The following is a 60,948-nucleotide window of genomic DNA, read 5'->3' on the forward strand; positions in this document are numbered from 1 at the left end:
TTGAAATGTTATTTCTAGCCTTTAATTCCCTCGTGGTTAATGTTTGCAGTGGGCCAATGGTGCAATGAGAGAGAGAGAAAAATTTGCATATACAGTGCGTATCAAAAAAAAGTTTACACTTAGAAAAAAATCCTGTAAAATTATATATTTGTAATATCCTGACGATTTTTCCACATTTTAGCATTGGTACAGGTCCATTTAAGCAAATGACGATATTACTGTCGAAAAATATTTCCGCTTGAGTGAGCACCACTTAGTTTTGAAAAGTTGGTGAAAATTTATTTGCGCAGAACTTTGAAATAGTTATGCGAATAAAAGTAGACCTTAATCATGAAGAACACGTGGAAATTAGCAAGTAAAATTGATATGAAGATATATTTTACCTTTTTTAACTTGTTTCCTTGCCCAAAAAACTTCGAAGAGTGCATTGCGCCCCATCCCACTCCCCCACACACCGAGTCCATCGTGACGATATTTGCTTTACACTGAGCTTTGATTTACATGAAATGGCTTAGGCTTGATTTTCATTTTGTTAATCATTGCCAAGCTTGGGAAAAGTGTGGAGAAACAAGTATTAAATGAAAATCAAATGTAAACCAACTTTAATGATAAAAACTTAGTGAAAAATGCTGGTGATGTCTGATACAAACTTTTGTTCAGATTCAGTTATGTCCTCAGATCCAGCTGGCACAAAAAGGGTAAAGGTTGTGATTACTAAGTGTTGAAATTTCAAATTTGGGCGGCAAAATTGTTATAAAATGCTTGAATGTATCCGTTTTATTTCAATTGGCTAAAAGTGCTAGGGAAATTTATGAGAAATGCTTCACAGGGTAAGTTTGATTTCGCCCTTTCCCCTTGACACAGCGTGAAAACAAGCATTTCTGCGCAAACAGATTTCTGCGAGCTTTACAAAAATGGGCAGTGCTCACTCAAGTGTAACATTCTGTCAAAACTTTTACCTTCATTGGATAGATGAGACCCAAACCCATAATTATATGTGAAAATATTACCCACATGTCGTATATTTTTTAATTCCCAGGGCTTTTTCAAAGTGTAAACTTTTTTTTGATACGCACTGTAGAGTGAGATTCTGAATTGACAAAAGAAACCCACCATATTTGCCATGTATGTGTGGAGCGTTGTGGCCCAGTGGATTAGTCTTCGGACTTTGAAACAGAGGGTCGTGGGTTCGATTCCCAGCCAGGCGTAATTTCCTTCAGCAAGAAACTGATCCACAAGGTGCTGCACTCAACCCAGGTGAGGTAAATGGGTACCGGTAGGAGTAATTCCTTAAAAAGCTGTGTGCGCTATGAACGCCTAGCTTAGTCGGGTAATATAGGAGCGCCTTGAGCACCTAATAAGGTGGATATGTGCGCAATATAAATACCCTATATCATTTATTATCAATCCATCAGCTTTCTTCAGGATAGGAAATTTAATACATATGAAATTGAAACAAAAATAATTGATAGGTTTTTTAAAATATTATTATCTTTTTTTGGAGGGGGATGGAAAGTTCAGCCCCGACCCCAAAGGATGTAGTGACTGTTAAAACGTTTTTTTTTTCTAATTTGCATATAGTCTCTAACCCTAACGAGGCCTTATTATTTCGGGAGATCATACATTAAATTTAAACTCATACTATATCCCTCTGGCGTAGCGGAAACGAAACTGTGCTTGCCCGGGCATTTCGCAGCAGTTCGGGAAATTTTCGACCTAAAGTGCCCCGAGAATTGTCCAATAATTCCATCCAAAACGGCTTTACAAGTAAGAGAATATAATTTCTCCTTTTTAAAAAATGATATGCGTCAATATGCCATCGGGTCCGCCAGTGGCGAGCGTCAACAAAACACTAAAAGATTATGAGTAACACCTGTATACCTATTTGAAGTTCAAGTGTTCGGAATTATATTAATAGTCGAAAAATTAGCCACAATCACTCGTCGTGACCCGGGGCGACTACTTGACCCCAGATGAGGTCAAATGTCAAAGGTCATGTAAGCACACGTCGGCGGGCCTGTCAGGGCTTATTATTCACGCTCTGCTATTTATTTTCATTTAACATGATTTTTTTTTACTTCGTGATAATTTTGGTAAGCTAAAATTATGAATGCATCACGATTTATTCGTCAATATTTTTTCCAGAAATATGTTAAAGCCGCTACTAGTTCTGCAACCAAATTTATGTACCGGTGGTTGTTTGAGTAATTGTATATAATATACATCTTATTATAAAAAAAAAAACATAGTATATCTCTACCCACCATGCACTTATCTGAATCATTATCTTGTCATAATGTATACTTCATGTGTTTGGTCTCTAAAATTAAGACCCCCACAAATATAAAGAGAAAGGGAAAACAGGAAGGAAAAGAGGGAGAAAGGGAAGGAAAGGAAGGGAAAAGAGAAGGGAAGAAAATGAAGATAAAACGGCAAATTTCGGAAGATGAGAGAAACAAGGTTGCTTTTATGAAATGAGTTAATTACTCCTTTTGTCCGATCTGAAATTGCATTATATATGACACAAGCGCACACGTCATAAGGTCCAAACTGCGCGTATTATTGAAGTTCCCCCGCCCCTAGCTCTCCTATTTTTAAACTGGACATTGAGATAAAAGCGAATTAAAAAGTACCGTCAATTCTCTAGGTTTGAACATGTGACGCTAAATATATAGTTCACGTTAAGATTTCTAAGTAGGTCTTGATAAACCTTCCTTCATGTCCTTGTAATTCATGAAAGTGCAGACCAATTGATCTTGGAAAATCTGATATTCGATACTCAATAGGTCAATATGATTACTCCTTCAAAATTATGCGTGTAAATAAAAGTTTTGCTTTGAAATCACAGTGAATCGACGCCTTTGCCAAAAACCAACAAGAAACAAACATATGTACACAGAATGCCCTCTCTCTATTTGAGAGCATGTGCTGTATGCTCAAAATGCTGGGTTTCACAGAAAATGGCAAATAGATTTTTCTTTCTCACCTGGTCGCTACACTCCCTCTCCCACGTAATATCCCACATTGCAATATCCTAGTAATGTAGGCCCTGCTGTGATTTATGTTCATGTTTTACAGGTGAAATTATACAAAATGCCCTTCATTTCATTGCCCCCATGTATGTGCTGTTGGTTCAAAACATTAATTTGTACCCATGACAATATCAAAGTTGCAATAATTACAGCATAATGTAGAATGAATATTAAAAGAACAATAGTCATTATTAGCATCTCTCCAACTTTGACTAGTGCGATTTATTTTCTGTAATGCAAGGAGGATCATGACATAATGGCGGGGGAAGGGGCGACTCCCTATGATTTAGAATTAATGAAAAAGAGAAGAAAACGAAGGAAATAAAGAAGATGAAAGAGTGTTAAAAAAATAACTTCTTTACCCCGTTACCAATTAAGAAAGGTGACGTCATCAAAGTCATCTCGCTACGCCTTTCAGAATATCATTGTGTCGCCCCCGTGCTAAAGAGGACGGTTAAAGGGGAAAGTAAGCGGGAGGGGGTCCTTACTTTATGGGTTGGGTAGTGGGAAAATTCACAATGTTCCGGGCCAGGCGAATGTTTGTCAATGCGCAACGAATTTCGGATTCGTGGGGGAACATTTTTCCAACTTCTAAAAGCAGTACATGTCCATCGACGATACCGTAATTTGACAGTATGATAAACTGTTCTCTATTTTCCTTCAACAACTATAACGATTCTAAAGAACTTCTGTTAATCGTCGACGTGAAAGATTAATGGACTTGAATGGGTTTTTGGAAATAGGACCCTAATAGGACGATGTTTTTTGGTACTGGGTTGGGTTTATCTAAATGACCTTTGAACTTTCCTTGTGATCAATAAGTTATCCCTCGTTCTCATTGCTTCCGAAGATAGCAGTGGGAGTGAAATTTTGGCCAGCATACTGTAAAATTATGGTTTTAAACCAATTGATACTTGTTACAAATTCTTGCCTTTCTTTCTTGAAAAGAAGCATAAAGAGAGGAATGATAATGTTACGGAAGAAATTTGTTGGTTATATCTTGCATTGCATGTTTCCTTTTTATTCAGGCTTTTTATCATGGTGGAATTGAGGGAATAGCTACTGTAGCTTGACAACTTTGATTTGATCGGTGCTGTACGCCGCTGCGAATGTCAGTAAATACATTTTTAATTGACCCCATTCTTTAAGAAATTGGTATTTAGTGGGCCAATCAGAAATCTACCGAGGGCTCCACCTTTTTTATTTTGAGACTTCAGTCGCATATTCGCCTCCTCCCCCGAAAGAAGAAAAATCGAGAAAAAAAATAGATTGTAGCTTTCATCACTGTTAGAAAAAATAAAAGTTCCTGCAGCAGAGTCTCGAGAACACCTGTAATCTTACCGAATTGCGTAATAATCATTCTGTAAATTCATAAAACAAGAATTTTTCTGCAATTTAACAGAACAGGTCTGTTTAAAAAGGGGAAAAGGGTGTTTTATTCAAGGAAATTTGTAAGATTCCATACATCAAATAACAATTTCCTGTAAGATTACGCAATTCGGTAAGATTACAGGTGTTCTCGAGACTCTGCTGCAGGAACTTCTTTTATTTTTTCTAACAGTGCAACATGTAGACCATTTTCTGGTACACCCGTATCCTTTTTCATTTTTTTTCTGACAAAGAATTTGCTTTTTCAAAGTTGGCAGGCCAATTATTTTGTCAGATTTATTTAAAAAAATATAGTACGGATTCTAAAGCAAGGAGTGTCAACCGAACCCGGTGGGTGTTTCATAAAGCTGTTCGTAAGTTAAGAGCAACTTTAAGAACGACTGGTGATCCTTTCTTGTGGTAAATGGTATATTGAATTGGCGATGGTTTAGCGTGTAAGAAGGGTTCACCAGTTGTTCTTAAAGTCGCTCTTAACTTACGAACAGCTTAATGAAACGGCCCCCAGGCCTATCGGGTTGTGGTTTACCTGGAAATGTCCATCTACCAAGATAATTGCCAAAATCACCAAACCCAGCAGGGGAAAATGCCACAGTTTTCAACTTATTCCAATCTCGCCCCACAACTGCAGATTGCTGGCGACGTTTGCAGGCGGTGAAGTGTTTGGGCTAATTTCTGGAAGCCCCAGGATGCCACCTCAGTGTTTTCTTGTCCAGGTGCAAAATGTCGATTTCTATAAGAAATTCGGCTATATCACATTTTTGTTGCCTGACATCATTACTTATTGGTGGCGGTGCAGTCATTTTGCATAATTATTGTGATTTGCATTAAGAACACTGTCGCACCATGGACCTATAGGCCTATAGTCGCACAGTGAGTTCACAGTATATTCACGTATTGGGCTATAATCAAGATGTGATTCACAGTGCTGTTACAATGGTCAAATTCAACCGCGTGAAGCCATTTCCATAGTATGGGACCTTTACAGTGTGCGTGTTCACACTTCACAGTGTGTTCACATAGGTGAAAGTATTATGATTCATAGGGTGAAATGCTCATATTAAACAGTGCAGACACATTTACAGTGTGTTCATATCACGGACGATGTCAATATGTGATCCACACTGTTAAAATTCTCAAATTTAACAGTATGAAGACAATGTCACACTGTGGATAGTACCTCCACAGTGTGATTGCTCACAGTATGTTCACATGCAGTGTGTCCATATAGTAGATTATGTGAAGACGTAAATCACACTGTTGACATACTTAGATATAACAGTGTGACGATAATGTCATACTGTGGACACCTGTCCAGTGCGATTGATCAGTGTGTCACAGCGTGTCCACATATATGAAGATGTGATTCAAATCGTTCTAATGCTCACAGTAAACAGTGTGAATATAATTTCACACTGTGGACACCTCTACACTTGGTTCGATCAGACCCCGTGAGGAGCGACACTGTTTGTGTCAAAGTGTGAGCCTCAGCGTGTTCACATAGCGGACTGTGTGACAATCCACACTGTTAAAATGCTCAAATTCAACAGTGTGAAGATGATTTTGCATGGGGTTCCACACTGTGGAACACTATCCTTTCCAACATGTCCAATGCTGTATATTTCGTCGTTTTTTTTTCATAAACAATAGAATCAATGGAAAGTCGTCATCATATTCTCTAAATATGCTCAGATATCATTGGAATAGAAATGAAAATCCAATCAAAGAATTACAGAGCATCGGAGGTTGATAGTTATTTGAACTTGGAGTCCGACCATGTTTAACGGTTTACTGACCACAGAGTGCTTTCGGCTCTGTGTGATTTTGCCATTAGCCGACAGATCATATTGCACTTGTCAATTAACGTGATGATATCTGTCGCATTACCCAATTTGTGCATGCCAAAGTACTATTCTCCGCCATAAAGGGAGCAGCAATGCTGCCATTCGTAGGAAGTTTACAAAAATGACGTCACATTGATAAAATAAAAAGAAACGCTGATAAGTACTACCCCTGTAAGTAGGAAAGGCTAACACTGGATGTGTGTTTGAATAACACCAACACCAGTCAGTGTTCAAACAGCACGGATTTGGCTTTGGGCTTACACCGGATATGTGTTTGCACAACACCCAAAGTTAGTCAGTGTTAAAACAGTTTTCAGTTTGGATTTTTGGCTAACGACCAAATATGTGTTTAAACAACACCCAACACCAATCAGTGTTAAAACGGCACCGGTTTGATTCTAAACTGGTGTTATGTAATAACACTGCTCTTGTGCTTTCTTAACTATATTATAATGGTGTGGTGTTAAATCAAATAACACTATTGTATGTACAGGGGCCTGTTTAATAAAACTTCTTATAATAAGAAATTTGCAATAAAAGTTTGAAAATGACTAAAAACATACTTGAAATAGAAATTGTACACTTGTTATTTTTAACAATTATTTTATGAAACGGGACGATGCAAGATAGAATTTTATTCCTTCCCCTATCCTTCTAGAACATTGGGAGAGGGGGCAGTCTTCCATAGCTATAAAAAATGACTACAATTAATAATCGTGATATTTCATTCGTCAGGCATGTCAAAAGAACGTCGTTGTAGTCTAATGTACTATAAGTGAATCACTTAAGTTACTCATCATATCATTTTTTGTATCCGGATTCCGGCGGCTTTATAAAAAAGAGAGCACTCGAGCGCCTCGGACGCGGTTGCGGTCTTTAAACTCGAACCCGCCCCAAATTTATTAGTATTTTCTTGGTCTAAAGGCGGCAAGTTTGATCATCCATGTGTGTGGAGGAGAGAGTGTTATATGTAATACATGTAGAAGTTAGACAGTGATTGATATCAAAGTGCATAGAATATTCGCACAAAAATTATATTGTCTTTTTGAGAGATGAATGATATATATGTGGAGCGTTGTGGCCCAGTGGATTAGTCTTCGGACTTTGAAACAGAGGGTCGTGGGTTTGAATCCCAGCCATGGCGTAATTTCCTTCAGCAAGAAACTGATCCACAATGTGCTGCACTCAACCCAGGTGAGGTAAATGGGTACCGGTAGGAAGTAATTCCTTAAAAAGCTGTGTGCGCTATGAACGCCTATAGCCGGGTAATATAGGAGCGCCTTGAGCACCTAATAAGGTGGATATGTGCGCAATATAAATACCCTATATTATTATATATTAATCTGTCAATAAAATCGATTTAATGGCCATGTCAACCCCATCCCAGGACCAGAAATTTATTTATGTCTTTTCAGTTAAACTATCACAATTTCCTTGTCTGTAGCTCATCATGCTCCTGTAATTGTTAATCCATAATAACGAATTATTAATAAGATCCTCCCAAGACATCCACATTTTCAATGTACTCTACTCCTTTAATTTATATCCATTCAATATCATAACTTAAAAAAATCATTTGATATCCATGAATACTCGTCTGGTTTCACATTTTATATTCAATATATCTATGACTGAAAAGGACCTTTGTAAAACTTGATATTTTATGGACTCGTTTGCCTTACTCACTCATTGTGGGTTTTTTTTCTTCAAAATGAATGCATATTTAAAACACAGGCCCTCATACGCCACTGACTACTCTGTCAGATACAAGATGGCCGATGACTTGGTTGGCTTTGCGAACTGCCATCGAATCATTATACAAAATAATGATATAGGATTTGTATATAGCGCACGTATCCACCTTGCTAGGTGCTCAAGACGCTCCTATATTACTCCGGCAAAGCTAGTCTACCGATTCTGGTGCCCACAGCTTTTTGAGGAATTACTTCCTGCCGGTACCCATTACTTCACCTGGGTCGAGTGCAGCACAGTGTGGATAAATTTCTTGCTGAAGGAAAACACGCCATGGCTAGGATTCGAACCCATGAACCTCTGTTTAAAAGACGAGAGTCAGAACCACTCGGCCACGACGCACCCATCCACAAAGAGTATCTACTACAAAGGAAAGAATAGCATATTGTTTAAGCCCATCACTTTACCAACAAACAAGTTTCTTAAACTTTTCATCAACTGTTTAAACTTTTTTAGAAAATAGTTGTGAAAGTGACAGGGTTTTTACAATGCAGGTATATTTGATTCTCTGTTAACGAAGACTGTGTGTGCCAGAAGAGGGAATATAAATTTTAAAGGGATGGTCCAGGCTGGATATATAATATCTCAATAAATAAAGTAAATTTTACAGAGCAAAATGCTGAAAATCTGATTAAAATCGGATAACAAATAACGAAGTTATGGAATTTTAAAGATTTGCAATATTCCGGTGAAACAGTTTCTAGGCATGTCTTTATGAATGTTCATTAGGTGGGCTGATGATGTTATATCCCCACTCGTTATTTTGTTTTTTATTATATGAAATTAGGTTCATTCATTTTTTTCTACCAAGAATTACAACAATTGGATTGACAACTGATTAGGTGCATATTCCGCATTAGTTATTTATTGCAGCAACTTATTTCATCATAACGGAGATCATCATTTACACATGTATGAAAAAAATGAAACATTTAAGTTTCAAATTCAATGACTTCGTTATTTGTTATCTGATTTTGATGGTATTTTCAGCATTTTGCTCAATTTATTTAGATATCAATATTTTCAGCCAGGACCATCCCTTTAACCTTGACTAACTGACATTTGTCGCGTGTTGTCCGCCAATTTGTGCAACATTTGCAATCATGTTCTCCACAGAAATCATGTTTCTTTTTTGTTTCGCGAAACAAAGTTCGAAACCGCAGTCGTATACAATACAACCATATTTGGGTTGCGACGTCGAAATACGACTCGATTTTAATCCCTGAAAGACTCGATCAAGTGGTCGCCCCTCGGAAAAAACCCCGCCTACAAATAAGTAGAGGGGCTTTAAAAGACTTCGTTTCCTTATGTACGGATGTATTTTATATTCATTAATGCCGAACAGATGTTTGGATTCGGCGCGACGTTGGCCATTTTGTGCAGACGATTTTTGAAACAATGAAACTTTTTGTGCTTGTTAAGAAAGAAATCGTATGGGAGGTTTACATGTGTCATATATAAGTCATTGTTGGGGTATTGTCATTTGGAGAATCTATTGTTTTTCTAATTCCTCGTAAGGTCCTTAATACCCCAAGGCATGTATCATATCATAATTGGCAATGATTTTTTTTAATATTTTCAATTTTAATTTGTATTCCTCTTTGTGTTAGTTTTAATGAATCGATGTTTGATTCACAAATATAGGTCAGTCATATAACACCGTCACACCGGTGAGACCGACTCCAGACCGATTAAAGCTATTGTTATGATTATGTCATGGTTTATTTCCGATAGCTCAGTCGGTATAGAGCGGGGGATTCGTATTCCGGTGACCCGGGTTCGATTCCCACTTGGTGCGCTAGTGCCCTTTGGTAAGGCATTAATCTTCAGTACCAGGTCCTTCGGAGAGGACCTTAAGCCGTCCGTCCTCTGGTTGCTTGCTTACAAGCATTCATGTTTTTTAGCAGTCAGGTAAAAAATCACCACCACCACCAATCTATTTCCAATTCGTCTAATGCCGATTCGTCCAATTTCCAACTCGTCTACTATCATTTGGTCTACCATCACTTCGTCCACTCACCACCTGGTATACTTTTAATAAGTCTAATGCCATTTCGTTTAATAACCTGTTGGTCCAATAGCCATTTATTTCATATACCATTTGGTCTAATTAAACTAAAGTGTTAATTGTGCAAAATGAAGGAAAAGATAATGGGTTTCAGACCAACTGCATTAGACGAAGTGGTAATAGACGAACTGGTGCATAGACGAAGTGATGATTGGACCAAATGGTTATTGGACCAAGTGGTTGTTAGACGAAATGTCGATTGACGGAAAGGCATTAGACTAAATGAAGGTAGACCATGTGGTGAATGGATGAGTTGCCAATGTTATTACCTGATCGTGCGTGATATTTTGGAAAATGCCAATTGCCTTTTCTTGCGGAATTGCGAGTCAGTGCAGAAAATAACTAACATTATTACCATCAGCATGATCAGAGAAGTTTGTCAAAAACTCAAGTTTTGTAGGAAAACTAAAGTTAGTTACCGTTTCTCGTTATACAGAATATATAGTAAGAAAAAAAATGATTGGTTTTACTCAGGGATAAACAAACAAGATGCGAAATAAGCCTACGTTTCAGATGAATATTCTTTTTGCTGCTACAACCGAATATGAGACAACTTCCCATCTCAGTATCTTTGCTTGGTTAAAATTCACCTCAATTTGGTCAAGTATGACAAACCATTTGTATTCATTGTGAATTTTGACGCTGAAAATACAAAATGCATATTTTTCTTTTTTTACAGCTCTTCCTTGTCTGTAGGCCTATCTTGCCACTATATGTTAGGTGACGAATTTTAGGTCTAGATGATCAAAACGGGGCACTAGCGTATTTGGAGGGGGGCAGGGACAGTGCCCCTACATAATTTGGATAACTTTTTTCATCTTCTTTTTTTTGGTCAAAGTATTTGAATCTGAATAGTGCCTCCGGTATTGATGGAGAGTATCCCTGTTTGGGGGGGGGGGGCTTCTCAGAAAATTTCGTCCCTACTGACCGTCTGACGGTTTACCAGGTATGCTTCGCCCTTGAAAGGGGGCATAGGCCAGCTACCCCATTCCCTTATTGTGTCATGGCCCATTTATCTTTCTTCACGAGCTATGATCGAGTGCGGCCTCGCTAGAGTCACCTGTCGTAACGTTGAGATGCAAACCTGACCAAAATAATTTTCGATTATTTCAAAACTAGGAAAGCATGCTTCGTCTTTATAGGTTTTGGGATGGGGTTTATTTTCCTTTTACATGTTTTATGGCATCGTCCCAAATATTGGTAAACTTGGACAACAGATATTTTTAAAAAATGACAAATCATTTTTGTTACCCAGAGGAATAATCTCCTAGTCGTATAGCAAACTGCCACAATTCATCCCTAATGCGTACGTCACACCGAAGAAATAAACTCCAGATCGATTGAACCATAAACGTTCCTTCGAATGACATATCATCGCTCGATTTGGAATCAGTTTCGTTCGTATGACTGTCGCTAACCCACTCTGTATGCTTTAGCGGTCATGGTCAGGGATTATTAGGGACAGTAAAAGCGAGCGGGAGGATGAGAGGTATGCGGGCCGCTGCGCTCCCGGTGAGCGGCCAGTAATGATGAGGGTGTCTGACCCATGTAATTAACATTCTTCCCCCTGAAATCATCATCAGGATTTCAGCGGGGTTCGAAATTTAGCCCCGATTATTTTAAAATATAGCCCCCACAGTTGTTCTTCCCTGTTTCGATGAGCATTGCTTGAGGGTGTAGCCCATGCAGTCATTGATAAAAGGGGGAGGGGTGATGTCCTGCTGCATCAGTGAGGGAGCCTTACGTAGGCATACTGAAATGTTGAACGCTTTGACAACACAAAACTGTGGAGAACCCGTTAATTATGCGCAAAGACATGAAAGATACACCCTGAAAGAAGACAAAATGCTACAAACATACATATACATTCCCTTTTCGCATCACAATCCTGAATTGTGCACCTCTACACCTTTTAAGAAGCATAATAATTTTTGCGTTAAAAAGGGTGCAAATATGAATGTGCATAAAGATTTGAAGGGTGCAAATAGCACCGTTTTTCTTTCTTATTGATATGCGAATCACTATTTTTCTGTCTCCTTCACCTTCTTCTTTTAAGATACAAGTTTTTGTCATTTTTATATGATAACATTCAGGAGGTAATGACTGAAGCGCCCCTCTCCACTGGCCGGACCGCTTGAATATACTCATTTTCGGTGACTGCGGTCTAGTGTTTAATTATTAAGTACACTTCACAGCAAGGGGTTCGGTAAACTTTATGTTTTCTTTCAAGCGAGATTGTACTATAATGGGCAAGGGCCCCCTGTAAATAGCTAACGAAACACAGCGGGCGCCATTCTTAAAAAAGGACTCCTCTTGTCTCCAACGGTTAGCATCCGTTTCTCTCCGGAGTTGGAAGGCAGAAGATCAGACTGAGGAGGAGCGCTGTTGCAGGGGGAGGCGCCACAGGAAAGGTTGGGTGGGGGCAGGGAGCCATCGACCTATGATTTTTTTTCAAGCAGTGGACAAAGAGAGATGGGAAAACAAGATGGAGAAAGGGAAGAAAAGGAATGCAAAAGTGGACACTTCGCGTCTTATATTATTGATACTGTATACAGTACTTATACTGTATACCGTATACTCTATTACTACGAGTATACGAGTATACTCGTAGTAATAGAAGAACAGTACCTATCAATTGCAGTAATAGTAGTAGTAGTAGTAGAAGTAGTAGTACTACTACTATACTACTAATACTTCTACTACTACTGCTACTATTCTTCAGACACTACTTGTTCTGCTACTGCTATATCACCCCTCTTCTTTCCTCACAACCTATTCCCTCACTTTTTTATATTTTCCCCTAAGTTCACCCCCCCCCTCTCTCTCCCCTTCTCTGGGCACCACCCCACCTCCCATTCTCTGTCTATATTCTCTCCATCCTTTCATTTATCATCATATCTGGGTCAAAACCAGCCTCCGAGTCGCCCTGCTTGAGTCTTGAAAAAGTATCAATTTCCCAAACCCCTACCACCTTGGATTGTGTGGCGCTCCTTGTCATAGGGACCAGTCCTCGAGCACCACCTGTTTTGTGGACGAAAACTTCCCCCATCGACTTAAAAAATATGAAATTATTTCTTTCGGAGAGGACAAACATATTAAGACACAAACCTGCTTTACCGATCAAAGCTTATTTTTGTTATTGCCGAGTTCTTTTGGTGCCTTCAAGTAAACAAAAACATGTTCGGTTTCCCAACGTCTAACTTTTTTTTTTACTGATGTACATTTTCTTCATCATCTTATGGTTACAAAAAAGAGAAAAGATAAAACCCTTTCTTCAACCTTAAACCGAAACAAAAAACGGTGTTGATTTTACACCAGCCCGGTATCTGTAATGTCCACACCAGAGTAGTGTTGAACTACACCAGTTTGCTTTTGATCAGTGTTTTTACGACACCAATTAGTATTAAAACAGCATCGGTTTGATTCCAAACGTTGTTGTTTCAATACTTCTCTGGTGTGGAAAAATATTATATAGATTCCAGGCTGGTGCACTTTATTGCGGTTTATATTGTATGCTTGAATATGCAATTTTCATGACGTTATGTTTGTTTGTTTCCTTTATAATATTAAAAAGTAGTGCGCAAACTACAATATGTAAATACCTTAGCAAAGATGTCAACAGTGATAGAGATATCGACTTACAGAGAAAAAACAATAAGCGAATAGTGTATTTTAACTAATTTTGGAATGATGACCTCGAAAATAACTCGAGGAATTAATTATCCAAGAGATGGTATGAAAATATGTAATTTAAACTTTAAGCTATCTCAATTAGGACTTTAAAATGAATAGGAAATTATTATCAATGTAATTTCTATTCCCCCCCCAAAAAAAAAAACAAAGAGCAATATTCATACTTAATTCGCATGTGACAATTTGTATTTGATGGTTATAAACAATGCAAACAATTGTATTTCTGGTAAAAAATAATAATTAAAATTTGAATCAACAGGTGACAAGACTATACTGATCAGCATGCACATTTTCAATTTTGAATGTTTCCTCCATCAAAGTGAATTATTTTTATCAAACGGAATTTACAATCTCTACTGGGGCCACTGGAAAATCATTGTAAAAACGATAATGAAAATGACTTCTGTCATACTCTCGGGTTCAGTGACACGCGGGAGAAGTCATATCCCAAACTCGGAACCAAAACAGAACGATTTTCCAGATTAATTTCTTCCTAAAATTGCCGTCGATTTCGGGCAGATTTGATAAACAGTTGTCATTCCCTTGCTGAATACACTTCTATCATTGTTCGATTGTGAGAGAAGAAATAGAAAGGAAGGAATATATACAGATAATGGAGAGAAAGAAAAGGGAGTGAGTGAGGGAGGTAGATAAAATGCCAATTCGTCTAATCAGAAATGGTTTACTTTCACTTATTCCAAAGCGATTCCGTCCATCAACATTTCGTATAAGAGCCATTTGGTCCAATAACCATTTGAGCCAATCATCACTTCGTCTAATCACCATTTCGTCTACGACCATTTCGCCCCATAACCAGTACTAGTAACTGGTCTACTATCCATTTCATTTTCAGTCATTTTGCACTGATTAACACTTAGTCCAATTAGACCAAATGGCTATTGGACTAGCTGGTTATCATACGAAACGGTGATTGGAGGAAATGGCAATTAGACCATGTGGATAGTGGACGAACTGATGGTAGACGAAATGATAATAGACGAGTTGGCTATTGGACGAATGGGCATTATACAAATTGAAAATTAACCGGGAGATACAGGAGGCTAATCGATGGATAGAGAGGGAAGAGGTGGTAAAGAAGTGAAAAGATAGAGGGACTGGTAAAGAGAGAGAGATCGGGGGGGGGGGGGGGGGCAGGTGATCTCCCCGAATGAAAAAAATTAGGGCAGACATGTCGATTTGCCCCCCCCCCATGAAAACTTCATGAAGTGAAATTCAAATATACGTCTTAACAATCATTGGAGAGCACTATAAAACCATTAAGCTTGGCATACAAATTCGACGCCTTACCCCCCCCTCTGAAGCATTGATCGACACCCCTGTGAGAAGGGGTCAACGAGACAAAGGGAAAAAGAGACAGAGAGACAGGGAGAGGTTGAGTATTATATCTTCTAATAAAACTGAGTCTGTCAAGATGTTTTCTGATTCCGTATCTTGACAACTTTATTATTTTCTTTCCACATTTTAAACCATTTAATATCAAATAATGATATTCCCACACAGTAAACAGGTCTCTGCACACGGTATACCCAAGGGATACACTCGCATACGTCATCATTCTAATGATGAAAGATAGCCGAATATATATGTATTGAATTAAAAAAAAAGGTATAGTATATATACTAATGAAATAAACATCACAGCACAGTTCGTATAAGTATTTGCCACTCCCCATCCAGGTGAAGGGAATGTAATATATCCGTGACGAAGACTGACCAAATATATGCAATAAATTTAGGTAGATATATTTGTATGGCTATAAATTTTGTGCTCACTCGTCCTGCTCGCTTGCAGAATTATTCTTACATGTTAAAGATTAAAAAGTTATGTTATCATCACCATTCACTAAATGTAACATTAATCTGTCCATTTATAAAATGTCTGTATATATTTTTGTATATTGCAGGATTGTTTTTTTTTTAATTCATTTCGAAATAATTCATTTTAGGCGGAATAACTTGAATCAACTGAAAAGTAAAAAGGTGCAGGTAATTCAGTGCTCATTCCTGTCCAAGTTTTCACCTCGAACTTCATGTATGTTTTTCAGATTACGTCCTTAATTTTCATATGACCGTTTTTGTATAATAGAATTGTCAGTCACTGTTCATCTAATTCACATCGACTTTTCCCCCCACGGGACGTTCCCACGATGTTCCCCAATAGCCAGTTTTCGCTATTGCAACGGGGATAGATTCTTCAACGCGGTAAATCTATCGAAAATGCCAGTCAAATCGCAATGAACAGCTGAGACGTCTTTGTCGAGAAATGGTGAACCGCGTCAGCCGTACGTCGTAGGTTTCAGAGCTGAGGAAAAATCGCAAATATTAGGTCATTTGTCGAGAGTCACGGACGACACTGCTATTTTGATTCACAGATTTTCGACAAAGACTTCTTTGTTATGAAGGGCTTTTGATAATGCATCCTCTATGTTCCAGAAAGATTCTCCGCAGTGTTGTGAAAACTCCCTATTGTATACACAGCAAGAACTACACAGCAAAAAGTCCAGATGGACTGTAGTTAGGGAGCAATCGATTTCTGGATTTAGTTTTAATCCTAAAAACTTAAATTTAAATCTCAAATGATTTAATTTAAGTCTTTCGAGATTTAACAATGAATCTTAAGGATTCAAACTCAATCCAGAATTCGATTGGTCCCTAAATACAGTCCATGTGGACTTATTTTAAATCCCTGTAATTTAGAGTGTAGAGGACCACATCAGTTATTCTACACCGGTGTTAAATTGGTGGTGTCAGTTTTACACCTATAGGTGTTATTACAACACCTTTGGTTGTTACATGTACACTCTTTGGTGTTATGTTCAATCATTAGGGTGTAATTTTAGCACCTCAGGGTGTGGTCCTCTATTAACACCAATTGGTGTCAGTTATAACACCACAGTTTGTACAGTGTAGTAACGCTTTAATCACTCCAACGAAACCGACTCCAAACCGATCGATGGTATGTCATTGGTAATAACACGATGGATTTGGTCGGCCTGGAATCTGTTTCGCTGACGTGACTGTGTCATACACTGCAAAAACTCCGTCGTTGATTTAACATTTAGTTTGAGAAATTAAATGTTATTATCAGAGATGCCAATTTTTGTGCTTTTCTCTGATTTCAGGCCCTTATAGCAAAAAAGGAGCAGGTTAGATGAACGACTAGGACTATTTATTAATGTTCTGACGATGTTTGCCTTGTATTTATAATTGATATATGTTGTTTCTGTCGCAGATTAGTTATTACATAATAATCACGTACGGTCATGTACGAACAGTCGTACACTGCAAAAACTCCGGTGTTGATTTAACACCAGCCCGTAATCGATATATGTCCACACCAGAGAAGTGTTTAACAACACCGGTTTTGGTATTAGTCTAACACCAGATAGGTGTTTATACAACACCAATTAGTATTAAAACAGAATCGGGTTGATTCCAAACTGGTGTTGTTTCAATACTTCTCTGGTGTGGACATAGACAGATTCCGAGCTGGTGTTAAATCAACACCGGAGTTTTTGCAGTGTAAGGTGTTCGGTGGCCTTAATACAACATCATGTCCAACCAGAAAAACCCCTGATCGAAACGAACTTCAAAAATATACTTTACCCGCCCTTCACATCTCATCAAATCATGACGACACAACTCACCGTGACGTTTCACCCACGTGATGTTAATTAAGGTCGACGCATCGTTTTGATTGGCTGTTGAACTCCCAAGTCACATATCGCGCCCCGGTTTTTTTTTCTCCCAGTAAGAGCTGACAAAAAGAGATGTCTGGAACAAGATTGAGATGTGAACATATTCTCGCCTCTGACAAAAGCTATCTTTATGGTGGGTTAATTTGGGAGTGGGTGAAATTAGGTCGTGTTGCCTTGACCAGCAACAGATCAAGAGAGCGATCGAATGAATAAATGTATACTTGATTTCAGTTCGGAAATGAATCGTACATAATGATGTTGCAACATGGGCTCATGCGGTGGCGGTACCAATAAGTGGTTGTGATGGTGGTGGTTTTCTGGTTATTGGGAAAACTTGCTAATACCAAACGAAAAGTATCTGAAAAACACGATTGGCTTGATACAATTTAGAAGTACATTATTTCTTTTGTTTCGAGATTATTCGATACATACTGTAAATGGAAGTACATATGAGCAATGTGCTCCCTTTAGAATATTTTCCAATCACATTATTTCCTTCGATGAAAATGTATGAGCAATAAATATATTTACGGAATTTACTTGGACTTTTTAAATTCCCTATCGCGCTATTATTATGTTGTACTTTGTCAAAAGAATTTTGGTTCTTAAAAAGACCATTCAGTCTTTGACACATTTGAGACGAAGTGGTCTTGGATCTAATGAGCATTGCCTGACTGGAATGGGACAGAATTGGGCTGAATGGAAACTAGACCAAATGGCTAAAGACGAACTGGGTGTCGACGAAGTAGTATTTGACCATTTGGGATGAGACCAAATGGAAATTAGACCAAGTGGGTGTAAACCAAATGGCAATTTAGCGGCCGATGTTTAGGCCTATACGCGGAAACGGATGCCATGATATGGTAAATGATGCGCAAGGATGCTAGTGTGATGAAGACACCTTATGATTGGACGCACACGGTAAAACTATCTCGATAATGATCGTCCTGATTGCTGGGAGTTAAATTGGGGATGATTTGGGCCATAATACGAAATCGAAACACCAATTTTCCCCTCTCTTGCTGGGCGCGAATACAAGGGATTCTTTCTGTGCATTTTAGGCTCTTGTAAAAAAAAACACACAATGTGTATCTGCGCTTTCTGCAAGAAGATAGTGTCTTGGTCGAGAGGTTTTGAGTAATGTAGGTCATCGGTAGTTTAGTTGTTAAAAAACAATACAACAAAGATCTCGTCATTTCCGTGAAATGCATCATAATATTAGGAATCGTGATCGCTCAAAAGTTGGGAAGGAAAGTCATTATGATAAAATATTATAAAGATGAATGGACAACGGTAATAAACGATAGAGTTTGAATGATATTATAAGCACCCCAACAACAAGTGAGTGGAGGTAGGCTTATAAACTTCCCTCTCCGTGAGCACGACCAGAAGCCAAAACTGTAACTTTTTAAAAGTCACAATTTATCGGAACATTATACATGTCCCTTTACATGTATATGGTCGCATTTCATAAGTTGGGTATGCAAAAAGGGTGGCGTATGAACAATTTTCCACACAGTGCCATGGATAAATTGTTGCTACATCACAGCATCTTGACCAAATTTATTGAGTAATATCTCATTTTGAAGCTAGAACTATAGGCTAAATATATTACTATGAATTAAATCAATACAATATCAGGAACAAAAACTATACCACATTGAGTTTGAAGTAACAAGGGTGGCGGAGCCGGTGGATGCGGAGCCGGTGGATGTGGTAAATGATAAAATATTAATTATTTTTTATTATTATTACTTACTATAATATGTAATATGACTGTTATCCTCATATTTCTGGGTGTTTTAAAGCAGGGAACAACTAAATGTCATAAAAATTTGACAATTTTGAAAATATGCAGCAATGGAATACATGTGTATGTCAGCTCTGATCTGCAACCTAATCAATTAGTAAACCGGAGAGATTTGGTTAATTATCTAATTTGTAATCTTAATTTTTAGTACAAATGTTGTGTATCATTGCAACAAACATTTCTACCCATGATATTGTCATTTTGCCAAGCATATAAATACAGTGACAGGTATTTTGGGGGCAAAAATGTGAAATTAAATACTGTTAATTAATTAGTATAATTAATATGCATACAATAGTAGATAATTATTTGATTTTTGGTACAGATTTAATTATTGATGTTTAAAGATTATAACTGCAAAATACTAGGGTGATCCAATGTTGCATTAACTTTTGACACCATTTTATGTGCAGCAGGTCCAATTTGAGAAAAACACATTTCAAAATTCACATTTACATTGACGTCTATGTAATAATTAGTTGTTAATTAGTCATTTTAAGGAAAAATAAAGGTATTCGAGACTTAAAACTTTTTCATTATTTAGAGAATGGTAATAGCTATAACATATCAAAAAATAAAATTTTTTACCATTTTTACCCTGTTCGCGAAATTGGACCACCTTATGACATGCGACCATATAGCAATGATGAAGCTATGACAAAATTGATAACCGTACTGAAGGCAATGGTGCCCCGATGGTAAAGATAAAGGGACGATAGAACGTCAAGACGATGACGACAGAATAGGTATGTCGAGCTAAAATGGCAAATTTGAATTATTTCTCCTGTGTCGAGAACGACAAATACAGATTTATGTCGTGCTCAGGGAGTCCATATCCATTGTAACGATCATTCGTTCCAGGCGAAGGTTCTAAAATCAAGCCATCTGAACACAGCCGGGCATGGCGGTTCAGTGGTTATGGGCCTGACTCATGAATGGAAGGTTGTGGTTCGATCTCTGGCCGCGTCATGAAAAAAAAAACTTGCAGGCCCAGCCCCTACCCCCCCCCCGACTCCTGATAGTGGTTGATTAACAATAGTCGGGTTTATTGCCATTTCGTCCACTGCCATTTTGTCCACTACCCACATGGTCTAATATCATTTCGTCTACCATCAGTTGGTCCACTATCCACATGGTCCAATTACCATTTCGTCCAATCACCATTTCGTCTAATATTCATTTCGTCTAATACGCATACTGGTCTACTATGCTGCACTAGCGCCCTATACGACCCGAGTCGACTCTATTCGCGATTGTGGGCCTAATTAATTACCAATTCTCTTCAACTTCTTGATTTATTTTATCACTGTTGACTAGTGTTGTTCGTCATTGATTACTTTGCATTATGGAAGTGTTTTCCACCCAAAGGGGGAAGCAATGTGTGTCTTATCGAGGTTATACATACACGATACGGGCGAGGAAAAACGTCATTTTCATGTCAGAATATCACAAATTTCGACCAGCGCTCGCATTGTTTATTTAGATGTGTATTATGTACAAATTTACAAAAAGTGATTAAAGTGCCCCGTTTTGAGTCTGAATATAGGAAAATTTCAGCTCGCACTGTGATGTTGCATTTACAAAAGTAAAATATGTATCTTCAAGAATTCCTAAACGCAGTCCTTAAAACGCCCCTGTTTCATGTCAGTATATGGAAAATTCTCAGCTTGCGCTGCGCGCTTGCAATCCTCGCATTAGTTATTAATCTAGAGAAATGTTCAGGATTTCAAACAGTGTCAAGACTTACGATTTTATGTGTAAAATAATAGTGGGCCTACATGAAACAAAATGTTTATAAAAAAAAAAGATCAGCTCGCGCAAGCAAAAAAAAAAAAAAAAAACACGGAAAAAACCCTCTTCGATCCGCAGACAGGGGAATATATAAATGAATGAACATTTTTCGAGCAACAGCCCCCCTGCCCCCATTAGCAAAAGCTAGATCCGCAAAAGGGATGTGTTATAATTATACCCGGCAGGCCTATATACTCGCGACCAAAAATCTACTCTAGTGATTTCAATACCCCCCCTCCTGTAAACTCCTGGATCCGCGCCTACGTAGTAGTAATTATTTTAATTATGTATATTATTTCTATTATGATTATCCTTATTATTATCATTTTTGTTAATATTAGTAATATGATCATCATAATTATTATTATTAGTAGTACTTGTGAATTTTATTATTATTATTAATATTATTATTTATTAGTATCATTATGATGATTATCATTCTTATTATTATATCCATTAATTGCTACAGCATGAGTATATCACAAACATTATACTCATCGTTATTGTCAATACTACTAGGCCTACATTTATTTTAGGCGCAGGCGGGCTTCTAGCGACGGGAAACGAACAAAAAGGGAGAGGATAGTACAGGGAAAGAAGATAGGACAGATCGGGAAGAGCTCTTTTTTTTGGGGTGGGGGGTATATTGATCAATAATATTTCTTTAAAAGGCTATATTGTCTTTCATCTGTTTATCGTATTTTGATATCGGAATACAATATTCTCCTTTCTTTTTTTTAATAAAAATTAAAATAAAAGGACCCTTTTCCATTTTCCCCATCTTAGTTCCCCCTTTTATATGGGTGTGTGTGCGTGTGTGTGTGCGTTTTAGGGGGGGGGGGGTGGGGTGCCTGAATTGCTGTACCCACTGAATCGACCCTTGCGATAGTAGTTATCATCATAGTTTTTAGGGTTTTTTTTAAACTAATATCATCAATAATTTCAAGGTATTAAAGTCATTTCGCTCCCCTCGGATAACGCAAATTATTTGTATTAGACGAAATGGCTATTGGACCGAATGGCTATTAGACTAAATGGCTATTGGACGATTTGGGAATTGGACGAAATGGTTAGTAGACGATTTGGTTGGTAGACGAAATGATTATTGGACCTAATGGTTGATGGACGAAATGACTATTAGACGAAATGGCAATTGGACGAGTTGATAAGTAGACGATGTGGATATTGGACCAACTGAAATTAGCCGACATGGCTATTGGACCAAATGAACGGTGGACGAACTGGTTAATGGACGATTTGGCATTAGACCAAATGGATTTAGACGAAATGGTTGGTAGACGAAATGGTTGTAGACGAATTGGCTATAGACTAACTGGCTATTAGACTAAATGGCTATTAGACGAAATGGTGATTGGACGAAATGGGTGGTAGACGAAATGTTGATGGACGAAATGGCATTAGACGAAATGAATGTAGACCATGTGGTGAGTGGACGGGATGGCAGTAGACGAATTGGCAATTTACCCAATAGTCGTTGGCTGACGCGGGAACAGCGCTTTTACAGTGTTTGTAAATTAATTAATAGCGAGTTTTCAAAATCGCAAGGGGGACAGATCCTACAACATAGTAAATCTATTGAAATTTTCCGTCAAATCACAAAGAACAGCTTAGAGGTCTTTATCCAAAATTGGTGAACCGTGACAGCAGGTTGTCGTAAGAGTCGGAGCTCGCGAAAAATTACAAATATGCCGCTTGTCCAGAGTCCATGACGTCACTGCTGTTATGATTCACCGATATTCGACAAAGGATGTTTTGTCATGAATGGCTTTTGACAATAAGTTTCCAACGTCCTAGAAAGCGTATACGTAGTGGTTGCAAAAGTATCAATATGTTAACAATCCCCCTTTTTATTGTCTCCCAATTTTCAGATGCGTCCTACTGGAATGCCAGAGGTCGCGCCGCGCTGGAGGAGGCGCTTCAGAACCAGAGACTCAACCTCAATATCGCCAAGAACATCATCTTCTTCCTCGGCGACGGCCTCGACGTCACGACGACGACGGCGGCGAGGATACGAAAGGGTCAGCTCGCCGGCGGTTTGGGCGAGGAAGCATCGCTGCATTTTGAAAGTTTTCCACATGTAGGGCTAGTTAAGGTATGAAGTTGGATATTGTGTGTATATGTGTGTGTGTGTTTAGGGTGGGATGGGTCGTGTGAGAGAGAGAAAGAATGTGTGCACACGTGATAGAGAAAGAGACGGGGGAAAAGAGGGAACAAGAAGGTAGAAAGGAATGATGGAGAAGCTAAAAAATAAATATATGTTCTCAAAATTAATAGCACAATAAATCGAATCTTTTATTAAAAATATAAGTTCTCCCAAGCGTAAAGTTGGTTTTAAGTCAAATAAGGGATTACTGCATGCGAATGATATTTCTTTATTTTCTTTTATCTCTGCAGACTTATAATACAGACCGCCAGGTCCCCGATTCGGCGGGAACAGCAACAGCATATCTGTGTGGGGTGAAAAGTAAATTTGGAACTCTTGGAGTCGATGATCGTGTGGAAAGGGGAAAGTGTTCATCGATAGAGGGAGCTGCAGTCGATTCGATTTTAATAGATTCGATGAAAGCTGGTGAGTTTTACTTGTTCATGAATTGGAATGATGTTGAGGATAAGTTCATCTTACATTATTTTTATGTTTGTATCATGATTATAAGAACCATCAGCAATGACAGCACCACCATCATTTTCGTTGTCGTCATCATCATCAAATCGTCACATTTATCACCATTATCATGATTATAATAATCATCATAACCATCATCATCATTACCATAATCACCCATTATCGTCATCATCATCATCATCATCATCACCACCCATTATCATCACCATCTTCACCATCATCATCATCGTCATCATCACCATCATGTTCAATCACCTCCATCATCATCACCATGGCCGGCACCACGTTTAACTATCTTCGAATAAAGATCAATCAATCTAGTCTTTATTTCTAAACTCTACTTCATTTCCTTTCCGTTCAGGAAAGAGTACCGGATTCGTCACCACGGCTCGGGTCACCCACGCCTCGCCTGCCGCGCTCTACGCTCACACCCCGGATCGTAGGTGGGAGAATGACAAGGATCTCGATGAAAATGACGTCAGGGAAGGCTGTAAGGACATCGCCCTCCAGCTCGTCGAACACGGCAAGACCATGAACGTAAGTGTACTGATAATGATAGCTATGCCAACATTGCTGACGAAATGATTATGCTGTAGTACTGATGATAATGAGGAGGAAGAGAGAGAGAGAGGGGGGGGGGGGCGGTGATGAGAACGAAGAAGATTTAATAAAATGGTTAAAGTTTTAGTTGAGGTTGAAATGGTAGTGGTGGTGTTGGTGATAATGATGATAATGCGATGGTGGTGATGGTAATAAAGTATTATCTTACTTAAATATAAAAAAATGAAGTAAATATGATGATGAAGCTGATAATAATGGTGATGATGACGGTGATGATGATGATGATGGTGATGATGATGTGATGAGGGTGATGATGATGATGATGGTGATGATGATGTGATGATGATGAAAATGGTGATTACAATGAGGGTAAGGATTATGATGATGAAGAATGACATGATAATAATGATAGTGATGATGATGACGGTGATAATATTAGAATGATGACAACTATGACGGCGATAATGCTGAGGGTTGGGCCTAATATATTATTGTCGTTGTAGCTGTTAATGTTGCGGTGGTGGTGGTTGTGATAGTGATGATGAAAATTAAGACGGTGCAATTGGTGATGGTTTAATAACTATAATTTTAACCATGATTTGTTTCAATACTCGAACACCGGCGCCAACACGTTGAACTATGATGAACGAAATTTCCCTGATTACAAACACTCTTATTTTATCAGGTTATCATGGGCGGTGGTCGTCGCGAGCTCACACCACGCAACGTGGAAGATCCCGAATACGATGGCGACTACGGACAGCGTCGCGATGGTCGTAATCTCATCGAAGACTGGCTCAAAGACAAAGATTCTATGAGGTCCCATTACGTCTGGAACCTTGGCGACTTCAACCGAGTCAATCCTGAGACTACCGACCATCTCATCGGTGAATATGATTAATTATTCCACGGTTGGGTTACATTTATGTATAATTTATCAATGATAAGAATGGATGATATAGCGCTTATTCTGACACAGCGCTCCACAATGCAATTTAATTTAACCCAATGGCAAGATTTAGCACAGCTGCCGAGTAGGGCCTTCAGCATTTAGAATGCCACAATAAGGACACTCGCAAGCCGTAAGAAACTCTCATGATTGCATATATTTTACATGTATACTTATACACACGTCAGGGATGGATCCAGGATTTTCCAAGAAAGGGGGGGGGGACACATTTTTCAGATGAAAATTTGAGAGCCCCCCCCCCGAAAAAAGGGTTTTCATCTAAAAATGAAGGTCATTTTGTCCGCGGGAAATTTGACAATAAGGGGGGGGGGGCACACTTGGATAAAAACAGTATATTAGCAGTATAAATATTGATTATGGCTCTCAAAAAGGCCGGCTGTGCCCCCTTCCTGGATCCACCACCGATAAGTATTAATTTCCTAGCACAAAATTAAACTTGCATTTATATATTTTGTGACCGTGAACTTTTGCTCCGAGGGCAAGTGTCATTTTCAAAAGCTATACTGATTCCCTATATTTATGAATACCCAGGTCTGTTCCAGCCATCTCATATGAAATACGAAGCGGATCGGAGGTGGGACAGGGCCGGGGAACCGTCCCTTGCTCAGATGACAGAGAAAGCTATAAAGATACTTCAACGGACGAGTGATAACGGATTCTTCCTTTTTGTTGAAGGTTAGTATAGTATGACCAGCGTCCCATTGCAGAAAGAGTTGCAATCAATCAAAACTCTAAAAACCATGCGCAAATTGATTTTCAACCAATCAACAGCGCGCATTTGGGACTTGCGATTGATTTTTTGACTTGCGTTTGATTAAACGCAACTCTTTCTGCAACGGACCCCTGATGATAATTTTATTGATGCTGTGGGTCTCGAGGCATTGGGCACTACCAACCTCCTCCCCCCCCCCCGTAAAAAAAAAGAAATTGAAAGCTGCTTTGTGGTGATTATCTTTTATCTGACACCTGGGAGGAGAGTGGCAAATGTAGATAAATGCATTGATAGAGGACGCGAGTGCTCAGGTGGGATTTGAACCTTGTGGTTCAAACTCCAGAGACGTATCCACTTACACCTCTGCATTCATCATATTCATACATGGACGTGGAAAATATAGGGCCAGTTTTCTGGACCAGGATATAGGCTCAGGCCTACAATGCAAAAAACGCCAGTGTTAATTCAACACTAGCTTGGTATTTATAGCGGCCCACACCAAAGAAGTATTGAAACAACACCGGTTTGGCGTTAATTTGGCATTTAAGCAACACCAATTGGTGTAGATCTGTTTGATTCTTTACTGTTGTTGTTTCATCACCTCGGGTGTGGAGCGATATAGACACCTGGCTGGTGTTAAATTTACACCGGTGTTTTTGCAGTGTACATATTTCGAGTCTCCAATAAAATCGGGTTGTGAATCAGAGCTTGTTACAAAGCAAACAAAACGGTGAAGATATGACGCAAAATTCGATACACCTCGTTAGACGATCTCCTAAAGTATCACCATTATTCCCTTGTGATTTGCAAGGGAACTGAGATTCCGATAAAATATCAAACTATCTTAAAGCATATCGATCGATCATCAAGTTGTCAAAGAGATTTAACGGAGATGGATCGGTAAACACACAGTCTACTATCGGCCCGTATCGGACTACCTTTACATGTGTATCTGAACGCACCCACGGGACGCGTCGCGATGACAGGCAAGTTACGCTGAAGGGTCATTTTATGGGGCAAAGTGCGTTAACATTCCGACCTTGACGTACAAGAAACGATCTTTACGAACAAGCGATTTCAATTTTTAAGAAGCTGTATGAACGATCTGCACAATATGAAAACAAAACAAAACACCAACAAACAAACCACAAATAACAAAATAAAACTAACGATCAGAACGATTTCTGCAATTTACAAAAAGAAAAAAAAATCGCTGACGCTGCAACCTATTATGCAGTAAGAAAGAGCCCCCTTATGATTGTAGCGAATGAGATAAGTCAAATAGCAAAATAACTGGGGTCCCGTCACGCCTTAGAAAATGAAATGCAATGCTATTCAAATATTTTTTTTTGTCGGGGAGGGGGGGGGGGGGCTCCCCTATCTGTAGACCAGGCCTTGTTGCATAAAAGTTATTATTAGCTAATATTACGGTAACTTTGCAATTCAGTGGGGAACTACCATGGTAACGCTAATCACCAACCAATCAAAATCAAGGATTCCATATAAGTTACCATTGGGTTGCAAAGTAACTTTCATGCAACAGGCCCCATTTTTAAAATATGAATGTTGGAATACAGACAATCGCTCAAAATTAATACAATGAAGTAAATTGTGAAAATTAACTTTTAAAACAAGAAATACTATTTGAACATTGAAACTATATGTAATCCTTCACCTAGCTGTATAATGTATTACTTTCTTACAGGGGACATTGTAGAAAGGGATAAAATAGAACAAAACCCTTAGAATCAATTCCTATCTGATTTGTGTTTTAAAACGAAACTATTTCTTTTTTGCGATGGGCCCCCGAATATGTCAAGATGAAATTTAATAACAAGTGTCCGCCCTTCCCGTGTTGATGTAGCCACTGGGTGGTTTGCCCGGGGCACTGGAATTTCGAACAAAAACTTTGTTTCATAGCCGGGAGGTTAGCAAACTTTACTTCTGGGTTTGACTTTGGAGTCTTCTCAAAGTGATGAGAATTACATTTCTATAGAAGATGGCGATCGAGGTAGTTTATCTTGCCAAAGTTGCCATCTCTTCAAGCAGTGATATGGCGGCCATCTTGAAATTCAACTTTTAATAAATCGACTTGGCAATTAATATAACGTATCTCGCCATAACAATACTAGATATAATAAGTCGCTTTGTCAAAATAATGTACTTGTATCTTCCATGTATCTTGCCAAGTCGATATATAGGGCCTACATGTCGATATTCATATAGCAAAATAGCGTATCTCGTCAAGTCGAGATACAACTTCTTTTTATAAGACGACTTCGCAAGATACTTTATGTGACATGTTCACAGAATATTATTGGAATAGTAAATCGACATGGCTAGATAATAATATCTCGCCAAGTAAATTTGGCTCTTTAAAGGTTCCGCGATAAGGACGTACGGTATCTCATCGTTGAAACGATGGCAACTCAAAATACGAATACGAAATCTGAAGTTTAGGAGACGATGGGTTAATATTTCACTCTATCACCCCCTCACATGGTCATGTCACCATGTATAGACTACCCCCAAGAGGCCAGTGACGATAGGACTTTATTATGAAAGTCCAAATATGGCGGAAACTCATTCTGCACGTGAATGTTATTGGTAGAAATAAACTTTCTTTCAATGTCATATCATGCAATTCCATCTATCCCCAAAAATACGTGATGAAGGATAATAAATTTATGAAAATAACTTGGTTTGATCAATTAAATACCGTGTTTTCAATAAATGCTAATGGTTGTATATCCTTAAAATGATTGATTTTATATCAAAAGGGTGTATTCTGTCTACTAAAAAATATGAAGATTAAACGGCGAGACTGACATGGATGGAGTAGAAGGTCTATTAAAAAAAGTTCGCCTTATAGTAAATTTCTAGAAAAATATAACTAATCGGGTCCATATAAGTCTCTGGAAATTTATTTATTACCGTATCGTGTGATCTATATCAAGGTTTTATTAATGGGTGTATGAACTCAGATTTTCAAGAGGGAAAAAGGTTCGAGCAAGGATTTCTTGGTCAAATGCGAATTTTAAATATCTGCGAGTGGTCCATAATGTCAACCACAAATGATAAATTGTAAACGAAGATTCCATTCGCGAGACTTTATGATCAATATTTCGCCCCCTCATAAGCTTCTTCAGGACAAAAATTGCGTGATTAAGGGAAAGCGTATATATCGGCGGTCTGATTACACCAAAGTTAAGGGCACCTATAAAATCACAAATTGGAACGTGAATTGCATAAGACTGTAGATTTAGAACTCAAGACTGTAAGCATAACTACACTCCATTGAATAGTGAGAGAAAAAATGTTACGAGTTTATTCCGTTAAGGGGTGATTCCCACTAATAATATCGATTATTAGGTAATTTCTTATGGACACTCACGATGGACCACCACGATGTCCATGGCCTCAGTGTTTTAACCTGTTGATCACTGGCTTCAGTCATTCCTATTGGTTTTGTACGGGGATCACCTAATTCTTTAAGGCAATGGGTTAAAGGAAAGACACTCTCTCCCCCATTCTCTCCATCTTTCACCCTCTTTCCTATCTCTACGCCATTTTCCATCACCCCTTCCTCTCTCTCTCTTTCCCTATTTTTTCTTCTTCTAAGTCTTTGTCTTTCTCCCTGTCATCGTCGCTCTTAAACCATGCTCTAAAAACGGATCATAAAAACAAGCAAAATGTCTTTATTTTCCCTGCCATCATGCCATGCATGTCGGCAGCTCCAGCAATATTGTGCAGACCACCAGTCAGTCAAATAATGTTCGTCGGATGTTCTTGTTTAAGAGCTTTTGAGGATGATAACATATACTCGAACAAAATCTAGACCCTTCTTTCTATAAAATAATTTGTACCATATTTTCATTTCCCTACTCCCTGCTATCACCGTGTATATTTCTTTCAAACGAAAATAAATAAAGTTGGGTAACGTCTTCACCTTGTTTATTTCATGTTTTATATACCAGTTTCCGGATTTTCTTAATACAAACAGATGAAAAAGAAGTCTTTATATATTTTGATATACTCGAAATAACTAGCGAAAATGCCTTGTTTAACTTTCTTTCAGAACGATGATATTTTGTTCCAGGTAAAAAAATAAAATGAATTGTCAGTGAAGATTTATTATCGGTCACTTCCAACCAGATGTTTGGTTTAAAAATGCTTTATTAAGAAACGATATTTTCAGAATCTCCGAATGTGGACATTTTTGGCAAAAGCATATGGTTTTAAATCGGCCGGCGATATAGCTACTTAACTCTGCACATTTGATTTTTTCTTTTCGTTTAATGGTCCCATTTTTCCCAAAAATCGAAACGCTCAGCGCCAAAATTTCGACGACCATTATTTCAAATTAAAGTTGTGTGAGTAAAATTAAATAAAGGAAGAATCTGACTATAAAGTTACATAACAATGTCCCCTTAGCAGATAGTTTCTTATTGAAGAGAACGGTGCGATGACATCCGGTGATGAACTCGATAATGATGATAAATGCTTTATGGTTATGATAAAATATCAATTAATATAAGTATGAAATAAGGTGAAGGTATCAACGCGGCCAGAGCCATTCTTACTTTCGTCAGTCATATACGGCGCGACATGAATGCGGCCACCCATAACACCCTTTGGTAACCCAGTATCAATTCGAAACCAATAATGATGACCAATGCTTTATGATTATGCCCATGCATGTTACAATCTTATTCACGAATATCACAGGTGCGATTCGTACCCTCCCCCATATAGGTTTGGGGACGGCTCCGGCATTATTTGTGAGTCATGTGAGTAGTGGGATAGCCGACAATATTGCGAAAAACCCAACTTACATTTACATGATGATTGTCATGTATATATTATCCAGGCGGCGATCGGGGGGGGGGGGGCTTCCACGAAACTAAAATTTGGTCGGAGTCTCCACCATTACCATTGTTACATTCGAATGTTAGATGATACGAAAATTATTATTTACATTACTGAACCGTTTACAGAAAGACTTTGAGGTATTTCTTGGTGCTCTTTGACCAGTCATATTTTAAGTCCCAGAAAGTCGACATAGATTCTGACACCCCACCCCGGGCGATTTTCTCCCATCCTGAAGTACGCCACTGTTCATGTCTGCATATTGGCGAGAGTGCTTAGCCTTATTTCTGAAAAATCTCTCTCAACACGCCGACTGACAGTCATATTTCTCGCGTTGAGCATGTTGAGAGTCGCCGCCAAGGGAGCGATTTAAGGTGGGCTAGATGGGGTGAGCAAATGGAGGAGGGCGGCAGTGGCGGGAAACAGCAAAGCGGTGCCTTAAATATAAATTTACTCCTTTGGGAGTTCGAAAGCAAAGCTTTTTATATCGACGATGGACATAATAGTGCGATACGAAAGTATATTACTGTGGAAGCATTTAAAAAACAGCAATATTAATGCACAAAGTTAAAAACATTCATTATCTTATTATCCTATTCCCTAAACGTTCTTCAATCTTTACCCTTTCTCCTTTATTCGATTCCCCCATACTTTCATGTTCTCCCCCTCCCCCATTCCACTCTCTATCTATTTTACCGTCATGTTCATCTGTTTAAACTCATTTTCAGGTTCATGTTCTATCTGACCCTAACCATTTTAGTTCCCTTTCTACATCTGTATTTTACTTGTCCAAGTCTCAAAATGTTTCAGACCCCCACACCTCACACAGCAACTAGAAAAATCAAGGGAGTCGGTCGCCCCTGCAGTTTTCTATCTTTTTAGCTCACTATTAATCCTAAAAATCTATTCATCTATCCTTCCAATTCTCTGTTTCTCCAGCTGGTCGAATCGACCACGGCCACCACGACGGGATGGCTCGGGACGCCTTGACAGAGACCCTTGCCATGGACGACGCCATCGGGGTCGCACTCCGTCTAACGAGCTCAGAAGATACGCTGATCGTATCGACGGCTGACCACGCCCACGTGATGACGATGGCGGGCTACCCATCAAGGGGAAATCCAATTCTCGGTACGAAAACAGCGTTTTACATGAATACTTCAATGTTCTTTATGTGCCGTTTCTGGGGGGGGGGCTCGAGGCCCGGACCCTCGGGGAAGTCGAAAAGGGGGCGCCAAGAAGAGGAAGATAAGAGAGGGAAACAAGAAAAGAAAGAAGGAAAAAGGCAGAAAGAGACAAAGAAAAGTAAGAGAATAGGGAAGGGGCGCTGAATTGATGTTTTACCTAGGGTCGACTAATCGATGTTCAACATAGGAAGAGCCGAAGTAATGTTCAATCTAGATGGGGCGGGCGCCAAATTGATGTTCGACCTAGGGGCGAGGAATTGATGATTTATTTAGGGACGCCGAATTGATGTTCAACCGAGGTGGGTTGGGCTCCGAATTGAAGTTTGACATAGGGGACGTCGACTTGATTTTGACCTAAGTGAGTGCCGAATTGATGTTCGACATAGGGGCGCCGACTTGATGTTCAACCATGGAGGGTTTGGCGCCAAATTAATGTTAGACCTTGGGGTGGTGAAATGTCGATATCCGACATATAAATGCCTAATTGATGTTTGCCTAGGGGTGCTGAATTGATATTCCACCTATGGGGGGGGGGGCGCCTAATTGATGTTTGATCCTGGTGGGGAGGGATGCTGAATTGATGCTCAACCTAAAGGGGGGTGTCTGATTGATGTTTTGCCTAGTGGAGCCCCATAGATATGCTACATGGGGGGGGGGGCGCTGAATTGATGTTCAACATAGGGAGGCGGGAACTGATTTCAAGTTCAGCATAGGAGACATCGACTTGATTTTGACCTAGGGGGTGCCAAATTTATTTTTGACATAGGAGTGCTGACTTGATGTTCAACCCTGGGGGATTGTGGAGCTGATTTGAAATTCGACATAGGGGATGCCGAATTGACGTTTTACTTAGTGGCGCCGAATTGATGTTCGACATTGGAGGGGGGAGGCAAATTCATGTTCGACATTGGTGTCGGACTGATGTTTGACCTAGGGGTGCCAGATAGATGTTTGACATAGGTGTGCCGTATTGATTTTCAACCAAGGTGGGTCGGGCGCCAAATAAATGTTAGACCTAGGGGCGCCGAAATGTCGATGACCGACATAGGGATACCTAATTGATGTTTTGCATAGGGGCGCCAAATTGATGTTACACAAAGGGGGGCTGACTTGTTGTACTTAGGGGGAAGACATCAAATTCCTATTGACCTGGAGGGGGGCACCTAATTGTTGTTCAACCTAGGGGCGCTAATTGTCGTTTTACTTAGGGGCACCGAATTGATGTTCGACATGGGGGGGGGGGGCAAATTGACGTTCAACATTGGTTTCAGGGGGCTGGACTGATGTTTGACCTAGGGGTGCCGAATCAATGTTCGACATAGGGGGGCGCCGAACTGATGTTCAACCAAGGTGGGTGGGGCTGGATTGATGTTTGACCAGGAGGCGCCGACTTGATGTTCAACCCTTAGAGATTGGGGAGCTGATTATTATTATTATGATGTCCGACCTAGGAAGGAGGCACCAATTCATGTTAGCCGGGGGGGGGGGCGCCTAATCGATGTTAGACATAGGGGCGTCGACTTGATGTTGTACTAAGGGGTGCCTAGGGAGGCGCCCAATTGATGTTCAACATAGGGGGCGCTGCATTGATGTTGAATCTAGCAGTGCGCCAAATTGATTTGACATTGGGGGGTTGAATCGATGTTCAACCTGGAGGGGGGGGGTGAATTGATGTTTTACCTAGAGGTGCCCAATGGATGTGCGACATGGGTGCCAAAATTGATATTCGACATAGAGGGGTGTCAAATTGATGATCAACAAAGGTGGATCCGGTGCTGAAATTCATGTTGAACATGGGGGGAGGGGGCGCCCAATTGTTGTTCAACCTAGGGGCGCTAATTTATTATTTACTTAGGTGCGCCGATTTGACATTTGACATAGGGAGGGGCAAATTGATGGCCAACATTGGTGTCTGGCCCAAATTAATATTAGACCTAGGGGCGCTGAAATGTAGATATCCAACATAGGGAGGCCTACTTGATGTTTTGCCTAGGGCACCCATTTGATGTTCGACATAGGGGGCGCCAAATTGATGTGCAACCTAGGGACGCTTATTGACTTTTACTTAGGGGAGCCAAATTGATGTTTGACATGGGGGGGGGGACAAAATGATGTTCAACATCGGTGTTTGGGGCCGACTTGATCTGACCTAGGGGGAAGGCACCAAATTCATTTTGAACCTTGGTATGGAGGCACTTAAGTTTTTTGACCTAGGGGTGCTAATTGACGTTTTATTTAGGGGCGCCGAATTGACGTTTGACATGGGGGTGGGCAAATTGATGTTCAAAATCTGTGTCAGGCGACAAATTAATGTTAGATCTAGGGGCACTGAAATGTCGATATCTGACATAGGGATGCCCAATTGATGTTCTGCTTAGGGGCGCCAAATTAATGTTAGACTTAGGGGTGCCAAAATGCCGATATTTGACATAGGGGTGCCGACTTGGTGTTCTACTTAGGGGCGCTAATTTGAAGTTTGACCAGGGGCGTCAAATTCAATGTTTCACATGGGGGGTTGTCATACCCATGTTTGCTCCGATCAGATGCCGAGTTAGATGCCCATACTCTTCATGATTACCAAAAGTGCTGAGAAAGTCCAAATTTTCATCTCGTTCTTCATGCGCACATCAATCGTTTAATCAGTTGACGATCCCGTTCATGGTTAAATAAGTGCATAGAATTTCCAACTTTGAGTCGAAAGATAAAAAAAATTTCAAGCGCAAACATTAGATATTTTATTAGATACTCATCCTGTTCATGATTACCAGAAATGCTTTCTGAAATGACAAAATTTTAAATCAGAATATAAAAAATAATTTTGATTATTGATGTATTTCACATGCAGGTTTAGAGGACCATTATTTGGCCGACGATGATCTGCCCTATGCTACTCTCAGCTATGCCAACGGTCCAGGGGCCTTGCATTTAGCATCTTCCTTTCGAAAGCACGGCACTCGTGAAAATCTAACCACGGTAGACACAGGTAAATAGAAATATTAAGTTTATTTATTTCATCTGAACTAGTCTAAAATACACCTCACACTAAAGGGCAAACAATATAACAAAGAATTTTTTTTATTTATTAATGTTAAAATTTCTGTTTGAATATATTTAATGAATATTAAGAAATTATATGTGGGTTTGCCATTATATTTCAATTCAATTCAAAATAGTTTATTAAAAATACTTTCTTTACAGCAAAAACTGAATTACAAAAGTTTACATTTCAAACAAATCATCAATAACAAGGAAAAAATTACTTAGTACTACCAACAAATTTATATTGATTATTTTGTAAGCTGGTGTTCAACAGCTTTAATTCGATCAAACATCGATGCATCAAATTTTGAAGGAGGGAAAATCTTAGATGACAGATATTACTCTCGGGTCTTTTTATCAAAGTGGAGACAATGGCAGAGCAGGGATTCGAACCCACAACCCTACGATTATGAGTCCAATGCCCTAACCATAACTTGGTTGTGCTCAATTTACCACTTTCCATATTTCAGAGGAGACAGGTCACCAACAGCAAGCACTTGTTCCCTTTGACGAAGAGACACACGGAGGACAGGACGTCATGGTGTATGCCCGGGGACCGATGTCCCATCTATTCCACGGCGTCCAAGAACAGAGTTACATACCTCATGCGATTCGCTACGCAGCATGCCTTGCGGGCGAGACCGAACACTGCATCAACGGGCAGGCCCGTTGGTGTGAGGGTGCTACAGCCAGCGCAAGCAGCAGCAGCAGCAGCAGTAGCAGGACCAAGGATCAAGCGGAAGTCGAGGCACACGTGGGTGGGTCAGCCATTAGTTGGAGGACACACACCGGAATCTTCCATGTTATTGTGTCCGTATGCTTATCAATCTGTGTTTTGTCTATTTATTAATGATGAATGTCTTCGACTGACTAACCTAGTATCGGATTTAAGTATTAAAAGATGGTCCTTTGTGATTTGCATTCCATGACAAACGGGTTAGTGTTATTTAATGAAGGATGTTGAGAAAGGAAAAATGCTTCCATTTTTATTGACATTTGGAATAACCAAGTAAACAGTATCCTCAGTATTGGAGACCCTACCAAGTCTCAGTGTGCTACTTCTTTCCAAACATGAATCCTGCTAGAAGGCTCTAAGCATCTTTGAATTACAGGATGATGAACATAGGATACATTGTCTGCAGAGAGCACATTTATCCTAAATAATTAGAAATTATGCATAGATCCATAGGCCCGTATTCTGAAGTCTGGTTTAACTTAAATTCAGGTTTAAAGTTGTGGTTTAAGTATGGATAGCCAATTGTTACATAAATCACTTACAGAAGAGATATCATATTTCAGCTCATTTGACTCTAAAATCATTCATAATTGTCTAGGAAATAATAATACATGTAGATGAATGTCTTCACCATTGAAGAATCAGGAAAGAGCACATTTAGCATAAGATACATACAACTTAATAAATATTGTGACACTTCGGCTTCCCATAATTTTAGCACAAAGTTAGACCATGGTCTAAGTTAAACCTGACTTCAGAATACGGGCCAGAGAATATAAAGGACTTCCTACGTTAGATTGTCTCAGGTTTGTTTTACTACAGTCGCACTGGAAAAAACAATGCCAGACTGACAAAAGCTATTATGTGGGGTTGCCATGATCTTGTGGTTACGACTCCCGTTTTTCAATAAGAGGGACATGAGTTCAAATCCCAGCCATGGCATGTTTTCCTTCGGAAAAAAAAATTACCCACATTGTGCTGCACTCAACCCAAGTGAGGTAAATGGGTACCCGGCAGGATCAATTCCCCGAAGGCATAGAGCGCTTAAAGGCAGCTCGAGCTAAAGCAGGGTTAATGATAATAATATCAGTGTGCCTCGGATAGATTATTTCTATATAGATGGCGCTATATTAATCCCTATTATCAATAGTATTATGTTATCACCAATGACATATCATTGATTGGTTAGGATTTCAGTGATGTGACTGTAGGATTCGACCTATAGATCAACATCACCAAAACACCACTGAGTATGCTGCTCTTTCTTTCCCAGTAACACAATGGGTGATTTCAAGTTCGGTGTTGGCCTTGGTGTTGGTGTTAGTGTTGAAATTTCGGTTGCATTCCCTAGCTCCAAAACTTATTCAGAGTTTGCAAAACTGATCCAGTTCACATTATCAACACCTCAACAACCAGTGATTTACTTTTCAGGACCATCTTCATTTTATGTTTGGTGTTATAATAGTGTAAAAACTGACCTAACACCAACACCAAAAGGTCAACACTGTACTTGAAATCACCCAATTAATGGGTGAGGTCATCTCGTGCGGGGGATGGGGGTGGGGGAGGAGTGGTGCTGCTAAGTCCTTACCCATGTTCACAGCTAACTCTTCAATGACTTTATGAAGTCACCAATCATGTAATGTAGTTATTTCTTATAATGGGGGTGTGTTGACTTTATGAAATTAAAATTATGTATTTATTTATTATAATGGTATGAGGTAATGTAGATGTCTGATACTGATAAGTGAAGTAGGGGTTAGAGATAAATTGCCACTCACATGGTCTACCTTCATTTAGTCTAATGCCATTCCGTCCAACATTTAGTCCAATCATCACTTTGTCACCAGTTCGTCTATTACCATTTCGTGTAATAACCAGCTGGTCTAATACCCATTTTCTTTTCCTTCATTTTGCACAATTAACACTTTAATTTAGTTAGACTAAATGGTATATGAACTTAATGGCTATTGGACCAACTGGTTATTAGATGGAATGGCATTAGGCTAAATGAAAGTTGACCATGTGGTGAGTGGACGAACTGATGGTAGACCAAATAATAGTAGATGGTTGACCAAATAATAGTAGAAGAGTTGGCAATTGGACGAATTGGCACTAGACCAATTGGATATAAATCGGGAATAGGTGGGCTTTCAACACCTTACCCATATATTATTTCTTGCTAACTTCAAAAAGTTACCAATCACTTAGTTATCATAATGGGCTCCTCAATGGCAAGGCTGCTGTGCTACTACATTTAGGTTCCTTTTCATCAAGACTTATTCTGACAAATTCACAAATGTCATAGGACTGCCCATTCAGGTATTTAATATACACCATGGAATTTGAATATAACACTAAACAGTGTTGATATAACAATTAAAATAACACCAAAGGTTGTTAAACTAATACCATGAACATAACACTGGTGTTTCATGCTTGGTGCACTCCTCTCAAAACAAAACTGGGGCATTTTGAACACCAAAGGGTATTTAATTAATACCCATAAATGTAACAACTGGTGTAAAATACTTGGATCCTTACAACTCTGTCTGGCATAGTTTTTAACATCAATGGGTGTTGAACTAACACCATGAATATAACACTGGTGTTAAATGATTGGTTCATTAATCTCACAATGCTGACTGGTGTAGTTTGAACACCAATGGGTGTTGAACACCATGAATGTAACACTGGTGTTAAGTGCTTGGTACAGTCCTCTCACAACACATACTTACGTAGTCTTAATAGTGACTGGTGTTATTTGAACACTACTGCTTTTGCAGTGTAGAGCTTCTATATAAATATGACACAATGGTAAAAATACCTTGTGTTCATTTGACATATCTCTGCTAAATTTATGCAGAGACAATGCAGGGTATTTTATATATATATTAATTATTTTATGTGAACGAAGTACTGGATTTGACTTTAATTGGCTGTACTATTGTTACCTGTGTATGTTATAAAGTGATATTGTATGTACATTTTTCATGGATATTTTTTAGAATGTAGTTGTTAGCATTAATACCATTTTATGATGTGCATTTATACTGTATATGTTATAATATACCTCTGAACATATTTCTACATTGCCTTTGGTATTGTTGTAATTGAACCCTTTGTTTATATCTTATATGAATGAAAATGACTAAAGAGAATATTCTCACTGATTTATAATGGTATAATAATAGAGTGTGGCAGTACAAGATAGCTAGGTGCCGTATAACCTTACGCCAAGAAAAAGCTTCTTTTTATACAAAGTTGGTTTTAATAGAAAAAGTATTGCTTTATAATAATACCTCCTCTCCTAAAAAACAATGCTTGAATTGGTCATCTTTTATGCATATGCTGCAGTACAGATTTATATTTCTTTTTCTACAAAACATACAGTCAGTAACACATACACGTTTCTATCATACTTGTGCCAAAGGTCCGGGAGTGTTCCATCAACATTTTCATCTGACAAGTTGTCAGATCTGACGAATTTCCTTGATTTGATTGGTTGAGGAGCACTGTTACTATGGCAAATGTCAGATATAACATCCTACAGGTCCTTTCATGAAACCCGCACAGAGCGTAGAGTTTGATCGTAGGGCTGTTATCAATGACTGTTTACAAAGAACATTATATGCAATCAGTGGTAGAAACCAACTGAACGATTGATCACGGAATCTTCTGTTACGGGCCCCAGACGCCAATGTATCTTACTCTTGTAAAAATTTTTAGTGGTAAGAAAACATAGCAAGTACATCTGTAGTCTTCCTTTAATATTGGATGAAAGAAGTCCTTCCAGATATAAGCAATACAAAAGAAGTTACCTTATTTATATTCTTCTCAATGCAAGCAGTATGAATATCATTGATATGAAGATCTCTTTTGTACTTGAGGTTAAATGGGAAACCCATTATTTTTGAAAAAAACAACTTTGTAATGCACAATGGTAGCTAAGAATATTGTTTGAATGACCATATGCATATGTTTGTCAAAAGAATTACGAAACTCAAAATATATAATTTACTTATGTTCAGTATTGTCTGAGAAGTGGACAAATTTATATGTCATTCGTTGCTTTGTTTTTATTGTAGAGTGCTTTGAAACATCCAGCATACATGTATCTCCTATTTTTAGTTTCTTCAAACACATATTACAAACAAGAAATAGAATTCTAACTTGTAACGACCAAGGTGTCTTCTTTTTGATAAAGGGGAAGTTCACCCTGGCAAAAATTTTGTTGTAAAAATAGCAGAAAAAATAACAAAAAATATTGGTGAAGGTTTGAGGAAAACCCATTAAAGATTTAGAAAGTTATTGGATTTTCAATTTTTTAATTCATGACATAATAAACGAGCAGCTCCACCATATGCTATGTAATATAAAATGCATAAATTGCACTTTTTAATGGTTCGTGACAACTATTTTTAATTTTCTTTTTAGGAGAGGGTGTGAAATGACTTGCATATTGATATACAGAAGGTACAATAAAAACCATTTAAAACTTCTGAGAAAAAGAACTTTCATTGATTTTTTACCATACAATATGTAGAAAAGCTGCTTGCATATGACATCACAATCAAATAATTAAAATTTTAATAACTTTTTTTAATTCCTTGATGGATTTTCCTCAAATATTTTTCTATTTTTCTGCTATTTTTACGATAAAATTTTTGTCAGGGTGAACTTCTCCTTTATTGATTTTAATCAAAGACAATAAATGAAATGCTGATTATCGAGAATATACCAAAGTATGTATAGCTTGCCAGTTTTTGTTAATTTGATTTTTTCCTTAATATAAAGAATTCAATCTTGCTTATCAAGAAATCAAATCTCATAACCAAAAATTAATTTATTTATCAAGAAATAGGACTGAATTATAAAATGGCTTATCATAAATTCATCAATATACGCTGGCATTAAAGCTGTTCGTGTTCATAAGTTAAGAATGAATTTAAAAATAACTGGTGAACCTTTCTTGTGGTAAATAATTGGTATATACCAAAAATGTTCACTGGCAATGGTTGAGCGCGTAAGTAAGGTTCACCAGTCGTTCTTAAAGTCGCTTTTAACTTACGAACACCTTTATGAACCACCCATTTGGGGTCCATTGCAGAAAGAGTTGCATTTAAATGCAAGTAAAAAATCAATCGCAAGACCCAAATGCGCGCTGTTGATTGGTTGAAAATCAAGATACGATTGCAACTCTTTCTGCAACAAGCCCCAGGTGTGATAACTCATTAGGTTTATTTTAAGTTTGATTTTACTCACATGTGTTCCTCTTGATGTATTTTTTCATTGTGTACATTGTTATAATAAATTTTTACTATGATAATGAAATGGAAGAGTGATGTTATGATTCTGGGTATTTATATGTTTGTCATATAAAATAATAAACTACCATCTGGTAAAAGCACATTGACCTCAAATTTTTCTAGAAGAATGATGAAATGCTTCTTTAATAGGTTGAAGACCATGAAAATGGGTAAATTCTGCATTCGTTTTTCCACTCATATCAAAGAAGCCAAAAAGTTCTTTCAAACATATTTCTGACTTCACTTCAAATATAGTTTGCTCCCCAAATCTTCAACGATGTATGTCCAAATGGAAAACCCGAGCAGAAGTAGTTGAAAAACAACTGTTGTTTATTCCAATTTTCTTGCGAAACAAATATACATTTATACATCAGGTCATGTAAGGTTAAATTCTTTACAAATGAAACAAATTTTGATTTTTATATCCAGATCGGGGAGCATTTCATGAAAAGATTTGTCAGTGATTTTCGCTGACTGATTCACTCTCAGCCAATCAGACGCAAGGATTCACAGTAGCTTATAACATCTGTCAGTGAATTTCAGTGACAAAACTCTTTTATGAAATGCTGCCCAGGGGGTTTTGTCCCTGTCAATCAAAATGCTACATCATCATATTTATAATCCATTTTGATTAAAAAGCACAGGTGGTAGGCTGGTATAACTGGTACCACTAACTTTAGGGGGCATCAAGAATTATGCTCTTACTAGAATTCCACGAAAGAATTGACACATTAAGAAAAACAAGAATTTATATTGAACAAGACAAGTCTTGAACTAGTAAAGGTCAATTTTTTTTACTTAGTTGTTGCAAAAGAAACTTGCAAAGAATAAACATATTTTATGACTATCATGGCATTATGTTGAACAGAAATACTTATTTGATAACTCGAGCCTTAGAGGCAATATTAAACTCCCAGCTATTATGATATTAAGATTGATTTCAATGCATATCACAAAGCTTCATGGAGATTGATTGTAGAGTAAATTGTATTATCACACATAATTGGATTGATTTTTTGCTTCTTCTTACAAGAAAAAAGACTTAAGATAAAATCCATTTATAGAAATACAAACAATTATATTGGAATTCAGGCTTTATATATATATATAGAGAGAGAGAGAGTCTACAGTCTGCTCTTTAGAAAATAGAATAGATATAAAGAAATGAATGAAGAGAATGGTAGGCGTACAGCTTAAATCAAGGTTCCTCAGAGCTATCTACCCTTTGGAAAAATTGATTTCCATTTTGGGAGCTGAACTGCTGATCTGATTTCCGACTTCGTTTTGGCTCTCACTTACAACAATACATTAAATCAAGTGGATATCAGATGAAATGGGTAAAGCAAACTGAAAATTAGACAATTGATGAATAGACACAATGGGAATTAGACCAAATGGTTAGTCGATGAACTGGTTGTGGATGAACTAAGATTAGACCATGTGGGACAAGACCAAACATAAAGTACATGTAGACAACATAAGTTGTGACCAATTGGCAATTACCTTCAAATGTTCAAATAATACTTCCATACACATACTACTGGAACAATCACATTCTCTCTTGAGGCACCCAAGCACCTCCAAGTCTTAACTACAAGGTTAAGTTTAGAAGTGAGAATGTAGATGTTAATTTGCGTGATGCTGATTAAGATGTACACTAACTGTTCTGTTCACATGAAAATAATAAAGTTGTGATCTACTATTCCACCTTAGTTTTCTGGGGTCTGTATTATAAAATATATCATCAATTGTACAATTAGGCATAACTGCAAGTCTATAGCGTATCATGTACAAAATGTAACAACAATTATTAATATTAATTGTTTCTTTTTACGTTACAACCCCCAGGTGACTTCTTAAAAATACACACAATCACATATTGTTATTGACACATACATGTTAAACTAATGGAGCATTCTTTCTCTTCATAACAGGCACGGAACCTTGCTTTATGACTAGCATTCATCTCTTGGTCGATGTCTTATTGCCAAACTTGCTGCAGACTTTGCGAAGATATTACTTAAGAAAGCAACACCCTAAATTTTGGGTGCAGACAAGGACCAGTGCTTTACCATATGCATGTATTTTCTTGGCTCTATGCAGTATGCTCTAAGTCTTGTAGTGACATAAGACAAATGAATCATAGATTTGAGGTGATGAGTTAGCCCAGACATGAGAAATGAGATGAGGGGATATGGATAACAACACTTTTCGCCAAATAAGCAGGCTCGCAAACCTTTACCTCCTGTATCTTCTCTAGGGTGACTACATTGCAAGTACTTTCTATTCAGTGAGCCACAGGAGTTAGTTACTCAGACAAAACAATTAAATAATTATCAAATAAACTCCTGTACTTGCCCCTAGCTCTTCTTAACGTTCACCAAGATGACTGTTATGTTGTCTGAACTGCCTCTCCGTATAGCCTCCGACGCCAGTCTATTACATGCTGTCTCAAACAAAACATCATCCTTAGACTTTCCTTCTGATTGCTTGGCATTCTCTCCCTGAAAGAAAGTGAAAAGGAAAAAAAATTGAGCAAAGAGTCAGTATGCATATAAATCATATTTGTGCTTGTTCAGACTGGCAACGCATCTAGTCAAAGCCATGAGGGTTCTAAAAGGGGAAGTTCACCCGACAATTAAGATGTTTCAATAAACACAGGAAATCATAGAAAAATACCGCTGAATGTAAATGAGCTGCTACCAAACATAAGAGAATTATGAATTTGTTGAATTTCAAAGTTAAAGGAATGTTTCTCAAAGATTTAGGAGTGACTACAAGTCCAACCTAAATCCCCAGTTGCTCGAGACGTATCTCCACATATGATCTGGGGCCCGTTTCATAAAGAACTTGCAACTTGCAACTGTTGTAACTTTGTCCTCATGGCTCAGCAGCCATTCAAAATCAAGGTTACCATGGTAGTTGCCATAATGGCAAAGTTACAACAGTTGCAAGTCCTTTATAAAATGGGCCCCAGGAAACACAAGTCTATTGAATATTAAAATTATTTATCAGTGGGTGATTTCAAGTTCGGTGTTGGCGTTGGTGTTGGTGTTAGTGTTGGAATTTGATTGCTTCCCCTAGCTCCAAAACCTATTCTGAGTTTGTAAAACTGATCCAGATAACATTATTGATATCTCAACAACCAGTGAGTGACTTTTCAGGACCATCTTCATTTCATGTTTGGTGTTATACTCATGTAAAAATTGACCTAACACCAACACCAAAAGGTCAACACTGAACTTGAATCACCCAATGAGATCACATGTTAAATAACATGTGCAAACTGGAACTTAAGCTTGACTCTAAATCACACTTAACTCTCTGTGAAACACTACCCTATGAAAAATGTTGAATTCTGGGTAAAACATTCAGGACGTTTTGAGTAGATGACTTACGTCTAGCATTTGATTGGTGAATTGCATGACGGTGTCTGCATCAAAACCTTCCCATAATCCATCACAGGAAAGGAGGATGTAGCGGTCATTGTCTCCAAGTTGACACTTCTTGATGTCTGGAGTCGAGATGACCCCGCAATGCTTGAAGCGGCCATCACCGATTGACCGTGATACCTCCATAATACCCATTACTCTTCCATTCCTGTGAGAAAAAAAACACTCCAGATTTTAATTTCATTTGGTGTTATTAACTTACTCTTCATTCAAATTCCATATTTAACCAGTATGATCACAAAATATCATACCTTAAAAATAAAATTCATTTCTGATCATGACTTTAATTTCTTTTTTTTTAATGTGTCTGTCTCAAAAAAATTAATGTGTCGACCGCAGTCTACATCTCTTTGTGTGCTATTTACAGTTTATTCACAAATATTTACATCTCAATTGTTGAATAAAATGCCATGAAGTGAATAAGTGATTCCAAAATATTGATTACAGTGCACTTGAGAATTGGTGGTCAATTTACACTTTGCCTTTCTCCGCCTAGGTGTTAAATTGATACCAAATAGGATGCGATAGACTATGTAGTATGCATTGCAAATGAGTTTTGGGACTCTTGTTGGAATACTGCACAGGGTGTGGAGAAAGTGCACACATTGTAAAGAGGGGAAATCAAAATACAATGAACAGGGTATTATATGGTATATCTGTATTAACATACTTATTATTATCATTACTATTATTATCATTATTATTATTGTTATTATTTTTATCTTTATTCTTATCATTATTATCATTATCATTATTATTATCATTATCATCATTGTTATTATCATCATCATCATCAATAATAATTATTAGAACAAGTAGATACAAATGATGACAAAATGGTACAGTACCTTACAGTGCCACCAGCTTTCTGTATCCTCATCCTCTCCTCATACTGGGTTGGAGTGTGGTCCTTGGAGAGTGGTAGGAACTGATGCTTCTCTGTCTCAGGGTTGTAGCGACAAAGGAAGGCCTACATTGAAGAAAAGGATTAGGACAAAAAAGGAGGAGGAAGAGCAAGGGGAGGAGAAGTAGGAGATAGACGTGAAGGGATAGCAAACGGAGGAGAAAGAGAAGAGAAGGGGAGAAAGTGAAGAAAGATGAGAAAGAGAAAGAGAAAAAGAAGGAAAAGATCGAGGAGGAGAACAAGAATAAGGAAAAGAATTAATATATATGTATGCATTTCTGCAGTGCATTTTTTCAACAAATACCAAGTTGATAAGATTTTCTGCAGCATCTGAATGTATTTACATGTATAAAGTCTTGGTCATGATCTAACTCTTTCTTAACTTGGCTATGTGCAATATCTCATTTTTATACTGACTAGTCGTTCTGTGATGAAGTAGCAAAGGTCATCACTGTGCCGGGACAAGTGCTAACAATATTTTACAAGCCATGTTGGCCTGTATTCGGAACTCAATTCAATTTACACTCTGATCAAAGGTAAAGGTAATGGATAGCCAATTATGACATACAATCTTAAACAGTACAGGTTCAATGAATCAGCTCATTTGACTCTCAAATCATTCTAACTGTATGGGAAAGAGCAAGGTAAACGTAAGAAACATACCATGTTAACAAAATTTAGACATTTTTGACTTCCCATAAGTTAACTCTTCATGCGTTACGTTCGCATTATTGCACATCCGTAGGCGTGTTTCGTTCGCATTTCTGCACATCCGTAGGCGTGTTTCGTTCGCATTTCTGCACAACCACACATTTCCCATAGACGTCCCCTGTCCCATTGTTTTTGGAACAATTGCATGCCCCGGAGCGTGACTAGCTACAATGTATAGCCTGGCGTTTGTGTATACCGTACATGTGTAGCGATCGATCAATCGCGCGTGCGACATTAGTTTAGCGTTCGACGGATTATCGCAGTTTACAAATTACAGAATCGTTGAGTTTTCCCAAAAAATCAATACATCCTGATCACAGCCAGGAAGTTCATTGAAAAAGGAGAGGAGAAAATCAATAAAAACCCTTCTCACAAACAATACCATGGCCAGGTTTATTGTTAGGAGTCTGTGACTCATGGCACAAATTTTGTTGGAAGTATTAGGAGAAAGCATTTAGAAAATGTAAATTACTATACATTTTTCCATAATTTATCCAATAAATTTATATACGATAAGAAAGCCCAGGAGACACTCTACAGGTTTGCTACACAACATTTTCTTTCAAAATGATCAGATAAAAAGTTACGGCACTCTAAATAACAGAGTGTATTATACTGCGTAGAGGGGATCACGCTAAAATAATGCAACACACAGGGGGTTTACAGGTGAACGCATGAAGAGTTAAGCACAGAATTAGACCATGGTGTAAGTTTAAACTAGCTTCACAATACAGGCAATTGGGTGTATATAAAAATGAAAAACACAACATTTATATCCTCATATGAGCAAATTTTTAGCAAATGACAATTAAGCAAACTGCATCACTCTAAAGTACAAGCGATAATTTTAATAATACTTTGATTAAAGAGCCAGTCCAGCACAGCACCAAATTTAAATTAAATGGAAAAAAAACCCAAAGATAATATGGAAATAGATAAGACTGTACAAAGCCAGAAGTACATATTTTATGTGGGAATTCCGCAAGCGGCCTTTCAATATCAGTTGTCACATTTCACCATAGTCAAAATAAAAGTGAATGCAGGAAAGCTGCTATTAAACAAGACTTTGTATGGGATTCCTTCTATTAAAACACTTGGACCTTTATTCTGAACTCAGGTTTAAATTAAAGCCTGGTTTAAAGTTGAGGTTGAACTATCGAGAGCCAGTTGTTACAAAAATCTCTAACAGTAGAGGTTCAATGTATCAGCTCATTTGACTCCCAAAACATTGTTAACTGCCTGGGAAGGATAAGTATGACAATCGTCTTCACCATTGAATAATTAGTGAAGAGCACAGTTACATGTAATATGAGGAGCATTCACTGTAAACAAAATTTTGCAACATTTGGCTTCCCATAATTTAAGCACAGAGATAGACCTTGGTGTAAGTTAAACCTGACTTCAGAATATGGGCCTTCGAGTTTTTGGTTAGGTACATTAGAGAAAGTGGTAGTAGACCAAGTGGCGTATCACCATTTTGACTAAGAGTACTCATAAAAGTGGAGCATTGTGGCCCAGTGGATTAGTCTTCGGACTTTGACATAGAGGGTCGTGGGTTCAAACCCCAGCCATGGCGTAGATTTCCTTCGCCAAGAAATTTATCCACATTGTGCTGCACTCGACCCAGTTGAGGTAAATGGGTACCTGGCAGGAATTTAATCTTGAAAGGCCACCGCGCCGTAAAAGGCTGCAGGGCTAAAGTGAGGGTCATGAAATCCGATTAAGTGCATAGGGACACATTTGGCAGTGATATGTGCTACATAAGCATGTTGGTATTATTATTACAAATTATCAGTCAGAGAACCTTACTATCCCCAAGGTTGGCTATGTAGAGTGTGTCATTCACCACAAGAACACAGACCGCTGTCGAACCATCCTTCCATACAGGCTTACTGAGGAAATAAAGAGAAAATAATTTTATATAAATCATTTGCTGCTTTAGGCCGAGTTCCTGTAGTTGCAGCACACAATAATATCATTTAAAAGTCCTTCTCATTGAGGTTAATTGTAAACATATCATTGTAGATCTAGATCTGTGTGTTTCCTTCAGCTATTCATAAGTTATGAGCGACTTTACGAATGACTGGAGATCCTTTCTTGTGGTATGTGATACAAACCACATTTACATTGGTGCTGATAGCGGCCCTAAGAAAGGCAAAGTCGCTTGTAAGTTACAAAAAGCTTTATGGAACACCCACTAGGTTCACTAAACATTAACCTAACTCTGTGAAATCATGAAAGCTATGCAAAGAAATGATCAAAATCAATAGAGTAGAGAGTTTCACGGTACAACATGTATCTTTCTTGGGCAAGGACAACCCTAAGTTTGGGTGGTCTTTTTCACGACCAACACCTGCCCACGAAAGATAAATGGTGTACTGTGAAACCCACTTCACTGTTCTTCTTCGCCATGGAAACCTTCAGAAGTTAGATCAAAATCAAGCAGTGCAGAAAAGTTGGTCAAGATTTGTTTAGGATGCAAATACCCTCCGTACAAACAGATGACTCATTTGCATTTATTCTCAGTTCTTCATGCTTCTTTCACTGTTTCTGTATCAATCACGATTTGTTGTGCAAATTGTTTCTGCCAGGTATCACTTTTTATTGGTTTTAATCTGCTATACCTACCCAATCTACTAAGTATTTGGTCTCAAATCAAAGAGTAGATGTCATTCATTTGATTGGAGCCAAATTTGAAACCAAACTACGAGTACACTTGATGATATTTACATTTTCCTGAAAAACGGGTTTCCCTTTTTATGGGACACACTGTACTTGTACCAATAATGTCCTCACCTTGCTGAGGCCTGTTTGAGAAACTCTTCATCAGTGACCCTGAATGCATCAATGAGGCACTTCTTGATCTCTTTGTCCTGGTTCATCATCTCCGTCTTTGGGAATTTACTGATGATGTGTTTGTGGAGCGTCTTTGCTGCATGCGCTGATGCCTTGTCCCCACTGTGTCCATCATAGACAGCGTAAAAAGACAGGCGGGAACTGTTGGGAAATTATTTTCAAAAGACAAACACTGATTTCAATAATAATAATAATAATTGACAATTATGAGCATAATGATTAAAGAAGACCCTCTCTTCACATATGGTGTTTAAAATAGTACATTAGACGTAAAAAAGTTTTATACCAATTATACTAGTTAATAACATCAATACATAGAAATTACAAAATTAAAGATAGGAGATTACATGTAGCTACTTGATAATGTAAATGCAACATACTATAAACAAATAAAAAAAATGTTGGATTTGTTTTTCAAAGAATTTCACACAGATCAGAATGTACTTATTTGGACAACAGCTATAAATACTTGGTCATCAATGGCTTCATAAAGAATTGAATGGCTAAACAAAGTAGATTGGCTTGTTTTTACCATCATCATACACAAATTCCCTGCTTTATAAACAAAATCAAACAATGTTTTTATGAATGATGGTCAACTTACACAGTAGAGGGAAGAATTGAGAACTGTTGCGTGAAGTCATCAAGAATGACATGCTTATCCTGCATTTCATTTCTCTCTCCTTTTCGTTCTGCGAAGTAGCCACGTAGATTGCACACTCCTGCAAACATAACATGATACAATTTGAGCTCACATTCATTGAGATTCAAACCCCTCCTGGTCTCTATTGCAATAGTTATAGTGTCTGAAATTTAGCACACAATGGTGGCTTCAATTAAATCCTTGATTTAGATTGGTTGTTAAGCCCTGTTACCATGGCAGTTAAGTGTTCAAAAGTGTCAAGTTAAAGCTGTATGCTTCAGTGACGTACTGGCATGGGATCAATTCCCGCTCTTGCCAGCCAATTATTTTTTTTTCAGTACTGCATTGATAGCATAGTTATTATTCCATTAAAATTTGACCCGACAATCGTGAATTTTGACAAAAAAAAGTATGCACTTGGTCTGGTGGATTTCATGGCAGCTGGGGAGGATAATGCATTTGGTCTTAATCTTACCTGAAGCAAGTCGTTTGACAGATACTTGGTCTCCTTGCTCATCGATTGATTTTCTCTTTAGAGATACCTTCTCCTCGTCTCTCCCTTGTTGTCCAAATTCAGCTTGGCATAATGAAGCAGTTTCTTGTTTTTCCTTGTCCACTGCATCATTTGTGGATACCTTAACATCTGTTTTATCAGGTTCAACTGAATGAACTTCAGCCCTATTTGTATTACCTGAAATTGAAAAGTAAGAGAGCTTTGCAAACATTGTCTAGGCTTCACATTTTATGTCAAATATACAACACCCTTCAGCATATTTTCAATATTTTATCACAAGACAGAACAATAGATTTGGTTCACTGAACGCATGTTTTCAGACATTTTTTTTTACACAAATATGGGCATGGACATCAATTGGCAGAATTTGCATGATAGTCATCATTTCACAAGCACTGGTTAGGTCAGTGAATGGACAATGTGATCAAATTGTGACTTACATGTATCTTTGACAATTTATACATGTCTGTATTATGTTATTCAAATAAGGAAAAAAAATGACGCAATTCTAATTTTGAACAATATTACAGAGTTGCACATCTTGCTATGCTGCACAAGGTAAACTGAGATCTCCACGCTCTTGGTATAATTATTAACGCAGAACTACATCCACCAGAGACTGTGTTGACTTTTCCTTTTTTTCATGGAAATAACTTGGAATCACAAATTTATTTATGGGTCAGTTATTCAAGAGGTTGGAGCATAGAATCAATATAAGTGCAAAACTTTAATTTTGTTCTATTTCAAATTATTATTATCAAACTTAGGCAAAGTCGTTGGTTACCCCCGTGCCTGCTAGTCCATAAATGTTGAGCTCCGTGTGTTAGTATACATTGTAAAATGTGGCCATGCCACCAACATAAATATGTTCATGTCATAGGGTGTAAGGTCAAACCAGGGAGTCATACTAACCAGAAGTATTTTCAAATTTGTTTATTTATTACTTAACATTATTCAACCTGAAATCGGTCATAATTTAACTCAAGACCTATTAGCACCCCTGCATCTACTTTGAACTTGTCTTCAGCCATTAACAACAAATTTTCAGTGCATGTGTGAAGCAGAAGATTCTTGGGCTGGATTTCCAGAGAAGGCCTGGTACTTGCCCAAATTCTTTCTGGTGGCCAGGGGGCCACCAGAAATTCACCTCAGCAACCATTATTAAAAAATGCTAAGTTTTGGTGGCCAGAATCGGGCAACCTATAATTTTCAAAGTAACACAACATTTCTCCCGATTTTGCACACATTTATCAACTTTCTACAGTTCAAATTGCAAGCCGGTTTGTCATGGGACCTTTTCCTTGATCTACACACACAGTCATGACAGTACGTACCGCTATAGCATACAGTAGCTATTATCCCTGGCTGGCATGAGCTTTGATTGAAGCCATTGCAGCTGTGCGCTAGCAGCCTATTCAGACTCAGGGAGCTGCGATACGCAATGTTGAGCTGCTAAAAATCTTCCATAGAACTTTGAAAATCTTAGTCCAAGTTACATTTTACACCAATGAAATTTCCTACAGTTCATATTGCTAAAATCTGGTGTACCCTGATTATTTGCAAGCATTAAAAAGAGGAATTATGACCTCTCTTTTGACTAAAAAAGACAGATTTTCAAATGAATTAATACAAATAAAAACACATAGGTAAGTACAAGTACATCACAGTGCCACATGTGCATTTGTGTGAGTATTAAATACCTGGGGCCCATTTCTCAACACCTGGACAAGTTAATCATATCTTTATCCACAAACCACAGAGTTAGTTCCAATCTTACTAAACCTGTTTCATGAAAGGCTTCCTAACTAAAATACCTTGATATCGATACTAACGGTAAAAAGAGCAGACGAGACGTAGCCTTAGTCACAAAATAGCATAATTTTCATAAAGAAAAATTATGACAAAATTGCAAATTTTGTGATGAATTGGGAATTACATCTTTTAAAAATAATAGCACAGGTAAATTATGCATCATACATACTTGGACCATGAAGACTGGGGCATTCAATTGCTGAAAAATGGAATAATGAATAATTTATTTCATGACTAAAGAATCCACCGTGGACGTTGAGATGGGTACCCCCGGAATATCCATTTTTAATAGTTTATGAAAGTAAGCCATAACAGTTTCATTTGTAAAATTCTGATAATTATACAATGTTTTACGATTCAAAACATCATTGAAATATAGTTTAACATTTTTTTGTATATAAATCTTTGATATCGGTCTTACGATTTGACAAATTCTATACATAAATTAGAGATTAGAATTTATCCAAATGTCAATAGGGTCTGAAAACGACAAATACAAGTCCAGTTATGGCTGGCCTGAAGTGGTAGAATTTTTGTCGATTAAATTATTTTACTATTTCAAAATGAATGGTTTTGTGGCTTTTTACCAACAGTTTTCATAGTTACTTTGTATTACATTGATCATTGAATGCATTATCCCACTTGTTTTGGGATGTAATTTCAACCTCTATGATTGATTACGTAATCTTTATAATTTTTAAATTTCTCGGCACTTATGCATGTCAGTGTTGTAGTCAAGGCTCAAACCTCCAAGGCCAAGGCCAAGGCCAAGGCTTTAATACCCAAGGCCAAGGCTTTAATACCCAAGGCCAAGGCTTCAATAACCAAGGCTGAGGCCAAGGCATGGAAACCCAAGGCCAAGGCCTGAAAACCTCAAGGCTAAGGCCAAGGCCAAGGCATTTTCAAACTTTCAATATATGTAACAATGAGACAACAATTCTTAGGCGGCAGACATGACGCACAAGACAAAGTGTATTAAAGGTGTGAGCGAGTGAAAATTTTGACCCTTGTACATAAATGAAAATAATTTCATGATAGATTTAGACAAATGTTACTAAAATAATGATATAGTTACCTTTGTTCATTTAATACATTATTTTTCTAGGCGATTTACATTGCATTGATTATTATTACCAAGGTGCTCTGATCCTGGCATGACCAATCTCAACATGTGTCTTCTCTACTCCCTGAGAGAGGGGAGGCAGAACATATTTTTGTTTGGGGGAGGGCTGGGGTCAAAGCTAAAAAAATAGCATTTAAAGCAAGCAGATATTTTCAAATGAGATTAACAACTGCATGAAGAAGTTGTGTGTTTTGTAGAATTTCAGCTCAGCAAAGCCTTTTTAGGTGATTTCTAATTGATAGGACAGATATTTTGACTTAGGCTTTACTTCTCTGCAAGAAAGCATAGCGAGCAAGCGGTTTTGAAAAAACAAATCAATTCTGAAGTTGTAAAACTCGATTTTTTGGTCAATTATTGCGATAATCACTGTTAAAAGGGCAGCCGTGCGAGATGTTGCCAGCACAAATCACAAGCTCAAACTTCTGGACATTTCGTGTCATAACAAATGAAAATGAAATATTCTGAGCTGTTATTGTAATCATGAAAAAGATGTGCATCTTACTAAAGAATTGAGCATGAGCTTAAATTTTTAGTGACCAGAATAGAATAGAATAGAATTTATTGACTCTTACGACCCCCTTCTGGGGTATGAGAGTACAACACATTTACATGACATGATAATGATACAAAAGAAAATAATGTATACAAACATATGATAATAATACAGAAGAAAAATACCGAATACAGTGTACAAAAAAAAAACCAACAACAACAACACTAAAATACAAATGTATAACAGTATGAAGATGTTCTAAACCTAGGCTATGCTAAACATGAAGGAAGCTGTTCTTGACTACATTCGGTGACTCATAAATAGGATACTTATTTCACCAATCAGATTATGTGAGCGCTAAGCGCGAGCTCCAAAATTTACAAATGTGATAATTCCAACCTGAAAACTGGACATTCTTAGCGTTTTTTTTGTGTGAACGGGAACAGAAAGAGAACCTTACTTAACAATAATTTATGCGTCCGAACGCGATCCAAAAATTGGGTGATTTTGTAACCTAAAATGTATCATGTTTTACTATAAAAAATGTATTTCTTTTTAAAAAGGGCATACTTAATTGGGGAAAAAAAGGAAGTTTTGATTTTAGAAATTAGGCATTTTTTTCCTACAGAGAATTTTTCGGGGGGGGGGGCAAGAGAGCACAAAGCGCAAGTTGAAATGTTCAAATGCTGACCTGAAAACGAGTCATTTTTAGGAATCTTGTCAGTTTTGTTTATTTCCTTGAAACTAGTGAAATGAAATTCACTGTCAAACCATATGATTAAAAATAAGTAGCTTTTCTTTATCATTTTTTTAGTCAATCTGAGACACTAGACCCAAAACAAAATATAAACAATTCAATTAGATGTACTGCCAATCAACATATTAACTGATTTTGCAGTATTTTCAGCCAAACCAGCCCCCCCCCCCTTCTCCTCTCTATCTCTCTTCCCATTCCTCTTTCTCACCTGTTTAATAAATAACAGGAACCCCCCCCAGAAAAAAAGAGAGAGAGACAAGAAGTTCCACCACCAAGAATAAACCCCGGGGGGGGGGGGGGGGGGGGGAACTCAGTATATAATGCATAGTGGGTATGTGCCGCGGAGGGGAACCCCATTTTTACACTCAAATTTCCGTTCCGAGGCATAGCATTTTTGTCTTGTTGAGAAAAAGAACAAAGAAAGCCGCTCCAAGGCATATCATTTTCTTCTTATCGAGAAAAAAGAAGAGAGAAATCCGCTCCAAAGCTTCGCATATTTTTTCGTTACGCCGCTCCGATCGCATCGATCTGCTACAATGAGCTGCGATTTTGGTGAAAAGCGGCCGCAGAGCTCACCCGGCGGAGGGCGCGCTAGCTGTATCATGCATGCATGGCCGTTCCATAGGGATGCATACGCACTCACACGCTGGCGATCCGTTCCAAGGACCCCTGTTTTCACAAACATTTGTCGTTCCGAAGCCCGTTCCGAGGACCCTCCTTTTTACAATAAGCCCGCTCCAAGGCCCCCGTTTTTTGTCCCGCCCGCGTCACACCCCCACCACTTTTTTGGTCGAGTGCCCCCCCCCCGGGGAATAAACATATAAAAGGAAATTGATATCATTTTCTGAACATATTGTCACAATATATCACAAAATTAGCTTTTCTGATAGTATAAAGGTGAAAAATTGTGCTCGCTTCAATCGCTTTCAACTTTTTTTGGGCAGAAATTTTGCTCTAGATGCCATGCTTAGCCCCTCAAAATTTTGGCTCATCATGCCATTGACATATCCTATTTGGAAATGACAAAATTGAAGATTGTGTTCAAGTTTACCAGATCTTTTCAGATAATCATTAAGACTTAAAACATTCTTGTTGGTCAAAGAAAATAATACAAGGAAAATCCTAATGGAATAGAAATCAACCTTGTTATCATTCTTTAGAGTTAGCTATTCTTAAAGTCTGAAAATTGTTGTCGGAATTGCAGTCGGATCTGTAACAATTATTCCTGTCATAAAATCACTATAATCTTTATCATAATCATTATTATTGATATTGTCATTATCATCATTAGTCATGATATTACCAATAAATAATGTTATTTTCATCACTTCTCTTTGTTATATAATTATGTGATGATAATTCTTGATAATGGTGATAATCACAACTGATGGCTCTGCTAGTATATTACTACTACAGCTGCTACTACTGCTGACTGGTAGTATTGACCATTTGTGTCATTAGATATACAGAACAATTAAAACATTTATACTTACTTTTATAAAAGCAAATAAAAGTACAAAATACAAAATGCCTTGAAAAAGCCTTGAAAATGCCTTGAAAATGCCTTGAAATTTCAAGGCTCAAAATCCTCAAGGCCCTATCAAGGCCAAGGCTTTAAAAAAGTAGGCCTTAAGGCGCCTTAAGGCCAAGGCCGAGCATCAAGGCAATACAACACTGATGCATGTCATAGTCTACCCACGTGATGCCACTACGTCATTAAAAAAGAAGTTATGACAGGTTCGGAGGTGTCATAAATATTTAGTGAGGTTGTTGTACCCGATCTTGGTAAAGAGGGCTTCGTGAAACGGTTAGCGGACAAATAGCTCACTATGATGCTATTTCCGATTTAGTCCACTCATTCAATGAACAAGGTTATGAGAGATATAACCTTGTTCTCAGTTATATCTCCATGTGAGGCAAAATAAGGGTGGCAATGTTTGGCTAATTTACTCTTTTTGTTTGGGGCAAATGCTTGATGTTTTTACACTGACAGTTTCCATTACACCTATTATTCATACAACTTGGCTCTTATTTAAATTTGATACTTTAAATCATTTTTTTCTTAATTAAAAATAGAGATCAAAAAATGAAAATTTTCTTGCCATATTACTTTCCACCAATAGAGGGCGTACACAAAAATATGCCCCAAATTCAAGTTTTTGAGCGCTCTGGTGAATACAAAAATTATTCCCAAGTTACTAATGAAAAATAAATTGCAACTGTATGGAAATTAGTAATTTTGGTCACAAAAGTGATATTTTAATGACTTTTTAAAGTGTGTGCTCTGGACAACATTGGCATACCATAGTAGTCCTACCTGTAGATTCCCCACAGGCAGGGTGGTAGCAGTGAACAAGTGATTTAGTCAAGTTAGACGGGCCCCTGGTTTCTTTGATTTTGAAGCTGTGTCGTTTCAGAGCCAAAAATAAACAGACAGATTCTTTCTTTTTTTGTTTATGACTTCTTAAACCACTCTTGAGAAATTAAATACTTTGGGAAGGCATTTCATTTACATGAAATGTGATTTTTTTTACATTTTCCCGAATATAGCCTTATACTTTTTTATAATGGCAGTGTATACAGCCACACGCGTGTGTCTTTACCATCTAGCCACACGCGTGTGGTTATATCCAGAACACATATCTGTGGATACCGCCACACGCCGCCAGTAATAACAGTAAAACACGTATGTCTGACCGTCTATATCACGATCAAAATAACCTCATTTCTTCATTAAATTCTTACATTCTAAACCCCTTTGATATCCTTAGATCGTTTCAATTTCATTCTCACCGTCTTCTCTCCTTGCTTTTCTTGTCTTGTTACAAACGGTCGTCTGTTTAACAGCAAATTCTCTTTTTCTACTTGTGTCGATTCTGGCTTCCTTCGCGGTGGCAGACCCATACAGCGTTAGCGCAGCGCAGTATAGTAGACATACACAGTTTGGGTTTCGTACGTACGCGCACATAGCCTAGATTCAGTAGAGAATCGACACAAGTAGAAAAAGTGTGGAAATTTGCTATTTAACAGGCGGCCTTTTGTAACAAGACAAGAAAAGCAAGGAAAGAAGACGGTGAGAATGAAATTGAAACGATTTAAAGAAATCAAAGGGGTTTAGAATGTAAGAATTTAATGAAGAAATGAGGTTATTTTGATCGTGATATAGACGGTCAGACCTATACCGCGGTACGTGTTTTACTGTTATTACTGGCGGCGTGTGGCGGTATCCACAGATAGGTGTTCTGGATATAACCACACGCGTGTGGCTGGATGGTAAAGACACACGCGTGTGGCTGTATACACTGCCTTTTATAATATAGGAAGGGACTTTTCTCAAACCTTTTTCTTTCCAGATATAACTTTTGCCATTTTCTTTTTAATTTTAGTTTTTTTCTTTCATTTTTTTTTTACAGAGGTGGCTAAACTATTTAATATGCCTGGTTTCCTGGAAAATCTTGTTTTCTGGGACAATGCCAATATTTTGGACCGGCGCACAGTGGGCCAGGGTGAAACAAAAGTGCGCCAGATACGGTGCACTGCACCGCCAGATACCGTACTGGTACGGTACGCGGACCGTACCTTATTCAATGCATCAAGAAGCTGTAGTGTAGATCTCCGGCGGCCGGAATCAGTGGAGGAAGTATTACGGAGCGGCAATCCCAATGAGTGGGACCGAGTTAAACGAAGTTTGAAGGATATCGAGAATGGTTTGAGGTCATCTTCATTCTAAAAACCAAAAAATAGATTAAATAAAAATCAATATAAAAAGAGTCGAAAATTTTATTTAAGAGTTACCAGGAGCTGGGAGGTCCGAGAAGATATCCATTTCAGAGTGTTTTCAGTGTTTTCAGGATCAGGATTTTTGAAGTGCGCAGCAAAATGGTATCTTCGAAGATCGGATGAAGAATCGGAAGAATTAAAAGCGCTTTTCATAGAGCTAGACTAGACAGCATATAGGCCTACATTGTACATTCAAGCTACACAAAAACATTTACAAAGTATGTTTTCAAAATATTATTTGATTCCAAGTTCAAGTTCATCTATTCAACTCTATCCCTCAATTTTCAACCCATATTATGTTATCCTATCCATCCTATTCCTATCCTAATCCCGGGGGGGGGGGGCGCTTGTAAACATTGACGAGTATACCATGCGCCACCAAAAAACACGTAAAAATTGTCTTTTTTGCTATAGGGCACGTTACGTGCGTAACGTGAAAAGGGTGTCAAAAACACAAAAATAATGAAAAAAAGGGTATCTATTTCGCTAGGAAAATTACGTGTTTAGGGTCGAATTTGCGGGGATGATAAAAAAAATAAAAATGTTTTATAAAGGCCCGGGGTAGTCGTACTAAACCAAATAAGGTAAAGCCGACGACCGAACAATAAAACATTCCTATACTTGTTTAGGGGACCATTTCAGGGAATATTTGCCAAGAGTATCGTTTTGTTTCCAATACTTGTTAAGGGTAGGGTTTCACATACCAATACTATTTAAGGGGTGCATTTTCAGAATGTGGAAATTACGTGTTTAGGGTGCTTTCGAGACCCCATGGTCGCGCATGGTATCCACTCGTGAATATCCACCCGGGATCCTAATCTACGTACACCTAGAGTGACGACTTTCCAATACTTGGCAGATAAAATAACAATTTTCTAAATAAAAATTTCACGTACATAAATCATTTATTTCACGAAAATGATGTGGTAATCAAGCTACATACTTTTGTGAAACTTTTGATGGTGAAACAAAGTACGTAAACATAATCACGCAATAATTGTCATTATATCTATTTAAGCTGAAATTTTTGCCATTCACAATTCTCACGAATGTTCATGACTGCTACATCATACACGTTTTCCCAACGTTTGCATAATGTTAATTTCCCTACAATTATATCAAAACGTTATTATAAGAACGTTATCATGATGTCAAACTTTAAAGATGGTTTTCCTCGACATAATAATTTCAAACGTTTTTTTAATGAAAATATCCCTATATTATTGTCAAAATACCTTTTTATGACCTTTCTTGGACGTTTGATATGTCATATGTCTTTTTCAAAACATTTTGTTTTATCATGTAATCAATAGTTTCAAAATGAACTTTTCTAGTTCGTTTGGTTGGGCCGTCATTACAATTAATGATTGAAAGTAAATTTATAACATTGAAAAGTTAAGATTTGATTTCTGAAAAAAAATCATCATGAAAATAAATGGTATTGTTTAGCATAAATTCTTATCTATATAGGGTTTTGAAAAAAATAAGTATTACAAAAAGATTTGAAATGGTATATAATATATTTTAAATTTTTCGTGACCGGCTTTCTAATGTTATTAAAGTAATATTGAAATAAAATGTTAGGAAAAAAATCTGAAAAATCATCAATATGAAGTTATAAAAACGTTTTAAAGAATGTGTTTAGAATAGATTTTTCTAATCTTTTGAGAAAAAAATATTGAGCTTAAATATTTTGAGACTATTCTACAACCTTTGATGCTATTTTCATTAAATTTTCAATTTTTACAAATTGTATTTTGTTTATATCCAATGTATTTACCGTAATACTACATAAATGTTTTAGTAAAATATTTTTTTCTGAAAACAACCATGATATTATAAAAAAAACATCAAAATAACGATGTTTGCTATCAATACATTAGCAGGTAGCTAGAGGGGGGTATGGGGGTGTGACACCCCCCCCCCCAACATTCATGGCAGTCGGCAAAATCATGTACCAGTCGGCAAAATGGAGGATAGGTGAGAAAAAGAAAGAGGGAAAGAAAGGAAGAGAAAAAAGAAAGGAGAGAGGGGGAGAGAAAGAAAGAAAGAAAGAAAGAAAGAAAGAAAGAAAAAGGAAAGAAAAAATAGGGGTACTAACTTCGAAGAAGGTTACGACTTTTAGAGTAAAGACAACCAGTAGGCAAATCCAAGTCCCGGGCCATGTCCAGGCTTAGAGCCCTACTAGTCAGCCAAATACAAAGGACAAAATCAGATGGAGCTATAATAACACACAAAGTAAGCCCCCGGTCCTCGCCCAATATAAAAAAGCTTGTAAGTTTGCAAATTATACCACAATTATTGACGATTTAACGAACACATTAGTTTTGTAAAATTAGAGGCAAGACTAGGTAGAGAAATATTGGGTGGGATGAATTTCCAAGGTTTCATTTGAATAATCAAAGCCAAAGTATAGTTGGCAAATTATAAAGGGGGCCTACATGTATATGCCTATTAAAGTGACAGAACACTTTGCAATCTATCAGTCAGCAAAGTGATGTACAAATACTGCCCCGTTTCAGATCTGAAAAGAACCGAACACAAGACTTTTAAAAAATAGTAACTCTGCAGTTGGAAAATTCATGAAGACAAGTCTACAACTTGTAGACTTGTCTACTCCTCTGTCCCGCCCCCCCCCCCCCAAAAAAAAAGAGAAAAAGGAGAAAAAGAGGGAGAAGAAAGAAACGTAGTGGGAAAGAAGAAATTACTGTACATTGTAATATTATATTATGTTATGTTATTTTTTCATAATTTGACCCTAACCCTATAACTTCATGAATTC

At 37.9% G+C, this 60,948-nt stretch overlaps 2 protein-coding genes across 3 annotated transcripts; one reads left to right on the forward strand and one right to left on the reverse strand.

The window, feature by feature from the left end:
- Window positions 1-22,943: 22,943 nt before the first annotated feature.
- Window positions 22,944-36,259, forward strand: LOC121427937 (alkaline phosphatase-like). The gene is made up of 8 exons (XM_041624513.1): window positions 22,944-23,207; window positions 23,510-23,684; window positions 24,100-24,275; window positions 24,985-25,186; window positions 25,801-25,944; window positions 31,790-31,981; window positions 34,883-35,020; window positions 35,547-36,259. The coding sequence occupies exons 1-8, from the start codon at window positions 22,944-22,946 to the stop codon at window positions 35,924-35,926; spliced, it is 1,671 nt and encodes a 556-aa protein (XP_041480447.1). The 3' UTR covers window positions 35,927-36,259.
- Window positions 36,260-42,354: 6,095 nt separating this feature from the next.
- Window positions 42,355-58,304, reverse strand: LOC121427708 (integrin-linked kinase-associated serine/threonine phosphatase 2C-like). Of its 2 annotated transcripts, XM_041624235.1 has the most exons (9): window positions 58,182-58,304; window positions 52,183-52,212; window positions 50,163-50,378; window positions 49,649-49,766; window positions 48,985-49,185; window positions 47,993-48,080; window positions 45,422-45,543; window positions 44,520-44,721; window positions 42,355-43,625 (listed from the first exon to the last, which is right to left on the reverse strand). In XM_041624235.1, the coding sequence occupies exons 1-9, from the start codon at window positions 58,210-58,212 to the stop codon at window positions 43,482-43,484; spliced, it is 1,152 nt and encodes a 383-aa protein (XP_041480169.1). In that variant the 5' UTR covers window positions 58,213-58,304; the 3' UTR covers window positions 42,355-43,481. The 2 variants fall into 2 exon arrangements, with proteins under 2 accessions (XP_041480169.1, XP_041480170.1); XM_041624236.1 differs by lacking the exon at window positions 52,183-52,212 and having other exon boundaries at window positions 58,182-58,302.
- Window positions 58,305-60,948: the final 2,644 nt, after the last annotated feature.

The sequence above is a fragment of the Lytechinus variegatus genome, chromosome 14, assembly GCF_018143015.1.
Source record: "Lytechinus variegatus isolate NC3 chromosome 14, Lvar_3.0, whole genome shotgun sequence".
NCBI classification, from domain to species: Eukaryota; Metazoa; Echinodermata; class Echinoidea; order Temnopleuroida; family Toxopneustidae; genus Lytechinus; species Lytechinus variegatus.

Excerpts from the sequence above, each read along its gene's own strand:
- LOC121427937 (XM_041624513.1), top strand. The coding sequence starts at position 22,944 with ATGTTAACAATCCCCCTTTTTATTGTCTCCCAATTTTCAGATGCGTCC. Across the intron at positions 31,982-34,882 it reads AAGGGGAAATCCAATTCTCG|GTTTAGAGGACCATTATTTG; the intron begins GTACGAAAACAG and ends TTTCACATGCAG. Across the intron at positions 35,021-35,546 it reads TCTAACCACGGTAGACACAG|AGGAGACAGGTCACCAACAG; the intron begins GTAAATAGAAAT and ends TCCATATTTCAG.
- LOC121427708 (XM_041624235.1), bottom strand. The coding sequence starts at position 58,212 with ATGGATATCTTCTCGGACCTCCCAGCTCCTG. Across the intron at positions 49,186-49,648 it reads TCAATTCTTCCCTCTACTGT|TTCCCGCCTGTCTTTTTACG; the intron begins GTAAGTTGACCA and ends ATTTCCCAACAG. Across the intron at positions 48,081-48,984 it reads CTCAAACAGGCCTCAGCAAG|TAAGCCTGTATGGAAGGATG; the intron begins GTGAGGACATTA and ends TTATTTCCTCAG.